The following is a 72,089-nucleotide window of genomic DNA, read 5'->3' as shown; positions in this document are numbered from 1 at the left end:
GGTCATAAAGCGGAAGGGGATTGTTTCAAGTAAAGCAATCTTCAATAGTATTCCCTTGGACGTGGAATATTATCAAAGCGGAAGAGGATCATTTCAAGCGAAGCAATCTTCAATATTGGAAGCAGTTACAAGCGTAGCAGTTTTCAAGCGGGATGGCATTCTCTAAGCAGGAGGTCATCAAAACAACAAGGATATGGCAGCGAATCAATTACTTTCAGAGACGTGTGCTCGACAGTGCAAGATACGTGTTTATTAACTCTTTTATCTGTTTAACTAACGCTAGTTTTGCAAATATCGGCGTTACAAGAGTGATTTAGGATCGCAGAACGTTCTGAATCATTCTCCGTCCCTATCGATACTTTGACTTTTGTTTTCGAAACTTGCGTTTCTCCAAACTCAGTCAAAGTGGGGGCTTCTGTAGACACCCATTTGTGTCTCCCCAAAACCAAACCCGGTGATGAGTACCTTTCACGTCGAATCATAATCGAATTGAATGAAGTAAAAGTGTGGAAAGTTTAGTGTTGCGGATAGTTTTAATATCTTTTCTCTTCTCTCTGTTTTTAAAAACTTATTTTAAGGAAAACAGCTAATCCAGTTTGGTTGGTCCATGATACGGGTCCAATAGTAGTGTATTTTGATGGGGCTTGACAAGAGCTTTACAACGATATATTATAAGCCCAATTCCGATGAATATTGAGGAAGTTATGGCCAATTTACTAAACTGGGCCCGGTTTGAGTCTTATATGCGGCCCAATGATCTAGGGGAGGGCCTAATATAGATTTATGATTCCTAATGCAATTAGGAATGGTTTTAGTCTTCTAGATTCTTCTAGAAGGTTCTTTTCATTCCTAATTCAATTAGCATTGATAAATTGACTTTTGTTTACTTTTCAGAGTTTTAATTAAAATCAAAGAACATTTTTTGAGGAAAGATACGATTTTATCCTCCTATACGGCAATTTCTATCTGATTTTAAGAAAACGCGTGAATTTCTGAATCAGCGCCAAACGCCAGCTGTAGCGCCTGGCGCTAGTTAATTTTTATGTGCCCCAGAACTCTGTTTTGATATTTTAATCTACCAACTCTCATCAAGATTGTCTTGATTACCCTCCCTCTCTCTCTTTTCTAAGCTAGCCTTTTACATACAAAATTCCGCATTCATTAGATTTAGACACACCTTGCCATATTCGAAGTTGCCTTCGCCCTAGACGTGAAAGGTTTAATTTCTGTGGGTTGGGTCCCAAATCTCCCTTTCCATTATTTAATTTAATTGTTTTGTTTATTATTTTTCTTGAAGTTACTAACGTGTGTATTTTGTTATTAGAAAGAGGTACGAGGCATCAAAGTAAGTACTTTAATGGTTTCTATTGATGTTATGATATAGAGTTCATGCTTAGGTTGTTATTATGATTCCTAGTATCATGTCTAGGGTAACTTTAATACTAAGTATGATTGTTATGATGCCTTTTATTTTCTTCCTAATATTTATGATTGTTAGTATCATGTTAGGGTTAAAGCTTTGATTTTTATGCTTAATGACATGCTAGGGTTTGTTATTAATCTAGTTGGTATCATGCCTAGGATCTTGCTATTTTTATTATGCTTTAACATGATTTATGATTATTAATTATGATTATGATTATTTTTATGATTCATGATTATGGTTATGAATATTATTATTATTATAATTTCATGATGATTATTATTATTATGATGATATATTATGTTGCTTGTTATTTGTTGTTATTGCTTGATCACGCTTTTTATGCATGTTTAAAGGGAATTTGTACTTATAATCACGCTTAATAAGATATTTAATAATCTTGTTAGGGTTTATTTGATTATAATTCAAGTGATCGCCAATACTAGATTTATTTGTGCATTAAATTCAACCAACATAGATTAAACAGGTTTAGGGTTAACCTATTGATTGCATGTTAGTCAGAAAGCGCATATGAATACGATCTAAATAAAGTAGAGGCCTATTATTAGGGCAGGTTCAATCTCTTTTTGGTTGGATTTGTACCTTCATCCCCGAACCCTATTTGGTTCAAGACCTTATGGAGTTGACGATCTCTTGGATCGTTAAGGGGTGTAACCTTCACCTCGTGAACGGTTTACAAGTTCCTAAAAAACTTGTTGGCGACTCTTTTGCTCTATCTTCTTTCCCTTTGGACGCCACCGTACTTTAGTGTATGATCACAGTGGGGTTCAAGCTAGGGAGTTAACGCTTGAAATATTCCCCACAATGCAAAATTTTTAAAATGTGAATTTTGGCTAGAGAAGGTAGCATTTCTAGGCTATGTGATCTCAAAGGAGGGAGTTACGGTGGACCCATCCAAGATTCGGGCAGTTTCTGATTGGCCAAGACCCAAAAGTGTGACTGAAGTTAGAAGTTTCTTAGGGCTTTCTAGATACTATAGGAGATTTGTACAAGACTTTTCAAGGATAGCTCAACCCTTAACAAATTTGATGAAGAAAACTACTAAGTTTCAGTGGGAAGAGAGGTGTGAGCAATCTTTTCAAGAATTGAAGCGAAGACTCACCTCAGCACCAGTCTTAACCTTACCATTAGGGACTGAGGGGTTTGAAATCTATAGGTGACGCATTTAAGAATGGCTTTGGGTGTGTACTTATGCAACATGGGAAGGTTGTAGCTTATGCATCAAGGCAGCTCAAGCAACATGAACAGAATTACCCTACTCATGATTTAGAGCTAGGAGCTGTAGTGTTTGCTCTTAAGATTTGGAAACACTACTTGTATGGTGTGAGATGAAAGGTGTATACGGACCATAAGAGTCTTAAATACATATTCACACAGACTCATTTGAACATGAGGCAAAGGAGATGGCTTGAGGTACTAACCGACAACAACCCGGACGTTTTATATCACGAAGGAAAGGCGAACAACGTAGATGATGCTTTGAGTTGGAAGACAAGTCATACAGTGAACTTGATGATTTTAGCCAAGGAACTTTGTGAAGAATTTAGGAAGTTGAACTTGGAGGTTGTGGAGTATGGCCAAGTGAACGCTCAGTTGAATGCAATGTCAGTCAAACCTACTATATATGATGAGATTCGTGAGAAGCAAATGTTAGATGAATGGTTGACCAAGGTGAGAAAGATGGAAGAAGAAGGAACAACTAACAACTGAGTTTGATGTAGATGATAGTGGAACAGTAAAATACAAAGGAAGATGGTGTATTCCTAAAAATGAAGATCTCAAAAGGAAGATTTTAGAAGAAGCTCACAACACCCCGTACTCTGTACACCCGGGAGGAGATAAGCTCTATAAGGATCTTAAGCAACATTTTTGGTGGCCAAACATGAAGCGTGAAGTAGCCGAGTTTGTGGCAAAGTGTCTTACATGTCAGAATGTGAAGATACAACATATGAGACCTAGAGGGAAGTTGCAATAGTTAGATGTGCCATGATGGAAGTGGGAGTCTATCTCTATGGATTTTGTGATGGGATTACCACTTACAAGGGCAGCAAAGAATGCTATTTGGGTCATAGTTGCGTCTAACGAAGACAGCAAGATTCATAGCAATAAAGGATACTTGGAATGTGAATCAGTTGGCAGATGCCTATGTGAAAGAAATTGTGAGGCTACATTGAGTTTCTAAAGATATTATTTCAGACAGAGATCCAAGATTTTTATCAAAGTTCTGGGAAATGTTTCAGCAAGCATTTGGCACTATCTTGAAGTTTAGCACAGCGTTTCACCCTGCTATAGATAGACAGACAGAAAGAACAATTCAAACCTTGGAGGACATGTTGAGAGCTTGTGTGATGGACTTTGGTAGATGGTGGGACGAAAGATTACCTATGATCGAATTTTCATACAATAATAGCCATCATGCGAGCATAGGAATGGCACCTTATGAAGCGTTGTATGGGAGAAAATGTAGAAGTCCCTTATGTTAGAGTGATATCAGTGAGTCTTTGACTTTGGGGTCGGAAATGATTGAAGAAACAACCAAGCAAGTTAGGCTTATCCAGGCAAACATGAAGGCAGCTTAGGATCGACAAAAGTCATATGTAGACCAGAACAAGAGAATAGTGGAATTTGAAGTTGGGGAAAAAGTTTTACTTAAGGTTTCACCTACCAAGGAAGTCATGTGGTTTGGTAGAAAAGGGAAGTTGAATCCTAGATACATTGGCCCGTATGAAGTATTGAAGAGAGTTGGAGAAGTAGCATATCAACTAGCATGGAGTTAGCCAATGTTCATAATGTTTTTCATGTTTCCCAACTCCAAAAGTATGTTCATGACCCTACCCATGTTATCCAACCCGAAACTATTGAGCTAGATGAGACCTTAACTTTCGAAGAACGCCCTGTGAAAATTCTCGACACCAAAACGAGAAGTACTCGAAATAAGGTGGTAAAGTTAGTTAAAATGTTATGGTCTAATAAGAATTCTGAAGAAGCGACTTGGGAAGCGGAACATGATATGAAAAAACGCTACCCAAAACTTTATGAGCAGGTATACTAAGTTTCGAGGACGAAACTCTTAAAGAGCGGGGGGGAGCATATAATACTAACTTATCTTTTGTCATCGTGTGTGCTTTATTCAGAGAGCTACCTAACTTAAAAGTTCAAGGACGAACTTTCGTTTTAGGGGGAGTAGATGTAATACCCCAAATTTTGAAGTATTTTTAGCCAATGATTTCTTTTCAAAAATAAACTTAAATACTAATTATTATTATTTTCAAATTGTAAAAATTATTATTATTATTATTATTATTATTATTATTATTATTATTATTTTCGGATTTGAAAAAAAAAAAAAAAGATTTTGGATAACATACAGAGATTGGTTTGAGAGTTGATAAAAAGAAATTTTGAAAATATGTTTACTGAGATTATGTAACAAACTCAAGATAAGTTTGACCCTTATCTTGTCAAACTTCTAGAATCAAAGCTAAACAACTCAATTATATAAACCCCCCTTAACCTCAAATTTCAATAATGTACTTTCAATCTTTTCTCGGGTAAACTTCCTCTTAAAAACCCCAACCTTGCCTTTCAATAGGAAATCATAGCACAACACCATAATTGTTTTACACCCAAAAGCTTTTCATAAAGAGTAATGGATTATTTTAAAAAAAAAATTTCGAACTGCCGAGTTCTGAAACTGCAACTCGTCACTTACGTCTTATTTTTTTTTTTTACGAATTGGTCCGTTGGATTTAGACTTGGTTTTAATTGATTGATTTTTCAAAAACAAAAAAAGAACTCCGTATGGATTTTAGTGGATTTGGGATTTGGGTTTGGGATAATGTTAGTGATAAGATGATGGGTGATTGTGATGATGATAATGATGGAGATGACGATGATATAATACAATTCATCTACCTCTATAATTAGTTGTTTATATTTTGTTTTTGGGGTGACTAGATTATGGGTTGTGATAAATTAATCACACGCTCAATTTTTTTTATATAGTCGTATAATTATCTAACTTAAAATCGTTTATCGTAGACGGAGGCTACTAGGTGAACGTTCCGGAGGTTAATTACCTTGAGTTTTACGCACGATCAAGGTGATTTTCAATGTCCATCATCTTTAGAATCCCGTTAGGAAATTGTTTTGAAATATTGTGTGTCAAATACGTGCTTATATAATTATATGTGTTGATTGTGCTATCGTATGATATCATATTATATACGAGTTTTCTATTTTGTGTACTATTATGTGTATTTTCAAAAAAAAATTTGATTATTTGTTATTGTATGTTTTTTTTAAATAAATAAAATCTTGGAAATTGGATGATGGATTATATGTGATCCATAGTTTCTATATCATGTAGGATGACTATAATCTGATAATATTGGAATTGAAATATTGTTACTTCGGATTAAATTGATTTGTGCAATACTTGTGTTCAATGTGATCGGACAATGTAATCTAATAAAAAGTGCAGTGAAATTTATTTTAAGAAGGAAAATGAAACCCGAAAGGGCGAAGAACAGGTTGCCCACTAGTAGTTATGGTTGCTACTAGTTGGTTTAAATTATTGTATATTGTTCTTAGTCTTCTTCCTAATCACTGGGTATTAGTGAGGGGTGTGCACACTAGGGACATTCTATTTATTTCAGGGCCATTTGGGGTAACGCGCGACCCTCTATAAAGTAGGTGGTGACAGGGACTAGTCCCGGCTTACTGGCGTTCTCTTTCCCTCTCTTAACTAAAGTAATAAAATTTATGTGACAAGTTGATTTTGGTTGGGTATTATAATGTCTATGAGACTATATTATGTATAATATGTTTTCGAACTAAATTACTGATTTTACGGGATGAAGTTGGAATTACTCATTTTATCTGATTTTTGGGAGTTTTCTCTCTTTTCTTGTTTCTGATTTATTTTGCAGGTTATTAAGAGGGTAATTGGTTACGTGTGATGAGACGTTAGAATAATCACGTAGCTAAGACATTTTAGTTTATTTCCGAACTTAATTGTTTTCTTTCAACTATTGGTTTAAAAATAATTGCAGTTTTAATGTAATGACTATTTTATTTTGCCACCAATTAGACCACTTAATTTATTAATTATTATTTCGTTTTTGTTTTGCATTTATTTTCTACGGAAAATAAGTGTAGTGGTAACACTCTCAGAATTCGATGGTTGGATTTTAAAAGTTAAAAAGTTTACTCTTATTGTTTTAAAAGACTCGAATTTTGAGGGTGTTACACACAACCAGGCCCCTTGACACCACCAAAGTTGGAGATGAACCACTGTACGAAGACCTTAAAAACCTTTGGATGTAATGCCAGGTCTGAAAGGTCCGGTAAATGCGCTTGTGTAGCGTAGTTCCTTGGTGTAATCTGAACCAGATCTCCCTCAACCCTTTCTTCAGTTGCCACCCAAGCTGTCGCTTCCACTAAATCAATCAATTTCAAAGTCACCATATTGTTATCCTTCAATTTTGGATCCTGAATGAAGCTCAGCAGACCTTTGTTCATTGGGTTTTGATTTGTTGATTGTGGTATTTGGTTTTTGAGCAAGCTTATAGTGGATGTGTTTAGTACAATTGAAGGTTTTTTTGTCAAATTTTTAATTTTTTTTTAATTTTCGAAATCTCTGAATTTGACATTGGTTTTACGAGAGACACTGGAATATTTAGATTTCTTTTCACCATTGTTGTGTTGACTTAAAGTTCTCTGTGTTTTGTGGATGGATAAATGTTATTGCTTATAAATAGAGCTGAAGTGGATTGATGTTTAGCGGTAAATTGATTACTATATCCCGCCAAAATGAAATGGATAATAAAGAACCGCCAATAGTTGCCGCCCAATGCGAAAGTGGATTCCACTCAACTCAATTTTTTCATTACTTTAATTTGTTGCTTCACATCTAAACTACACGACAAATGAGGTAGTAGTTATTTACTAGTTGTTTTTTTTTACCTTTTTTTTAAACACAACACTCCAAACTCCAAATCATCAATTTTTGTTAAATCTACCCATTTATTTTTTTAATTAAAAAACCTACTAATTTTAATTTCCATCATAACTTTTTATTTCATGACTACTACTAAACAAATGCAATAACTTTTACTATCATATTAACACAAATAAATTAATAATAAGTAGTAACAAAAAACATTGACATATACTACTAATATATTCCGTGCTTTAGCACGGGTACGCTCTAGTTGTATCTAACTTACTAGTGCAATTACTTTTCTATAAGAGATGTGCGAATTTTTTTTATTTTTTTAAAAAAAAACAAACAAACAATCAAACAAAAAAAAAATCAAAAACTAAAAGAATTATATCTCTTTGGCGGTTAAAGCATAAATTTAAAATAAATCGAAATAAGACGTTAGACTTTGATTTTTAACATGTGTTTGGTCATTAGTAGATGTAATTGAGATTTATACTCACTTTTTCATATATTCAGTAGCATCAAAGACCATAAAATGCGATAAAAAGACAAATTGCAAGCACAATTTAGTAACCACGAAAGACCATAAATAGGTCAAACACAACCTACAAGATCATGTCTTAAAATTCACAAACCAAAGCATCCAACCAAGCAGTACAATACTTTACATTTAGTCACCGATTAATAATTACAATAAGTGCAAGGGATCATGTCCTAATCTGCATAAATAAAAGCCTATGATCCATTAAGTCATAAACGAAGAAAGAAACCATATTGTAAAAATATATGTCATCAAGTGAATGTAATTCCTAAAATTGGGGGTTCCATACATTCTAACTCAACCAAAGCCTTTTCACTGAGTTCCACCCCCTCGTCCGCAAGCATTTCCGGTACTCCTTTCTTGACGATGCAAGTTACAATCTTGTTGTTCATGTCAAACTTAATGCGCATTGTTGCTTTCCACCACCGACTGACGTACAGTTCTATTGGATTCCGGTCTTCAAGACCTTAGAAATGTGCACGGCGAATGGTAAAGGAATGTTCTGAATTGTAATAAACATCAAAATAAAAAAGGATAGGTTAAACACTAAGAAATAAATGGCAATCAAGAAGAATAATATCATTTAAACATTGGAGGTAAGTTAATATACGTACACTCACGATTGTAGGATTGTCAATGTAACCCTTGGAGAATGTGAATTCGAAAGAGGGTGGTTTAAAAAAAATGCATGGGCACATACTCCATTTAGTCGACGTAACTTGTTGAACCATCATTCTCTATGAGTACATGAGGGTCCACTATTGTAATTTCTTTCTCGTCACGCCAAATCCTTACCCGATAAAACATTCCATCGCCATCCTCTAACTCTAACTGGATGCAATCTTCCATTTGTAAACTGTTTGAGGTGACGAACTCCCTCCATCCTTTACCTAAAAAAGTTTCGAACTTCCCGGACCCGGTAAACGCATGTCTAAACCGGACGGGGTAGACTTTTTTCTCAGTACCGCGGTGCAGACGTAACTCACCATCTGTCACACCCCTCTTAACCCAAAGTTCTTGCACCTCCTTAGTCATATAATTTGGAATGCTCTGGTAATGTTAAATATTAGTTCAATATTAACAATGTGCAAAGTTGTAAAAAAAAGCGCCAACGATAACTTTAAAAAATACACTAGTAACACTCACCACATTTGTAAACTTTTGACGAGTGTCAAGTGTGAATTCATATCGCCAAATGGACGTCATTTTCCTTTAGCACTACCAATGTGAAGTAAATTGCTAACAATACCATAAATAAACCAATAATTGATAATGTATATAAAATGATAGCTCAAAAAAGTAGGAAAAAGGCATAGGCATACAAAGATTACATGTACTATGAAGAAAAATTCAAAATGAATCCAAAATCAGATTTCAAACAAGTAAGCAATTCCAAACCTCAGAACTCTTCTCTGCTCCTCTTATACTCTATATCTATCAATCATCATTTAAAGCAAAATCATTCAAATTTTCAACAGGAGTATCAAAGGGAGTGTCCTCACCACGGGATTCCAACCTATCAAATCATTCAAATTTTCTATGGAGGCCTAAGTCCCCAAGGCAAGTCATGCCTAGATGGAGGAGCCGGTGGTCCCATCATGAATAGGACGGAAGAAGAAGTGGTGGACATCATTGAGGATGTTGTGAAGTATTATAGAGATTGGCAAGATGGTGAGAGAGAATCAACTAGAAAGAGTAGCTCTACGGTGTACTCGGTTGATCATTTGAATGCAATTCACAATCTATCTTCACATATGGCAAACTTGGGGAAGGAAGTAAGTGCAATCAAGGAAAATTTGGAGAGTTCTTCTTCTCAAGCTCCAAGTCTTCCCTCCCAATTTAAGGGGAGAGTTCTTCCTCTCATACCCCTCCTTCTTCTAGTAACATGCCTAGTGGTTGTTTGTTTTGTGATGTGTATGGTTCATATGATCATGATTCTAGTAATTGACCTCATGCTTTTCCGGAGAGTAATGATGATTTTTACAATAATGAGAGTGAACATGTGAACTTTGTGTTAAACCATAATAATGAGAAAAAGTTTGATAACCAAAGGGGTCAATGGAATAGGAATTACCAAAACCATGGTAATTTTGACAATTATAACCAAGGTGGTGGTTATAGGAACCAAGGTTCTCGAGGGAACTATAACAATCAAGGTTATAGTGGCCAAAATCAAAACCAAAATTATGGTAATCAATACCAAGGTTATGGAAATCATAATCAAGGTGGTGGTAACCATAATCAAGGTTATGGTCAAAATCAAAATAGGGGTAATTGGAACAATCAAGAGAGAGGCAATTTTCAAAGTAAAGCTCAAAGAGGCCCTCCACCCGGATTTGCTCCAAAGACTCAAGTTGATAATTCCTATTTACAATCCTCTTCTTCTAGGACTAATTTGGAGGAAATCATTGAAAATCAAACAAAGTTGTTGAGCACTTACATGGCCATAAGTGACAAGAAATTCAATGAAGTGATGACTCATAATAAGATGCTTGAAAACCAAATTTCTCAACTTGCTAATGCTTTGAAAGACCATGCTAGTCCTTCTTCTTTACTTTCCCAAGGCTTAGATCCCAAGAGACCCGTGAATGCTATTGTTACAAGGAGTGGTAAGGTTCTTGAGGAGAGTGTGCCTAGGAAGAGTGGGACTAAGGAGGGTCCTAAGGAGGTCTTGGTTGAGAAAGAGAGAAATGGTGCATCTTTAAGTGAGGTTATGATTGAGACACCTAGAGAGGTGAGAGTGGAGAAAGAGATTGTGAAACCCAAGCTTCCATATCAACAAAAATTCATGAGACATAAGTTGGATGAACAATTTGGAAGATTTATTGACATGCTTAAGCAACTTCATCTTTCTATACCTTTTACCGAAGTTGTTACCCAAATGCCCAATTATGAAAAATTCTTCAAAGACATTTTGAGTGGTAGGAGGTTTTGTGATGTAGTGGAGACGGTCAACTTGACCGAGAATTGTAGTGCAATCATAATGAACAAGATGCCACCCAAGTTGAAAGATCCTGGAAACTTCTCTATCCCTTGGGCCATTAACAAGATGCAAATTGATAATGCCTTATGTGACTTACGAGCTAGTGTTAGCTTAATGCCATATTCGGTTTATCAAAGACTTGAGTTAGAAGAACTTATGCCTTCTAAGATTACCTTGCAATTGGCCAATAGGTCAATTAAGATTCCCAAGGGGAAGGTTGAGGATGTTCCTTTGAGAGTCGGGAAGTTTGTAATTCTGGTAGATTTTGTGGTGCTTGAAATGGATGAAGATGCTACCATTCCCATTATTCTTGGTAGACCTTTTCTTGCTACCTCGGGTGCTATGATTGATGTTAAGAGTGCAAAGATTTCCCTCAAGGTAGGAGAAGAGGTTATTGAATTTGACTTGAATGAGAGCAAGAAATATCCATGTTCATCTTTAGAAAATTGCGTGTTGATCGATTCTCTTGATCTTGTTGTATCTTCCATGCATGAGCATTTGCTTACTTCTAATGATCCACTTGAGAATGTTTTGTTGAATAAGGATAAGGTAGGTGCTCCTATCAACGAAGTGACAATGTATGAGGATTTGCTTAATGGAAGCATTGAGGAAGTAGATGAGCATATATGCATAAATATCTCAAGCCAAGAAGCTTTGCAAGCCGCCACTTCGAAGGAAGGTGAAGGTGAATCAATGGTTGGGGTAAAACGTTTTCCATCACGCTTTAGCATCAAGGGATCAAGATGGAGCGATCCCAATTCGGTCAAGAGTGGTTTTCCAAATGTCTTTGTGGAAGTCTCAATGAAAGAGTTTCTTTCTTCGTTCAAGGCTAAAGGCAATCGTCTAATGAAGTATTTTGACGATTCTTTTGTTGGTTGGTAGAATCATTGTTTCTCCGCCAACCACCTTAATTGGTGGATGACGTCGAGCTAACGACGTTAACCAAAAGCGCTACTCGGGAGACAACCCGGTTTTCTAACCTTTTTCTTTGATTTAATATTTTTCTTTATTTCCTCCTTTGAGAACTTTTCTTATATCTTTCTATTTTGGTTTGTTCTTTTAATCTTAGGTCCCATGGGATTGGAATCGGAGAAAATTTCCAACAATTTTGGTGCTACTTCAAGACTTCATAAGGTTTGGTTATGCTTAGAGGAAAGGGGTCGTTGAGGTTATATGTTCTCGTGTTTGCATTCCCATCGATTTTTATTCATGTTCAAACATATTTTGGATTCTTTCTTATAAAATTTTTTTGAGTCCTTGATCATGACATTTGATAGGGACGGTGAGAATGCAAACACGAAAGCATTTTTAAGGGGTATTTCTCTTTTTAGTGCCATACCGAGATGTAGGGGGTGCGCACGCATAAAGATGTGCACGCACGCATCGCGAAGACCCCGCGGGCGCGGGTATTTTCCTGCGGGCGCGATACTTGGGCACCTACCCGCGGGCGCAGCATTATCGGGAGAGGGCGCAGCACCAGCTGGCAGCCCTATAACCCCAAACGCACCTCCTTTTTCATTTCTTTCATTTTTCCCTCCTAAAACCCTATACCCTCTCTTGCAATATCAAGCCTATTTCACCTCTTTTGCTATCATTTCAACATCAGTTTCAATTGGCAAAATCAAGTTTTTCAAATCTTCAACACAAAACAAAATTTTCAGATTTATTTCTCCAATTCAAAAAAAAAAAAAAAACAAAAAAAAAAGGGTCTTTTTTAAAATTTTGAAATTTTTTATTGAGGTTTGGAGTTTGTTTTTGGGAATCTTATTTGTTCTTATATCTCCATTTTGAGCATTTTTCAAGCTTTTCAAGGCTTCATTGAGGTATGTTTTCTTATTGTCTATTCATCATCTTCCTTTTTGATTTAAAGCTTGAACCTTTATGCTTTCATGGTGAAATTCTATGGTTAGTACTTTTCACTTGGAATTTATGTTGAATGATATCGTTGGATGTTGAATTGAAGTTTCCTTATGATAAATATATGAGCTTTGATTGAATTCTTGAATAATAATTGTTGGCTATTTTCTCTCTCATGGGTTTTCTTTATATTAGTTTCTTATCTTTGATAATTCAATGATTGGGATTTATTTTTCAAATTGACTCATGAATTGGTTTCTTATGTTCAAGTTTGCTTTCAATCCTTGATTGTATGCCTAATATTCATGATTTTATCAGTGGCATTGTTCATTTGTTACCATTTCTTGCTTCTATTGTGAAATATTTCCATTTTGTGCTTGTTGAACAACTACTTATGCTTAGTCTTGATCCTTTGTAGATGGCCACACTTCATCATAAGAAGCTTTCTAGAGCTAGTTCAAGCAAGCTAAGCTATATTGTTCCGCCTCCACCGGAGGTTGAGGAAACTTATGGCATTGAGTTTTCAAAGGAATCTCATTGGGAGTGCTTCAAACATCTTTCAAAGAGAAAGCTTAGGCCAACGCGTTTCTATGATCAAACGACAACAAAGTTTTTAGGGATTGACTAGGATGTTCGCCTCCTTGCGGAAGGCCTTGATCTTTTGGACTTCTTGGATTTGAATGCCCCTACTTATGCTTGGGTGACTTATGAATTCCTTTTTTCTCTCGAGGTTGTTCATGAACCGAGTGCAAATTACTCTAAGATTTTGACTTTCCAACTCTTCAACAATGATCACTCTTTGATGGATGCTCAACTATGTTCATACTTCAAGTTTCCTTGGGCCGAGGAACCGGATCATTGTATTTCTCCGGCTCATAGTAGAATGGAAAGTGATCATGGATATGATGAGCAACGTTGGTTGAGTATCTCTGAAGAAGGAGAGTATGACCCTCAAACTTCAAAGTCCGCTTCCATGATTCATCCGGCTATGCGATACTTCAACCGAATCCTCACATATGCTCTTTGCTCCAAGGACTCTTTGGGAGCTATTTGCCGTGAGGAGCTTTGTTGGTTGTGGATAGCCGACCAAAATGACTTTGAGATTGAGTCGGTTGATTTCATGGAGCATTTGATCTCCCGATTCTTGGATATCCGTGACGGAGTTTGCCTTTTGGGATACATCCAATTGGGTGGGATGATTTCTATTTTAGCGCTTTTCATCAATGAGAATTACAACGCTATGCTAAACGAGCTTCCACAGATTATTGATCCTAGAGAAAAGTCCCCCTCGCATTTCTTTAACATCTCGGCACTAGTGAATCTAAAATTTCTTTATCGAACGAGTAGGGACGATGTTTTTATTTGGAAGGTCTTTTGGTATAAGAAATGGTTTGTCATCCCTTGCAAAAAGGCAACTACTCGTCCCGAGGAGAGAGATTCTTTGTCATGGAGGCCTCCGATGCGAGATGTTCATCTCTCTATCGACGAAGGGAAAATTGTACAAAAGTTCATTCAACTAATGCATGCTCATCGATTGCTCATCATTCTCTTTCCCCGGTTGAACCGGGAGGTACATCTATTCCCTCCCCCACTCCTCCTACTTTCGATATGTCAACAATTCATGCCAAGCTTAATTCTATTGCTAACATGTTGTACTCCATGCCTTATGTGCAACCAACTTCCCTTGGTCATGATTACCATACGTATCGATTATATGATTTGCATGTTTTCAGGGGTGAGATAGATCCTTACGTCAACTATCCGTACCTTTCGGTCCAACAATGACCAGTCCCTCAATGGGAGCCTTTTGATCCTACCGTGGGTCCTAGAATTTTTTATCCTTATTAGGAGGGCCCCCATATTCACCCTAGTTCTATCATAGGCACTACCCCGGGCACTTATGACTATAGGCGTCCTGGGGGTTGTGATTATGCGTATGATCCGGCTAATCCTTCGCCTTTTCCGGACCCCAAGGTTTTTGGTAGGTGGGGTAGGTTGGGTGAGCAGATCCTAGATGATTGGTCTCATTATTTTGAGCTTGATAGAATTAGGAAGGAAAGTTGGTTGAGGGGTAAGGCTCCCATGGAAGAGAGCGAGATGGCAATCTCTAGTCATTTGATAAAGACCAGTGAGGGGAGTTCTCATTCTACCCCTTACCACAGTGCGGAATGATTCTACCTTGGTCCCCCCTCTTTCTTGTGTGCTTTATATATATGATATTTCTCTTTTGCCCATTTGTTTTTAGGTTTAGAGTTAGGGCGTGGCCCATTTTAAGCCTGGGGGTATTTTATGTCGTTTGTTATTGAGATTCGTTGCTTTTACCCTTTGCTTTTGTAGTTCATTCCTAGTCTCATCTGCTTTTGGTATCGATCTCTGAGTCTTTTGGTTTTATTATGATGCTATGCTTTGGATTTGTTATCTGATTCACTGTTCGCTATCTGATGCTTCTCTCTATATCTCTGATTTATCATTCTTGATGATGATTATCTGCTATCATGCTCTTTGCTACTGTTTCGGTCTGACATCTCATTGGATACTTCTCCTCCTACTATTTGATTTTTCTTTATTTTCTTTATTCTATTTTCTTCTTTTTTATTGTTCGTTTTTATTTGGAAGTTACTAACAATTTTCTTTGTATTAGTTCTTTTATTCTCACTTTGCTCTATTGTCTATGCTTGGATTTTCAACGTTGCGTAAGGTGCTCTTTCACCTCGATTTTGTAAGCATAGCTTTGGCGCTCGGTGAGATCTTTCTATATATTTTCTCTTTCTTTCTTGGTTGTTAGGTTTAGGTTAGCTTTAGGATGAGTTGAATGGTTCGAGGATGTTTACTTTGTAACACCTAGCGTGTTTGGGATCATTGGCGTTGTTGCCGAATGTCCACTTGTTTGACGATTGGGTATTACTTGTCTTTGATTGCATTCTTGTACTTCTCACTCTATCTTTTGATTTTTTGCTCTTTTCTTTCTTTCATTTTCAAATAAAACATTTTTGAGGCTATTTTTCTTCTTTTTGCTTGTTTAACTCTTTTCTTTGGACATTCTACATTTTGGAATTTTGCCTTTGTATGTATGCTTTCCTATGTTCAATTGGTGTGCATGTTTTAAGAATATTTGCAGTTGACTCTAGGATAGGGTATGCTAAGGTAGTGGTTTAGGCCTTTTAGGGCCTTGAAGCCGGATTCCATTGGGTTTGTGGTAAGACGGAGTTGCTTCCTTTGGTTGATTTGATACCCTTAGTGAGTTTTTGCCACATCCATGTGAGGTTCATTATTTTTCAAGCCTTCAACATATATTTGCTTGAGCGGCATGGATCCTTGACTATTGCAAACCTAATCTAGAATCTTGACTCATAATTCTCAAACTCGAGACCGAACTAACTAGCACTACAAGAAAAATGTCTTTTCGTAGCAATTATTTCGTAGCGATTGTACATTCGCTATAATATGCAAGTATGTTTGTGAAATAATTATGGAAGTCATATCATTTTACAATCGCCATGGTTTTCCCATATAAAATCGATACGAAAAACATAATAATACATATCCACACTATTTTTACACATTTATATAATTTTGAGAAATTGTATCATTTACAATCGCCAATAAATCCTAAAAATCGATACGAAAAGCCTTTTCAACACTAGATATATAAATATTATTTGACAAAGAATACATAAAATATGTCATAGCTTATTGGTGAAACATTTTAATATAAGAGTTTAAGGTTACATGTTCGAATCTTGTAAAGATCATAAGCATGTTTTTTTTTTTGAAGAAAATGAGTTAAACATTTATAGCGATTGTAATTGCTACAATAATCACCACGATTAGATGTCATTTTTCGTATCGATTATTTAGGCCAACCCCAGCGATATTGAAAACCACTACTAATGGCTAAGGCAACGGGGGATATTGTATCGAATGACCATTCGTTGGGAAAGTTTTTTGTTGCAATTACAATCGATACCAAATGTTAAAATAATCGCTACGAAAAGGTTATTTTCTTGTAGTGTAGGGAGGACAAAGGCATCTTTTCGGGGTGATAATTTTTCTTTTCTGGGTTAATTTTCTTTATGTTTAGTTCATTTGGGTTTACATTTGCCTTCTTGCTAACCATTTGAGGCTTTCCCCTTCTTTTCAAGCCACATCTTTAGAACTTTGAGCCTTTTGTTTCTTTTTGTTCCAATTTTGGTTTTTGTGAAGCAAATAATCATTTTATTGGAGTATGTGGTTTATAAGTTTGGATTTTGGTTCTTATTTGTAAGCAAGTTTGTGTTTTATATTTTTGTGAGAATAATGGAAAATGAATAAATGAAAAGGTCGTCCTAACTTTATATAAGGCAAGGACAATGCAAATGAATAATTGAAAAAAAAAAGCAGTCCAAAGTTAAAGAGGCATGGACAATTTCTTTGAAAGCAATGGAAACATAAGAAGAAAAAAAATGAAAATAAAAAAAGTGAAAATGAGAAAATGAGAAAATATTGTGATGAAATTTCTTTTCCCTTTTCAAGCATTGAGGTCAATGCTTCCTTTTAGCTTAGGGGAGAAGCGTTTACGCTTTTGTATATATATTTGTTGATATAGCTTTGAATAAGCTTGGGGGTGTTAGTTTGTTTTTGTTTGGTGATTACTTGATTGTGATTCTAAGAAAGTGCCCGTTCTTTGCTTCACTTTTAGGAAAACCACCAAATTTTAAATTTTTAGCCTACCCCTAACCTATTGCCCTTACGTTACAACCTTTGGGAAAGTCCTTTCGACCTAGTAGTTGAGTCATATACCGAGGGAGGGCATTATGAGTTAAAGCCTAAGGAAAAGGGATGCAAGGTCAAGATGTCGAGAATCCCTAAAAATTCTAATCTTTTTCCGGTTCCTTCGAGGAACCATAGGGACGCTCACTTAGGGAGGATTTGAAACCATAGGGAGAACGCGGCTAGATTGGTTGGGATGAAAGTGGATTGCGCCTCATTAGTTCTCTACGCTTAGCATACCTTATATTTCAATCAATCGTGAATATCTTGAAGCATGCATACCCATTTCTTATAGAAAAGTGTTCATGCATTTGCATTTGACTATTTGTGAAAGTCCTTGTAAAGAGCTATTTGTTTGAACTTTTGTTTTACTTTCTTTTCTTTTTAAATGATTTAGCCTCATTTTGTTTCAAAGAGTTAAGGGTCAATCTCTTAGGAAACCCTTACGAGACCTCACTCATCCTCATAGGCGACTTTAGGTTTTAAAGGGCTTGTTGTAGCTAAAAACAACCGTGATTCCTACGTTAGTGAGTCTTAGTGTATATTCTTTTTTTCTCTTTCTCTTTTCTTAATAAGCCATCCTTATTCCTTACTAGCTTTTGTTTTGCTCGGGACGAGCAAAAGTCTAGCTTGGGGGAATTTGATGAGTGTCATTTATGGCACTCATAAGGTAGTGTTTTAGGATATTTTCATTATGCTTTTTATGCTTTTCTTTTACTATTTTGATCTTTTCTCCTCTAGTTTCTCTATTTCTTCTTCTTTCGTGTTTTACTTTCCTTTATGTGCATTTATTCCTGTTTTCCTTTTATATTGCTCTTTTTCTCTTCTATTTTCTCTCCTTGGTTTCTCTTGTAGGTACCTTAAGACTTAGATTTGCAAAGGATTCAAGAGGAGCAAAAAGAGCCAAGCAAAGGAGCTTCAAGTCTCATGGAGAGGGCTCTCCTCTTTCTCTCAGAGCCGCGGCGCGGGTCTCATGGGCCGTGGGCGCGGGTTTTGGTGCAAATTTTGGGAATTTTGGCATGAACTCTCCGCGCCCTACCCGCGGTCTACCCGCGGGCGCGAAGATGTTGGAGTGGGCGCTCCGGATCAAGAGAGACCGCGGCCCCCTGCTTGTATTGGAACAGGGCATTTTGCCGCACCTTGTGCCGCAAGCGCGGGTACTGTAGCCCGCGGGCGTGGGTTTTGCCCAGACTACCCGCGGAGGGAGTTATGGGTTCCTTATCCATTTCTCCGCGCCCGCGGGGTCTTCGAGGAGAGGGTGCGGCCGATCAGCTTTTGTTCTTTGCTTATATATACTCTTGTAAATCCTTTTGAAGGCTAACTTTTAGATAATATTTCATTTGCTTAGTTTTTAGAGAGAGAAACTAGAGAGAAGTTAGAGAGAAAGTTTGAGATTGTAATCTTTGGATTTGAATTGTAATTCAACAATGTTTCTTCAATCAAGTATTTGATTCTCCTTCAATATCAATCAAGTTAGTAAGATTTCTTTCCTTTGAGTTTACTTCAATTGCAATTTACTTTTATGCTTCAATGTTTGGTTTGGATTTTGATTTAGTCTTGAGAATTTGTTGATTGATTGAATTTCCTTTTGATTTAGCTTGAGATGAATACGTTTGAGATTGAATTTGTTCTAGTTTTTGATTTCACCATGATTAGTGAGTAGATTAGTTGCTAGGGAGAAGGGGAAGCATGCTTGATTGATGATTATTGTTAATTGATGATCCTTGATTGATTGATTGTTGCAATTAAATTGGTTGACATAGTTGTGCATGTGATTAATTAGACTAGGAGTGATCAACCTATAATATTAACCTAGATTGCATTGCAAATTCCAATGACACGAACAATTGATTTGGAAATTGCTTTAATTGATTGAATTTGCTTGTGATTCTCCTTGTTAATCATTCATAGTGAACCCTAGTTTGGTTTATAGGAGGTAACCTTTGAATTCCTTTTATTGCAACTATTGTTTGTCCTTTGCAATGTATGAATCAATTTGGTGATCTATCGATTAGCATGATTGTTAAGCTTGCATGTGGAACCTATATCCCTAGTATTTAAAATTTTGATTGAATTCTCGATTCTTGTTATCATAGTTATTCGTACTCAACCTTTAACATTTCTTCGAAATAGCTTAACGTTAGACTATAACATGGTTTTGATTCATTCCTTTGGGTTCGACCCTTAGCTTAATCTATACTCGTATAAGGTTTGTTAAGCGTTTACAAATTTAGTTTTACTTAGGGAAGAATTAGATAACGACCTAGTTCCAACCCTTGTCAGTACCCAATTAAAACCGACTTGAAATTACTCATAATTCATTTGCACCCAAGTTGTTTCTAAACATAACTTTTTGTTCTATCCTGAAATCAAATTGTTTACCACTATACGTTCGTGGTACAGAATGGTTGTTGGATTGAGCTTGGGAATCATATATCCTTACATCTGAGTTACGTTGTTTGATGAAGCATTTTTACCTTCAACATTTAAGTTGCGAATTGTAGAATTTGTACACAGAACAAACAAGGGAGTCATAGAAAGGAATGATAATTGATTAATTGATATGGAGTACTACAATAAAACGGTAAAATATATATATATATATAAATAAATGAATAGTAACAATAGAGATACCACAAAAGTAAGGCAAAGCAATAAGAATATGTTTGAATCGAGTCAACATTATAGGAATAGTACATTGATCGATATATTAGCCAATTAATCCATGATTTTATTTATTTATTTTTTTTGAGAAAAATTAATCCATGATTTTAGCACACTATACTATAAAAATCCTATATTATCATTATGTACCATAAAATATACTTCCATAAAATTTTAAATTTATAATATAAATATGTATATATGACATATTAATGTGATTAGGTGTGTTATATTCACCTGAATTTGACGGATATGTATTTTTTTTAGCGTAATTGAACTTCTAAATTTATTTAAAACAATTCTTAATTTAATTGAATTTATATAAACACATCTAAATTTATCTAAACTCATAATCCGTATGAATTTGAAACTATCTGATGTTATTGATGTTAGCTGAAATTATTTGAATTTAATATCATAATTGTATGGAATAATCTGAACAAATATTATTTTATATTACTGTACATCAAATTATTCGAAACTTAACTGAACTTATTTAAACTACTAAGAATTTGGGTCAAAAATAACATGAATTTGTAGAAACTTATCTAAAATTATATGATATTATTGATGAACATAGGGCCTGTTCACGTCAGATTAATTTTAGTTCAATTAATTTATACTCGGTTCAATTATATATGAGTATGAGCTTATAATCGAATCAACGACGTTCAGATTTTAACTGAAGTAATTTGAACCGAGGTCTAATCGAATTCGAAATTGCCCGATCCAAAATCAAATAAATTCACTTTGACCAAAATAAACCCAATAAAATCCAGATCCGAATTCATCTGAAGGCTATATCCGACCATACTTGAACTCAACTTCAACCCGAATATGATTAAGGTCAACCTAATTTGATTTTGTTTGTAATATTAAAATGAATCATCATTAACCGACCCAAACGGACCGACCCTTTGTGGGTCAACCCAAACTCCATTTGGGTAACCGATTTGACACCTGATGTGTCTACTTTATATAGTATTTTACCCCTGTCCCTTGGTCATAATTAGTAGTGTTTTTGGCTCTTTAGAGCCATTTTTATTACTAATTGGTGTTTTCTAGTGTTTTCGTAGATTTGGTTGACTTTTGCAGGGAATTACACTTTTAGAGTATTTTCCCGAGATATTTTGGAGCAATCACGAGCATTGGAGAAACACGACCAGATTTTATAGCTCAGGGCCGGTTAGAGCCATCGAACCGGTGATTAAGGGCTCGGTATAGGTGATACCGGGGCATTTGGACCGAGTATTCAAGACCGGAAGAGGAAACCCAGATTGGCCCGAAGAATTGGAGCCCAATCGTAGTCCAAATAGTGGCCCAAGTGAGCCGCCCGGCCAAAGAGGCTGGCGCCCGGAGGCGCGCCCGGCCGGGCGGGAGAAGCTACGGTTGGTTCCCGGTGACGCGCCCGGCCGGGCGCGAGATTAGTACATCGAGCAAAAAGGCGCGCCCGATCGGGCGCGTGTATTTATTAGGAGGCGATTAGCGTCGTTTTAGTTTGTTTTAATTTAGAATTTGTACGGAGTATAAATACTCCTTCGTAATACGATTTTGATCTCTCTCTCTCTTTTTTTCCATTTTTACTCTTTCTTTACTCTCTTAATTGTTCTCTTAGATTCTCTCCCTCAAAAACCTTTGTTCTTAATGCATTCTTAATTCCAGATTTGTTTGGTAACTATTTCTCTTCTCTTAATCTGAGTTATTTATTCTATTCCTTTAATCATGTCTCCTTTAATTGCTTTGTTTATTTTATATTTAATTATGTCTGAGTAGTTTTATTTCTAGGGTTTGTGGGGATCCTTAAATAATATGAAGGGGTAATTTATTGTTGTTAATTGTCAATGCTAGATTAATTTCCTATTGATTGATTTAATGCTCTGTTACTAGATTAGGCCTGATCTTTTATGCATGAGTTTGACATTATTGATTCGAGATTCGACAGATGAGAATTAATGTTTAGGTCTAGTTTCAATAGGCAGGTTAATTTATAAATGGTTAAGTCGAGATTCGAAAGATGAGATTTAATACCGGTAAATTAATTGTGTGATTATAATACGTAGCGAAAGCCCTTTATGATCTGATTAATTATGCATTGATGAATGATTATTATATTCAACCCTGGAATATTTTTTATTGGTGAACCTATGCCCTAGATCCTTTTATATATTATTTTCTCCTTATTCTTGATCTCTGTAGTTTAGTTTATTATTCAAATATAAATATTGGTTACCTCATAATCTAGATTGTATTAGTTAATTAGGAATAGAAAGATCCGTTTCTCTGTGGATTCGACACTACTTCCCTATCTACATTAGTTAGAGGATTTAGGAATTACTTTTGATTTGGGGATACGACTTTACCCTGTCAAAATTTTGGCGCCGTTGCCGGGGAAACAGTTTTATTTTTATTTCTGATTATTTTTGTAGTCTAGTTATTTTCATTTTGTCTCAGAGAACGTTAGTTCTTTGAGGCAAATCTCACATTTGCTTCTTGTTTTTGTTTATGCCCAGGTGTTCCAGATCAGGGTACATCCCATTCGATCCTTAGATCGAACGTTCCTTCCATAGACAGAAAAATCTCTACAAGCAAATTCTGCCGGATTCTGGTGATAATAATAATCACCGCGATCCTCCAACTGGTTCTAGCGATTCAGAGGTATCATCAGACGCAGAATCAGAGATGGAAGTTCCAAAGAAGCTTAGTGATTACTCACAACCACAGCTTACAGATTTTCCACATCTAACCCCCACTCCGGCTCTTGATGGGGTTCAATTCGAAATTAAACCTCAATTTATAACGATGATAGAGAGGAAGCAATTTAGTGGAGCAAAGGGTGAAGACCCAAATCTTCGCATTGCCAACTATTGTCAATAATTTAACACCATCAGGCAAGCCGGGGTCACTCAAGACCAAATCAGGGAGATTCTTTTTCCCTTCTCTTTAACTGGAAAAGCTAAATTGTGGTTTAATGGCTTAAATAGAACTGCACTTGGTATAACTAACTGGGAAACTCTTGTTTTGAATTTTTATAACAAGTATTATCCTGCAGAGAGAACAGCCGTACTACAAAGTGGGATTCAGAACTTTGCCCAAGAAGCCGATGAATCCTTATATGAGGCTTGGGAGAGGTTCAAGGATCTACAAAGAGACTGCCCCCACCATAATTTAGCACAATGGCAGTTAATCCAAACCTTTAAAAATGGCCTTGGAAATTCTTCTCGAATAATTTTAGATTCTGCACCTAGTGGGAGATTTATGAATTTTGATGTTAAAGATGCAGGTCAGGTTATTGAAGACATGGCGATACACAATTCCCAATATGGGAATCCTAGAGGATTTACTAAAAAGGGGAAGCATAGTGTTGACTTTGTATCCTTTTTACAAGCTCAACTGACCTCTATATGCCAAAAATTAGATAATCTGAGCACTGCTAATGTAGCTAATGTTTCTGCGATTAATAATAATTCTAATGAGGCCTTTTGTGAAAATTGCTGTATTTTAGGTCATTGGGAGCAAGATTGCAGGAGTTCCGTGGAGCAAGTTAATGTCTTTCAAGCTTATAGGCAGAATAACCCATACTCCAACACCTACAATTTTGGGTATCGAAACCATTCGTACCATTCCTACTGGAGTACTAATGTTCAAAATCAACCACCACAAGAACCACAGGTGCCATAGCAACAACAACAGAAATATTACCATCCCAATGCTGGCCAGAAGAACCAACCACAACAACCCTCCTCATCTTCTGACCCTTCTTTGGTGGAAATTAGAGCAATGTTGGTTAATATGCAAAAGCACATGGAGAGTAGAGATGCGAGAATTGATCAAATTCTAGCACATAATAAAATTGTAGATAATCAAATTGCGCAACTTTCCGCTACTCTACAAGCCCGCCAACAGGGAGCTCTGCCGGTACAGCCGACCAGGCCTACGAATCAAGCATATGCAATTACTCTAAGGAGTGGTTCAAACTATGAAGGGCCCCCTATGCCCAGAGTTGATGAACCCGTTTCACTAAATAATGCTAATCTTGATTCCGTTAAACCAAACAATGTAGTTAATAGCCCTGCAGGGCTAAAGGATAATACTAACATATCTAATTCTACATTGCAGGGTACGACTCTAGAGAAGGTGGCTACTCCAGATACGAGAAATAATGCTCCAAAGCCAATTATCAAACTTCCATTCCCCAATCGTCAATTGAAGACAAATTTGGATAAGCAGTTTGGTAAGTTCCTGGAGGTGGTAAAAGTTTGAAGGTAACGGTTCCCTTCACTAAATTAATCACACAAATTCCTTCATATGCAAAATTTATGAAGAAAATATTGACGAGGAAAAGGTCTATTAGTGAGGTAGAGACAGTAGCTTTCACAGAGTGTAGTGTCGTACTTCAAAATAAGTCTCCGCCTAAATTAAAAGATCCTGGTAGTTTCTCCATCCCTTGTCATATAGGCAATCTAATGATTGATAATGCATTGTGTGATTTAGGTGCTACCGTTAATGTCATGTCGTTATATGTGTGTTCCAAGTTAAATATGGGTAAATTAAAAGCTACCAATATAACTCTACAAATGGCCTACCGCTCTTTCAAATACCCCTTAGGTGTTTTGGAGGATGTCCCCGTTAGAGTAGGTAAATTTTATATACCTGTTGATTTTGTTGTTCTTGATATGGCTGAGGATGTGCAAACCCCAATTATTTTGGGTAGTCCATTCCTTAACACTGCAGGAGCAATCATAGATGTGAGAAGTGGTAAGTTAACACTATCAGTAGGGGATGATAAAATTGTTTTTAATCTGAATAATGCCCCTAAAAGCTCTATGACTGAGGAGAAATGTTTTAGTGTTAATGTGGTTGAGAATTATTCTAACAAGCCCCAAGATCTTGAAAAAGATCCCTTGGAGGCGGTATCCTGTGTTGCATCCCTTTCAGATGAGATAGACAAATGGCAGAAGGAAATCGATGCAATAGAAAGAGCACTTTACACTGTTGGTCTTGGTTTCGAGGATGAAAAGGTGGAGCCGATCAAGAAAGTTATGCGATTTGAGCCTACGGTAAGTGTTCCGCCAGATCGAGTTGCAAGTGTTGAATACAATGACAATTTGAAGCAACTTTCGATCAAAGAAGGATCTTTAGTGCGTAGCATTAAAGATCTCCCAGTCCAAGTCAAGGAGGATCCACCTGATAAGGTGATTTGGCGTCCCACAGAGTATGTCAGGAAGCCGCGTCGTAGCCTAAACACCGCTAGACCGGGTGAGAAACCACCCAATCAAGCGTTAGGCCAAAGGTACTAGTTATTGTACTTGGTAAGAAGGTCGTGCGGGACCTAGATAAACCAGCACTTTGCGGGAGGCAACCCGTATTTTTAACGCTTTTTAGACTAGTTTTTCTTTTCTTTTTCTTATGAGAGGAGAGATGAGGGAATATAATGAGTTTTATTAGTTTTATTCAGGTTTGAAGAAAAAAAAAAAGAGTTAGCCAAATTTTGAAGAAAATAAGCAAATACGAAAGCTGACAATTAGTCTCGGGCTTGGCCGGGCGAAGTCCGCCCGATCGGGCGCGAGACCTAGGTGCAAAAATTAAGTATTTTCGCCCGACAGGGCGCGATATTCGTCGTATACGGACTAAATTGTCCGCCTGATTGGGCGACTCTCGCCCGACCGGGCGCGAGAAGAGCTGAAAATTCGATCGATAGATCGCCCGATCGGGCGAATGGCGCCCGACCAGGCGCGAGAGTTGGAGAAAATCAGGGCATCAGATCGCCCGACCGGGCGAATGCCGCCCGACCGGGCGCGAGAGCACAGCGCAAATTTCAACTTAGATCGCCCGACCGGGCGAGCTGCCACCCGACCTGGCGTGGCATACCCGATCCCTCCTTTTCTTCTTCTTTCTTCAGCTTTTCCCATTCTTTCTTCTTTCCTCCATTACTTTCTCTCTCTAAAACTCAAATTCTCTCTACCTTCTCTCTAAGATTTCTCCTTCATCCCTTAACCAAATTCAAAACTTTTTACATATTTGTAATCCTCTCTTCATCCTCTACATTTCCATATAAAAATTTTCAGATTTTATTCAAATAAAGTTTCAAACCCATTTTCTACCATGGCTTCAAAGAGGGCTAGGTCCATTTTCGGTAGGAGCTCCAGTTTGAGGGAGGAATACGACCCGGATTTGCAACTTTCGTACTGGCCGACGATCCGTATTGCTAGCCGAGAGCAAAAGGAGCGGCTAGAACACTTAATCGGTCGGGAGGTAATTCCTTCTCGGTGGTTACACCGCCCTACTCTAGAATCATTTGGTTTGTTTGATTTTGTAAAATGATTTTTAAATGACATTGGCATGAGAAAATTTGTTGATATGCACTATCTTACTTTCCGAGAACTTACTTGTGAATTCCTGTCTTCTTCACATGTTGTTAGTAGTAGAAATGGGCCAAATTTATTTTTTAGGTTGAACAATAGGAATATTAGTTTAACTTTTGTAGAATTTTGTAAATTATTTGAATTAAATTATGAACTATCTCACCAATGGCATGCGGACTATAAAATGGGTGACATATATCATGCTTTGACTGGTTTGCCTACTCCTGACCCCCAACATGCTAGTACCAAACCTATTCACCACCCTGTCCCAAAAATCTGGCAAAGATTTGCGGGTTTGTGTTTTTTAGGTAGGAACGAGCCCCATAATGCCCAATCTAACGAACTAGCTATCATAGGACACTATGTGTATGGGTACGGGAAATTGAACATAGGTAGGTTTATTGTTCACCGTTTGAGTAGGCATGCCACGACTAGCACCACATCAAAAAACCCCATCCGTTTAGGAGGCCTTATCACTCGGATAGCAGTGAAAAAGGTTGGTTTTGTAGTGGATGGACCCCACCAGCTGACCAACTGTGGACCATATACCTATATGACTGCTAGGTATTTCGAGGAGTTGGGGTGGGTTCGACCGGATAGTGAGCAGACACCCTTTTGGTGTATTAGGACTGGGAGCGAGCAACCTATGCCCATCTTTTCCCTACCCAGTCCTGACTTGCCCGCCTTTCCCCCAGGGAAACCTTCTTACACATATGATGTTTTAGTTGCCAACGCTAGGGGGCAGGCTCCACCACCCTAGCCTCAGCTCGAGGAGGCATTCTCTCCACCTCGTATGTCTCACTCCGTCCCTCATGTTGATTCTGACCCAGTTTGGGACCTTCAGAGTATAGGTCATGCCTTAGGACGTATCGAGCATTCCCATACTGACCTTAGGAGGATGGTAGGCTCTATAGACCATAGGTTAGGGTACCTAGAGAGGAACCAGGGTAGAGCTCTCTACCCTATGTACGATGATTATGCTCGTCGGGGCAACATTCCCGACGACGCTATTCACCCTGACTGGTTTCAGCCTCCACCCCAGGGATACGATAGGGATCCCACTGTCCGTGGTATTTACACTGGCTATTCTTCCTTCTACGGGTATGGCCAGGACATTCCTTTTAGGGGACCGGCTGGGGGGAGTTTTCATGGTGATTATTTTGGTGGTAGCTCTTCTGGTGCAGGTGGTGCAGGTGGCAACGGAGGTGCGGGTTTCGGCTCGATGGATGAGGATGATCAGGACTAGCTATGCTGGGCTAGTTCCCGAGCCAATGAGGACATTCTCTGATTCTGGCTTGGGGGAGATTTTGGTTTGGTATCTTTCTTTTTCCTCTTTTCTTTTATTTTTGGTGTGTTTTCTTAGGATAGATTTCTTGCTTTCTAGGTTAGTTTTATTGCTTTCTTTTATATGAAAAATACAAATAAAATTGAAAAATAAAAAAAATTTCAAAAATACGTTCCAATAAATTCTAAATTATGTTTCCCTGTGCCCCTTACTTGAGAAAATTGTTTTGATTCTTGGTATTCGATGATAGGCATTGTGGATTAGTTAATCATAATTTGATGTTTGATTGCCTTGAAACCTTAACATGCGTCAATTTTGTCCAACTACTTGTGAATATAGGGCTTGACTAATTGATTTGGTTAGGAATGTGTGATAGTTCCATAGTTCCTGGTATGTCAACGAATTTGAGTATTGGTTTGCAACTATTAGTAATATTTATATGATTCATTATTATGCACATTGTGGAGGACGAAGGCATTTGTTCTTTTAGGTAGCCTCCAGATATTATAGATACATTTGTTCCCTTCTTGCTACCCATGTTGTTGCCTTGACTTTTTGTTGTTTTATTAGCCATATTACAAGCCTATTTTGCCCCATTGGTTACTAGTCCCAAGCTTGGCTTGGTGGAGCTATTAGTGAGTGAGGTGAGGGAGTTTGTAGTGTGCTTATTATTTGCACAGCTTGGGAGGGCTTTTGAGAAGTTGTTTTGTTGTTGATCATGTTTATTTTTGATGAGTTTGAGAGTTATATTTTCTTGAAAAAATAAAGCATGATGTTGTGAAAAAAAAAAAGAGAAGTTCAAGAAAAAAAATATGTTGAAAAAATAAGTGAACTTCAAAATAAAAGAAAAGTGTTCAATGTTCAAATGTTCTAGTTGAAGGTTGATCAAAAGAAAAAAATAATAGAGCTTCAATGAAAAATTCAAGTTTGGAAATAAAGTTTGTTTATTCACTCCACTTCTTCATTATTATATCTTATGAGTGATATGTAAGAGTTGGGATTGTTTATTATGATTGGAGTATATTTGGTTGATGTTAGAGTTGGTTACGTAGGAGATGTTGATCATTATTTATTTTGATCATGGGTTTTGATAGGATTTGCTCCCTTAAGCATAGCTTTTCTCTCACTTATTCCCAAATTTATCCTACCCTTTACCCTAGCCTTGCATTACAAACTTTAAAGACCTTTCGACCTTTGTTCATAGAATTGTATGAATGTGAAAGTGTTGCTTATCAATGCAAGTTATGATTTGGCATATTTCGAGTCGACTAGTAGGATTTAGCGTTCATTGTTTTATACACGCGAGAGTGTGAGTTGGGAGGGCATTGTTTACATAAAGGGGTTGGATGGAGAGCGATCGAGTATATCTTTTACTCGCCACAAAAATGAGAGTCGAGTGTGTGAGCACTAGTCTTGAATTCTATATGCTCTTGTGGTTTGCTCTGTTTGACAATTGTTAGGGAAGATTGGTAATTAGATGGATTTGATTGGTTGATTTTGAAGCATGTTTATTTGATTTACCCTGGATCGTCTGTGCTTGATTTTTACTTCTGGGGTGAAGCATATTTATTGATTCATTGATGAGATCTTTGCTTAGGGACAAGCAAAGGTTTGGCTTGGGGGAGTTTGATGTGTCTATTTTATATAGTATTTTACCCCCGTCCCTTGGTCATAATTAGTAGTGTTTTTGGCTCTTTAGAGCCACTTTTATTACTAATTGGTGTTTTCTAGTGTTTTCGTAGATTTGGTTGACTTTTGCAGGGAATTACACTTTTGGAGTATTTTCCCGAGATATTTTGGAGCAATCACGAGCATTGGAGAAGCACGAACAGATTCTATAGCCCAGGGCCGGTTAGAGCCATCGAACCGGTGATTAAGGGCTCGGTATAGGTGATACCGGGGCATTTGGACCGAGTATTCAAGACCGGAAGAGGAAACCCAGATTGGCCCGAAGAATTGGAGCCCAATCGTAGTCCAAATAGTGGCCCAAGTGAGTCACTCGGCCAAAGAGGCTGGCGCCCGAAGGCGCGCCCGGCTGGGCGGGAGAAGCTAAGGTTGGCGCCCGGTGACGCGCCCGGCCGGGCGCGAGATTAGTACATCGAGCAAAAAGGCGCGCCCGATCGGGCGGTGCCTCGCCCGATCGGGCGCGTGTATTTATTAGGAGGCGATTAGCGTCGTTTTAGTTTGTTTTAATTTAGAATTTGTACGGAGTATAAATACTCCTCCGTAATACGATTTTGATCTCTCTCTCTTTTTTTTTCCCTTTTTACTCTTTCTTTACTCTCTTAATTGTTCTCTTAGATTCTCTCCCTCAAAAACCTTTGTTCTTAATCCATTCTTAATTCCAGATTTGTTTGGTAACTATTTCTCTTCTCTTAATCTTAGTTATTTATTCTATTCCTTTAATCATGTCTCCTTTAATTGCTTTGTTTATTTTATATTTAATTATGTCTGAGTAGTTTTATTTCTAGGGTTTGTGGGGATCCTTAAATAATATGAAGGGGTAATTTATTGTTGTTAATTGTCAATGATAGATTAATTTCCTATTGATTGATTTAATGCTCTGTTACTTGATTAGGCCTGATCTTTTATGCATGAGTTTGACATAATTGATTCGAGATTCGACAGATGAGAATTAATGTTTAGGTTTAGTTTCAATAGGCAGGTTAATTTATAAATGGTTAAGTCGAGATTCGAAAGATGAGATTTAATACCGGTAATTTAATTGTGTGATTACAATACGTTGCGAAAGCCCTTTATGATCTGATTAATTATGCATTGATGAATGATTATTATATTCAACCCTGGAATATTTTTTATTGGTGAACCTATGCCCTAGATCCTTTTATATATTATTTTCTCCTTATTCTTGATCTCTGTAGTTTAGTTTATTATTCAAATATAAATATTGGTTACCTCATAATCTAGATTGTATTAGTTAATTAGGAATAGAAAGATCCGTTTCTCTGTGGATTCGACCCTACTTCCCTATCTACATTAGTTAGAGGATTTAGGAATTACTTTTGATTTGGGGATACGACTTTACCCTGTCAACACCTATAATCTTTATTACTATTCTTAAAGGTCTGATGTATCAATTTTTAAGTTGGATGTTGGTACCGGAAAAAAGAAATTTTCCCTAATAAGTTACTCGTTCAAGAGTTACTTAGTCACGGATTACCATTCAGTTGAGCAAAAAACTAGGGCAATTTGGACAACGAAAATCATGCAAATTTAATAGATTAACATCGATTACTAAATTAAATAACCATTAAACGACGTACACTCTGTCCTCTCCACAAATACAAATAAATAACTACTCAGAACACAATTTTTTTTTTAATAGTAATTAAACATAACGACAGTTCGTTTATTACAAATGAAGATCCAACACTTTAATTTATATTCAACCGGCCTTCTACTTTGTCATGGTTGTTGTTACGGGCCATCTTCGCTTTCTGTTGTGAGCTCCTCGTCATAATTGGTTAGGCACGGTAGGTGGTCGCTTGTTGATAGAAAAGGCTGAGAATTAAATTTGGTATTAGAGAACTAATTGATGTTTTAAAATTTAAAAAAAAAAAATACTTGACACATAATATATTATAAAAACTTTAATCTAGTAGAATGTTACCACTAAATCCACCCCTAGACTGTGGCCAACTAATGTGCCTGATTTCTGGTAAAAACGTGGAGATGCTACTTTACTCCAAAACATTGCAACACCAACCAGCCCCTCGTTGGAAATTGCAAACAAGGTGTACTCTCCACTTAAACCCAACCTAAAGGTTGATAGATTTCCAATTTGCGCTCTAGCCTCTGTTACTATTACTACAAAAGGTGAGAACCGATGATGAATTTGGTTAAAAATGTGTGTTAAGGATGGCTTGTGAATATCAATTGCGTTCCAAAAAAACAGATTTAATCCTAGTTCAAACTTGGCCCAGGGATCATTTACATGACCCGGTGTCCCATTCACCGTTACTCTGTAATGCCCTGCTTGCCTGTTACACGGTAAAAACGACACAACATCCACCTTCACCATCCTTGTTGGGTGTTGTATTTTCACCACCCGGATTTTTTTGATTCCACATCCTAACATTAGTTGGATGTTTTCGTTTCTTAGTTCATATGGATCGATGTTTGCCACGTCAATCACTTGTTGCGAAGCACATCCATCCATCATATTAAAATTGGTATTAGATGTGTTGGTGTATGTTTTTGGTTTTATTTTTTTATTTTATTTTTGGGAGTAAATATCAAGGTTTTTTAGATATGAAATAGGAGGATGATTTGGTCCTTCAAAGCCATGGATGGATACTTAAGTGGTTCATCACAAGGAAAGTGCCAAAAGTTACGGACATAAAGCAGAAGATACCTCTTACACCTTGCATTAGGGTGATGGCCAATTTTTGTCCTACATACTTGTTTTGTTTACTGATATTCACAAGTCAAAGATTTCCTTGTGTGTGCTTCTTGGCATTGGTTAAATTGATTCGTGGTTAAAATCTCATTAATAAAAAATAAATAAATAAAGTTGTAAACAATGTTTTGACATTACAATGTTTTGACATTACAATGTCATTGCATCAGACACATAAATCCATAACAATACAGACAACATCAGAAATAATTTCAACATCAAAATAAAATTCACCCATCAAATAATTACTCCTTTTAAAAAATAGAATACATTTAAACCATTAACCAAGTATGAAAATAACTAGTACATAATAATAGTAACAACAAAATTAGTACATCATAAGTTAATTCACCTATTGTAAAAAGTTATTACTCAGCATAATCATTGTCGCTGGTTTGAACCTCCGAGTCAGATGACCCCCTAATTCCATCAGCCAGTTTCTCTGCATAATTTAGGAGAGAATGTTTCAAGTTCTGAACATACATTTCCGAATATTCACTCTAGTCATACAATGGTTTGTGCTCCAATTCTGGGTAGTTGGACAAATTAACCCCGTTCTTTTAGCACATTAATTCCTTAAACAGGTTATATTCTTCAATGTTTGATTTAAAACTCAAACAAATATCTCCCTCACCGAAATTAATCCACTCAACATGCTTCCTTTTTTTCCCAATTACATGCTTAACTGAAAATTCACTACCAAGAACTACTGACCCCCAAGATTCCCCATGAATTTCAATTAATTCACCGACCATTTTATTCCACTTATGCAGTTTCATGAACAGGTGGAAGAAACTACACAAATAGCGATACTATACGGGATAAATTTCGCAGTACCAAAGCCACACCCTCAATGATTTTAAGTTGAAAGAGAAACAAACTTTGAACAAATCGGTCATGTAATAAAACAAGTAATACATTTCGCGGCGAAATTTGAGGGGGTCTACAATCTTAAATGGGTTTAAGTAAGGGTGTTGAGGGTGGAATTCTATAACTGCCACAGCTCGACCGCTTCGACTTATAGCAGCTAGTTGATGGCTTAACATCAAAGACCTGTTTCAAAACTTTAGAGTGACATACCCAAGGATCTCTTGAATCTGTGGTGGCCCTTCTTCCATCCAAGCCATTATAATCTCGCCGTCAACTGGGTTTTTTTTTTTTTTTACAAGGTGTAGATACAAATTCATGTGTTGATCCATTAAATGGGCTAACTATTTCACTCAGTTCTACCCCGTTTATGTACATTGTATCATTAAAAATAATAAACAAAAAAAAAACAAGAGCTTTGAGGTGTGTGGTGGGGGAGAGTTGAAGCAAAGGCTTGACAGTGAGAGTCCTGGAAGATTGGTGTGTACTACATATACAAATTTTTGTATTTAAATCGCACGATTCAAAATGAGCTGCCTGAACACGTGGCTATAATCTAAAATTTAAAGTTTACATTTATTTTCGTCAAATTGTTAAACTGAACATATAAAGTGATCGTTATTGAAAAACATTGACGTACATAAATAATATGTAACATGTTTATTGCAAAGGATAATTGAATGTTGTGAGATTAAATGGACTATCAACATCCATGATTTTTCCCCTTTTGGTCTAATTGAAATTGTTATCGGAATATAAGTGAGTAATATGTAACGTGTGAAAGTGTAATTGATTAATGAATGATAGATCAAATGGATATGTTGTTCAACTTATCCAATTATACTTTTAAAAACGGTGTCTACAAAAATAAGGAATGTTTTATGAAATGGAAAAGGCGTTCCAATTATCTAACTATATTGTTTACTATAAAAATTTGTGATTCTTTGCCTATTGTTAATGAAATTGGTTAATCGGATTGTAACTGAGTAAAATGTAACATGTCCTAGTGCAGTACATCATTTAAATGAATGATATTTTACGAAAAAAGAGTTAAAAATAAAAGAATAACATATCAACGTAATTTTTAAGAAAATAATATAAAAAAAACTTAACTTAACTAAACTTGTTAGAGCTGTACGGAACTTACTGGGAACTGAAGTTATTAGAGCTAAACTTAATTTGTAACACCCCATATTTTTCAAACATATTTCTAATTAACTAATTGATTAGTATTCTCTGAAAAAGGGTATGTTGGTAATATATTTTACATTTTGAATATTAGAGCCAAAATGATATTTGAATTTTGATGGCAAAAGTATTTTAAGAATCAATTATTACTTTTGGATTTTGGGTAAGATTAATTACCCTTTTATTTTTTTTAGAAAAAATCGGATTATTTATATATAATTCGGATATTTTAATTAAACAAAGTTATATTTTCTTATTTAACTTAAAAGGGCCGAACTTCCCTAATTACTTTGCTAAGAGATTCTACTTTTGTAAGTAGAAAATATGATTTTTCTTAATTAATTAATTAGCGATTATTTGGTATTTTTGTATTAAATTATTTCATACAAAATACAGTATTTACACAATTATTTTAGTAACTATAAGCTCAATATTTTTCTGCAACTTTGGTTTAATTTTGGGTGATTTATTTTGGTAAATTGTGTGTTTAATTTTCCCCTTAAAATCTCTTATTTTCCTTATTTTTATTTCTCCATCCTTTTAAAATTTGATCATCAAACTATCTTGTCTTTTATTCTTCTTAACTATTCCCCAAGTAATTTCCATGTCAAAATTATATGCCCAATTCTATCTTTACGGTATAATTATATGTATTATACGGGACATTTGGGAGTGTTACATCACTGAACTGAACTGAGCTTAATTTTACTAAACTTAAATTAACTGAACTTATTAAAGCTAATATAAACTTATCAAAATTGAACTTAACTAAAGTTGTTAGAGCTGAACTAAACTTAACGTATTAGAGTTGAATTAAACTTTATTTATTTGAGTTGAGCTAAACTTAACTTTTTTGAGTTGATCTACTAAAATGAGATGAACTGAACTTAACTTATTAGACCTAAACTGAACTTATAGAGTTGAACTTAACTAAACTGGCACTGAACTGAACTTAACTTATTAAAGCTGAACTCAAATTATTAGAGTTGAACTGAACTGAACTAGAACTGTACTGAACTTAACTTATTAGAGTAGTTATTAACTTAATAGAGTTGAACTATACTGAACTGAGCGGAACTAAACTTAACTTATTAGATTTGATCCGAACTTGTTAGAGTTGAACTTAATTGAACTGAGCTAAACTGAACTTAACTTATTAGAACTGATCTGAACTTATTATAGATGAACTTAACTGAGCTGAACCGAACTAAACTTGTTAAAGGTGATGTAAACTTAACTACAGTGAACTTACAAGTGTTGAACTTACCTGAACTGAACTTGAACTGAAATTAACCTATTTTACTTATTAACTAATATAAATAATTCTTTGTTCGGACTACTACAGTTATATATACTCTAAATTTTGAAATGGACCTGATTTACTCAAATTTATTGTAGACCACTAACATTAGGGAAATAATGGTTTGTTTTATTATTAAAAAAAGCTCACTAAAATAAAAATAAAAAAAAAAGGTCACTAGCTTCAAATAAAAATCATCTTGGTAATATATAGGCTCTATAGGAGTTAATTTTGTTAATGAAATAGTTTATAAACTGGTCAATATGAATAATAAAAGTCACTAAAGTTGGGGCACAACATCGTATTTCTAGTTAAAATAATAATAAAAGTTTTAAATTTTTAATAAAGGTTACTATGTAAAAAGTATTGTTAATATGTTAAAATTTTTTTGCTAAATTTCAAGTCATTTAGGCGACAAATACGTATAAATAGGTGAAGTTCCATGCCAGGCACAGGTTATAATTAGTATCATTATAAATTGTACACTATTTTAAGTACTGTAATAAAAATTAGTGTATGAAAATTGTCTAATAATATTTTGAATCTAACCACCTACGTAATTATTATTATTTTCAAATGGCCGAGTTTGTTCAATTTTATAATAAGGTAGATTTTTTTATTAATATCATAAATTGGGAAAAAAATAACCATATATAAGTAAGTAAACAAACAACATTACATTGACTAGACGCTGACTGGTCATGACGTCAATGATGTGTTAATTAGATTTTATAATTTTTTAAAATAGTAATTTTAAAACAATCAACTGTATCACTATTAATTATTTAACCCAAGTGTACTACTAGTTACTTTCATCGTGCCTTTGAGGAAGCGTACTTTTGGTATTTCAATTTAACTGCCTATTTGTAACAAAATTTTATGTTTTTTGGGCCCTTTTTAAAAATTACCATTTAAACTGATTGAAATTAATTAATAAACTTATCTTGAATACACCCTATTACACTGTTGTAGCATAAGAAATTAATTAACAACTACTGTTAAGATATTTATACTAAATTTAACCAAGCATAACTCTAATTCATAGCTATAGATTAGGATAAGCGTACACCACCTTACATTACTGCACCTAACGTTACTGCATAATTTAGATTAAACACATGAAATTACACTCCACCACAATAATACATAAATTAACATTGTTAACACAAAGTAACTCCCGATTCATGAACCTAAAGCTACACCTGCTACTGCATGTGATCACACTTAATCGAGCCTCCACTTAATCAAAAGTGGCCCTACAAAGTAATTAAAATAGATGTTCAGATTCAATTTGAACGAAGCAAATTCATCAAAATTAATTTGAGTTACCATGAGATTAACATCAACATGACACTGTGCCGCAGGAGATTGAAACCGAGCACGTCCTTTAGTATACTCATAACGCCAAAGTACTGCAGCTCCACCGGCGTTAAATCTGAGAACTGAGTGCGCAAATTTATAATTTCTCGGGAGCATTTGTACAATTTCATTCAAATTTGTAACGGTGTTACGGACCTCAAAGAGAACAACAATTAGTGGCTGGTACATTTGATATACCTCGGTAAAATTCGGAATAAAGGAAGGTTGAGCTATGTCCCATGCATTCAAACAAACGAGAGTACTCCCTCCGTCCCTAAATTACATTCCACTTTGTAAAATTACACGGGAATTAAGGAGGAAAGAATAAGACAAAATACAATAATTAAAGTACATTAGATGGAAATACAAAACATTAAAGGTTGTACTTGAGTAAAACAAAGACAGCTTAATGATTAAATAAGCCATGTCATCAATCCTTTACAAAAAAAAGGACCAATAACATGCTAGTAATTGAAAATTGAAACCAATCATATTCAAGTAGTTTTGGCACAAGGATCCTGACTTTTTGAGTGAAAATTTCAGATTCCCTCCATTTCTAATTCAACGTGCATGCCTATTTAAAACATTCTGAAACCAAAAATATTCCACCATAATCACTGTTCCATTTACAGTAACTTTAACAAAGAAAAAAAAACAGAGAAAAGAGGGGACTTTTTCGCATCATTGCCAAATTGAGCCATGCCTTCAGGAATCGATTTGAACGTGCCGCCAGACGATGATGGACCTACTGAAGCTAACATTGGTGGACGTACTAGGGGACTTTTCTTTGATTTAAACACGCAGCCAGCTGTAGAAGTGTCTGATTCAGAGCATGAGGATCATGTTAATGACATGCAACAAGAAGTCCATATGAATGGGCAGCAACAGCAAGCTCCACAAAGGCAAAGAAAAAAGGCCAATAGGCTCAGCACTGAAGGGAGGTTTAATGTGCTCATGTTTCTCATGAAACATTATGAAGGGGACAAACCACACAAAGGAGCACATAAAGCAGCAACATCAAAGTTCAACATATGCAAAAGGTCAGCGGGTAAAATATGGCATGATGCAAAACAACAAAAAGCAGATATGGGAGGTTACAATCCAGTCCCAAAATACTATATGGCAGGAAGGAAAATGATCCAAATCCAAGAAAAAGATGTAACAAAACTGGGAATTGGTGAGAGATCATGTATTAGAGATTTGGCACACATGCTTAATGTCTCTAAAAGCACAATATTTAGGATGATCCAGAGAGGGGACTTGAAGGCCCACACTAATGCCTTAAAGCCAAAAATGACAGAAGCTAACAAATTGGCAAGATTAAGGTGGGTCCTAGGGCTACTAATGGGATCAACAGCTTGGACAAAGAACAAATACTTTCCAATGTACGACTTTGTTCATATAGATGAGAAATGGTTCAACTTATCAAGGAAAAGTCAGAGGTATTATTTGTCAAAGTCCGAAAAGGGCAAACACAGGTATGCAAAATCAAGCACAAGAATACCAAAGGCAATGTCCATGGCAGCCACTTCAAGGCCAAGGTTTGATGAAAATGGGGATTGCTATTTCGATGGAAGACATGGCATATTCCCATTCACAAAGCAAGAACCAGCCAAGCGAAACTCAAAACACAGGGAGAAGGGGACTATGGTCACAAAAATCATTGAATCAATCACAAAAGACACTACAAGAAGGATGCTTATAGATCAAATAGTACCAGCTATAAAGTCAAAGTGGCCAAATGATGGGCAGCCAAAGGTTATTTACGTTCAATAAGATAATTGCAGAAGAACACACATAACTCAAGATGATCGCGAGTGGCAACAAGTCTACAAGCAAGATGATTTCACATTCATTTTGGTACAACAACCACCAAACGGCCCTGATCTTAACATATTAGATTTGGGATTTTTCAGAAGCATACAATCACTGCAACACAAAAAAATGCCAAAAGACATTGATGAGCTACTCAAGGCAGTTAAAGATGCATATTATGAGATAGAGCCACAAACACTATGTTTTGTGTGGTGTACTTTGCAAACAATTATGAATGAGATACTCAAGGTTGGAGGTGGCAATGACTTCACCGTGCCTCACATTAATAAAGAAAAACTCTTAAGGGGAGGCAACATAAAGGAAAGAATGGATGCGCCTACATGGGCTGTTTTAAAGGCATGGGAGGCAGTTTATGGGGATGTGGGTGATCCCACATTTGAAGAACCAGAAAACATCACACAATCAGAGCATCAACTACCACCAGCAACAGTTGCAGGTATTCAAGAGGAATATAACACAGACATTCATGAAGAAGAAGCAGATAACATGGATTTAAGATGGTTCGACTACAGTGAGTACACTGAAGAACTACATCATTGGGCGTCATTTCTAAACAATTCAGAATTTCTAGAGTCACAGGGGTTGTCAAAATATGGAACTCCATTATGCAACAATGACCATGAGGCTGGCTCATCAAAGAAAAGGTAATGTAATGCCATGTGATGCTATGTAAGCAATGGTACCAAGTTTTTTGTAACTTTAATGACTCAATGAAATGAAACGTTTATTTCATCATATATAAATCAAATGTCTTTTTTTTAAGGCCAAGTATAAGCTTATTGTTTTCATCTCAGAAATCCCCCATACATCATTGATTATAAACAAAAACGCTGCTCAAAATTAGCTGCCCATAAGTCTCAACACCCATAGGTAAAGGTGGAATCAAATGGCAAATAATCATGACACGTTATTGCATATATGATCTCATATTTTGGAGTCTCATCATTGATGGACAGAAGAAAAAAAAAACAACACATGGCATCAGATAGTAACAAAAATGTGGAAATTAAATTCATCTCAGAAGTCCCCATAAATCATTGATTATGAACACAAACGTAGCGCACAATTAGCTGCCTAAAAGTCTCAACACCCATAGGTAAAGGTGGAATCAAATGACAAATAATCATGACACGCTATTGCATATATAATCTCATATTTTCGGAGTCTCATCATTAATGGACATAAGAAAAAAAAAACAACACATGGCATCACATTTTCTGCAAAATAAAGGACTAAAATTCATCTCAGAAGTCCCAATCAATCACTGATTATAAACACAAACGCTGTTCAAAATTAGTTGCCTAAAAGTCTCAACACCCATAGGTAAAGGTGGAATCAAATGGCAAATAATGTTGACACATTATTGCATATATAATTTCATATGTTGGAGTCTCATCATTGATAGAAATACCACTTGCATCATTAATTCAAGCAATGCCACTAATCATATTCATAATAAAATCATAGCATCTTATTAGTCATATTCACATCATAGCATCCTCATTATCACAAGCAAAGCATATCATCCTCATAATCACAAATAATCAATGCATATCATCCTTATAATCACAAATAATCAAAGCATATCATCCTCATCATCACAAATAATCAAAGCACATCATATCATCCTCATTATCATTATCATAATCAAAGCATATCATCCTCATTATCATAATCAAAGCAAATAATAGCAAAAGATCCATTTCACTAAATTTAGTAACAAAAAAAAAACACATATACCCATTTCACCAATCATAAAAAAAAACCCAACAAAGAGCAAAACTTATTATGCTAAACAAATGTGGGTCAAAATCAAAGCATTCATGATTTACCATATTCACCCAAGAAAAAGATCCAAACTTAAAATTAAAATTTGCAAAACTTGAGCAAGAGAGTTCATTAAGAAAAACCATGCATGTATTAGTCTTAACAAAAGTTGTACATGCTGACTCATCATGTGCCACATTTTAATTGCATCATTAGCGTTATGATAATAACCTAAATTACATTATTGATCGAGAAAGACCTCACTACTTTTACATTTGTTTTAACGATAAAATCACAAATTAAAACAAATTATATACTTCGTATTACTCAATTTTATTCATAATTATAAGATCACTTTATGAATTTTGGGGGCGTATGACATTATTTTGTAATTTGTTTGTAAGGTCTATTTCACAATGATCAATTATTGTTTTCTAGCTTCTAAGAAAATTTCGATTATATGTAAGAGCAAAAACAAATATTCTTTTAGTTATGATTTCATTTAATAAAAGTGTCAGACAGACCAAACTCCTAAATATATGGCCATGAAAATAATACTGGAGTAGTATGTGCATATTTAGCAAATAAGGTAAACATGTATTGTAAACATGCTCCTAACATGTATTGTAAACATATTTCACACAACATAAATTGTAAACATGTAAAACAAAAATAAAAAAAATAACAGTCCTAACATGCTCCTAACAACAATTCTCCTCAATCAAGCACACATAATTACCCTGGCCAGCAAGAGATCACACTTGCTGGCATACACCATCAACAACTAACCTAATAAAAAATGAGTAAAAACAGAGATTTATAGGGAGGAAGAATACTTAGCTATGTGATTCACATGAATCACTTACGTTGCCGCCAACATTCTCGTCGTCTGAAGGTGAATTAGTGTTGCTGGAGTTACTCACATAGCCTAAGTTGTGATTAGGAACTAGAGATGGAGGTGACACAGTATTGCAAGAGTTACTAACATAACCAAATGCAGGGGACTTTTTTTCATCAAGAAGGATTTTTTTTTTCAACATCAAGGGACTTTTTTTCAGTAATAGGAGAGGAGTTAACTTCACCATCATTTTTTTTCCAGCCATTTTAGATGTCACCTCCTCACCACTTAGGGTTTTACCATCACCATCACCAACAGACCACCCATACTGCTGAAATTCTTCCCTAGTGTAGAGGTAACAACCAAAGCGACTCCTCCAAACTTCTAAGCTGTAAGAATGGTCGCCATTGCAGTCAGTCGGCCAGTGACAATCTCAATCCGAACACTCGTAGGGCACGCTTTCCCCATCATCCTCATCACTGTCGGTACGAAACAAATCAGGATCTGGGCCAAACCTTTCATCCCAAACTGGAGGATTTTGTTGCTTCGAAAGATTAGAACTCGAATTTATGGACATTTTGTCCAAAAAAAATCAAAGAAAGAAGCTCAATTTCTGCACAGAAATTGCTGAATATTGTCGAAAATTACCTGAAAAAAATCAAAGAAGAAAGATAACCTTAGATCTTATGGTTTTTTAAGAGAGAGAAAATGAACAGTGACTTAGACAATTTAAGATCTACGAAAAAAGAAAAGCAATTTCCGCAAAATTAACATGGGGCTTTTGTATAGGGGACTATTTCAGATGGAATCATATAAATTTCCTGAGATTTGAAGCAACAAACCATGAGAATTAAGGAGAGAGAGAGAGACGGAGGGTGAAGAAGAGAGGGGAGAGAGAGTCTGGTGGAAGAACCCAGAACTTAATAGACAGAGAAAATACTCAGACAATAGGAATAGAAAAGGAGTAGAAAATGAGGGAAAGAATTAATTATACATTAAAAGAAAACTGAAAAAGAGGGTTTATTTTGGAGTTTTAGAAAAAAAAAACTTAATAAAAATAGAAAGGTGAAATGTAATTTTGGAATACCCAAAATGGAAAGGAGGAATGTTATTTAGGGACGGAGGGTGTACTATTAGAAGGGAGCTTGGGAATTTGCGGGGCTGGGGGCGTGTCGTAGGTTTCAATCACAGCGGTCTGGTGTTGGGTTGGTCATTGTGAAATTGGGAGAACACCATTAGATGTATTGCATAAGGGAAAGCGGTGGGGAGCATAACGGCTTGAACCGCATCAGTGAATGAGCCCATTTTAACGCGTAAATCACCATCATGTAAGAAGAATGGTGGTGGAGTAAGGTCGAGAGTGGGGTAAGGGTCAAGTAAATACAATAGGTAAGACGGGAACAACCTATCCGCATCATCATTGTTGGTTGTGGCTATGTGATGGTCCACTAGATGGCCAAATTCTTGTGAAAGGGAGACGCAGTTGTGAATTCTAGGAATGTGCCCCTGACGGCAAGGGCCACGACCATTAGATGAGACTATGCGAAGGCTAGTACCCTCCTTAAATCTCTCATCTGGGTTGAGATATATCTTTCACAGAGACTCTCTTGTTGCAGGATAAGTGCGAGTGTTTGTTTGCTAGGAATAGTCATACTCATTTGGGTTCATTTCAGGTATAATACCAGGTGTTGCTTAGGGTGGTTTGTAAAACATGATAAGGGGGCTTCCTAAAACGGCTGTTCGATAAGCCGCCGTGTTTGAGTGGTTGTTTGGATGTGGGTGTGGTGGGCCTTTTCTTGTTAAGTGAGTAAGGATGTGTTAGTGAAAGATGAATTTACTAATGCGAAACGTGCCATTTATACCCAAATAATGAAGGACTCATAAATTGAATCTTATAAACCAATTAGGGGAGGACATGTTGCTATGATGAGGACTATATTCATTAATCTTTGAGTGAAAGATGAATTTACTAATGCAAAACGTGCCATTTATACCCAAATAATAAAGGACTCATAAATTGAATCTTATAAACCGATTAGGAGAGGACACGTTGGTATGATGAGGACTATGTTCATTAATCTTTGAATTTGTTGATTATATTATTTCATTATAAACAATTTTAACACACTACCGTTAATTTCAATATAGTGTTTTTTAAAATAATGTTACACATGTTCATCTAGGGGTCAGCAAACCGGTTCGTAAAATTTGGAACCGAAATTGGAATTGGTTCAACAGGGTCCTAAAATTTAGGACTAGGAATTGGAACCACTGGGTACCGGTTCTGGTTCCAGGTACCCACTTATGTAAATAACTATTAAAATAAAAAATAAATTATGAAACTTATATAAGTTTATTTTCATTTATAGCGTTTCACTTGTATTTATATGTAAATTAAGGTATTTTATTTATGTTAGGTATTAAAAATAATGTTTTTTAATTTTACTAACTAGTTACATTTAACATAATTTTATTTTAAAAAAAACTTAATTAGTGTAGCTGTAGACACCCATTTGTGTCTCCCTAAAACCAAACCCGGTGATGAGTACCTTTCATGTCGAATCATAATCGAATGAAGCGAAAGTGTGGAAAGTTTAGTGTTGCGGAAAGTTTTAATTTTTTTTCTCTTCTCTCTGTTTTTGAAAACTTATTTTAAGAAAATAGTCAATCCAGATTGGTTGGTCCATGATATGGGTCCAATAGTAGTGTAGTTGGATGGGGCTTGACAAGAGCTTTCCAACGATATATTATAAGCCCAATTCCGATGAATAATGAGGAAGTTATGGCCAAATTACTAAACTGGGCCCGTTTTGAATCTTATATGCGGCCCAATGATCTAGCCATCTAGGGGAGGGCCTAATATGATTTATCATTCCTAATGCAATTAGGAATGGTTTTAGTCTTCTAGATTTTTCTAGAAGGTTCTTTTCATTCCTAATTCAATTAGCACTGACAAATTGACTTTTGTTGACTTTTCAGAGTTTTAATTAAAATCAAAGAGCATTTTTGAGGAAAAGATACGATTTTATCCTCCTGTACGGCAAAATATATCTGATTTGAGAAAGCGCGTCAAAAATGTTGTTAGCGCCAAACGCCAGGCATTAGCGCCTGGCGCCAATAGCCTAATGTTGGCGCCAGCTCTGTTTTTCGTGCGCCAATACTCTGTTTTGTTAATTTTATCTTTTTGGCTGATTTTCTCTATAAATAATGTCGTAAAAACTCCGTTTTCAGTCATCAACAACCAATTTTCAATTCTCTCTCATTCTCTTCAATAATCATTCACCAATTCTCATCAAGATTCTCTTGATTACTCTCTCTCTCCTTTTCTAAACTAGCTTTTTAAATACAAAATTCCGCATTCGCAAGATCTAGAAACACCTAGCCATATTCGAAGTTGCCTTCGCCCTAGACGTGAAAGGTTTAATTTCTGAGGGTTTGGTCCCAAATCTCTATTTCAATTATTTAATTTAATTGTTGTTTTTATTATTTTCCTTGAAGTTACTAACGCGTGTATTTTGTTATTAGAAAGAGATACGAGGCATCAAAGTAAGTGCTTTAATGGTTTTAATTGATATTATGATGTAGAAATCATGTTTAAATTGTTATTATGATATTCCTAGTATCATGTTTAGGGAAAATGTTATAATATCAAATATGCTTATTATGATTCCTGCGATGCATCCTATGTTCTTCCTAATATTTATGATTGTTAGTATCATGTTAGGGTTAAAGATTTGATTTTTATTGCTTAGTGACATGCTAGGATTTGTTATTAATCTTGTTAGTATCATGCCTAGGATCTTGCTATTATTATTATGCTTTAATATTAACATGAACATGATTATAATTATAATTGTTATGATTTATGATGATTATGATTATTATTATTATTTTTTTATGATGATTATTTTATTTATGATGATTATTATTATGATTATAATATTATTGTCATGATATTTATTATTATCATTATGTTGCTTGATATTGATATTTATTGTTATTGTTTGATCACACCTTTTATGCATGTTTAAAGAGAATTGGTACTTGTAATCACGCTTAATAAGATAATTAATAATCTTGTTTAGGTTAATTTGATTATAATTCAAGTGATCGCCAATAATAGTTTATTTGTGCATTAATATTCAACCAACATAGATAAACAGGTTTAGGGTTAATTCTATTGATTGCATGTTAGTCAGAAAGCGCACATGAATACGATCAGAATAAAGTAGAGGCCTATTATTAGGGCAGGTTCAATCTCTTTTAGGTTGGATTTGTACCTTCATCCCCGAACCCTTATTTGGTTCTAGATCTTATGGAGGTTACGATCTCTTGGATCGTTAAGGGGTGTAACCTTCACCCTGTGAACGGTTTACAAGTTCCTAAAAAAACTTGTTGGCGACTCTTTTGCTCTATCTCTTCTTCCGTTTTGGACGCCACCGTACTTTAGTGTATGATTATAGTGGGGTTCGAGCTAGTGGGATTAATGCTTGAAATATTCCCCACAATTTTTGGCGACTCCACTGGGAAGGATATCTATTTTAATTCATGAATTTGTTTCGGCAATGATCTAGAATGAGTGGATGAGACTCGAAACGTTCTAAGTATTTCATGTGCGTAATTTTGATTAACATTATTTTCATATGCATAAAAAATATCTAATTGGATAGACCATCCGTAATGAGTTAAAAACATAGGATTTTACACGTAGGAAATTTGAGAAATATCTTTCACAACTAGGACCGAAATAACACCGCGCGAAACTGGAAAATTTTATCGAGCACAGAAAGCTGCTGAGGCATGTGGGAAGTAGCGCCAGGGGCCAGAGCATTGGCGCCAGCATTTTAACCGTAGCGCCAGACGCCAGCATTGGCGCCAGGCGCTACAGCTAAAAGCTGGCGCCAACCTCCCCCAATACCGAGCCAGAAATATGTGTTCTAATTTCGACTAGTTTTTCGTATTGTTTGCTTAATCCTAATTCCTGATTAAATTTTTTCTCTCTTTTCCAAAACCCATATGTGTTCTACATATGGACATAACCCTCTGGGAATTCATGCTCCATCTACCTGATTGAACGCTCCGTGCAACAAAGGGTACATCCAAGAATGTTGAATTCACCAAACCATGGAAGCGAGTTTTTTCTAAAACTCGCGGTGTCCCATCCACTCGCCCTAACCCTTCACGGTTAGGCTTCCGCGCGGTGCATCCGGACAATTAACCATGGACCCTCTATTGACTAAACCATATCCCAAAATTTAGAGAACTAGAGCCATGGTTAGGTTGCAAACTCATTGCATCATATTGTGCCTACTTGACTAATTGTGCATTATTTGTTGTGCATATATTCTATGCTTCTCTTAACCGTTTGTTGGCTTGTGTTGAGATTAAATAAATTAATGACTTAAAGAACTTTGCCTAATTAATTAATTAATTAGAGTCAATAAAGTTTAATGTTTTAATCAAAATTGACCTAGTACGACTTTAGGCATACCCCAGTTGATTAATAACACCGAAAACAGTCCCAGATTGAAGCTCCAATATTGGCGCCAAAGTCTGAGCTGTAGCGCCACACTGTGGAGTGTGGCGCCTGGCGACAGCTCTGTCGTCTGGCGCCAAGCTACGCAGTGTGACGCCAGTTCTGTCGTTTGGCTGACAGTTCGGATTTTTGGTCGAGTCATCACCTAGTGCATAATTAACCAGTTTGCTAATTAATTCGGTTGATTTTCGCTGTCAATAGTACTTGGTTGAGTCATTAATCAAGTTTAGACGATAAGTCACATAGTCTAGCCACATGGTCATGACACGAGTCTTAACGTACCACCTACACTCACTAGTCTTAACACACACTTTGAGTATGCATCACCATGACCATGTCTTAGGTTCATGCATGAGTCGGTTTTTTTTTTCGTCATTTGAGTTGGGGGGTACATTCTATTCCTAATTTTCCATACCCCTCCATCTACATCATTTTCCTTCACATTCTATTCCAATCTTTCTTCATTCCTTCATCCATTGCATGTTGAATAGAGTTTGAGTTAAATAATTAACAATAAGTATCCCCAAATTCCTTTTCCACAGTACTTGGTCGAGGAGAGAAGGGCGATTAATCAAGGACAACCTCTTTATTCAAGTCTCACTTTTTGATAAACCGATTCGTCAAAAGAGGAAGGCTAAGAAGATAATGGCAACTCAAGAAGAAGTCAATGATCTTAAGAACCAACTGGCTACTGTGACTGAGACACTGAAACTTCTCACACTTAGAGTCGATGACCCCGTGAAGCAACAACATATGAACCTCATGCAAGAAAACTTGAGCAAGTTATCTAGTGACTATAAATTTCAGGGCATGAGTTCACAAGGGGTCTCGCTGGACAAGGAACTTCTTCCACATAAGTTCAACGCCACTGACATCCCTAAGTTCAAGGAAACAGATAACCCTTACTTTCATCTAAGAGCTTTTGAAACTATAATGAACATTAAGGGTATCGATAAGAAGGTTTTCCCCTCTTTGTTCTCTCTATCTCTTGAAACTTTTTGCCAACAATGGTACTTCTCCCTTGACAAAAAGAAAACCTCTACCTGGGAATCGATAGTAAACGCTTTCATTGACAGGTACAAGTGTAATATTCAAGTTGAAACCGATCATAGACAACTTGAGATGCTAAGACAAAAAGAGAACGAAGGTTTTACTTCTTTCTTTAATAAGTGGAGAGAAACTTCCGCTAAGATGATTGAGGTCCCCACCGAAAAGGAGTTTGTGAGGATGTTTATCAAGAATCTCAAAGAGAAGTATTCGAAGCATTTAAAATATCAACACAATCTAAATACTTTCAAGGCCGTTTATGACATCGGAATTGAAATAGAAGATGACCTCTCAAAGCAAAAAGCTACTAACAATAGTAACCACGTAGCTGGAAAGGAAAGAAGAGCGACAATCCTTCTTCTTCCGAAAACGCCCACTCTAGTAACAATGTTAGTACCTTTGATCTCAGTGAAGTTTTAGCCATAGATAACCAAGGATCTAAGAAGCAACTAAGGAAAGACTTCACCCCCATTGGGATGAGCTACGATACTGCCTTCGATCGACTCCATGCCAAAGGACTCATTACTCCCATTGGACCTATTTAAGATCCCGCACCTGAAAAGAGATTGCCTAGTTGGAATCCAGACGAACACTGCAAGTACCATCAAGGTAGGGGTCATACTACTGAGAGCTGTTGGAAGCTAAACGAGGCTATTCAACATTTGATTGATAATAACAAGATTCCCATGCCTCCAGTTAACAAGAAGAGCGAGTGATGATAAAGGAAACAACATAAGACAAGAGGCGAGCTTCAACGACAAGATTTCGCGACCTCTTTTTTTCTATTTCTTTTTTATTTACCCTTTCCCTAATAAGTCTAGCATAGGAACCTTTTTATTCTCCTTAGATTTATTCTGTAGAATCATTATATATTTTCTTTTAATAAAATGAGCATTTATTTCCTTATATATGATCATTTCATTATATTGCATTAAATAAAAAAAAAATCTATGTCGAATTAAGCACAAGGTATACCAATGATTTAAGGCACCCCTTGTAGCCACATTATATTACCTTTCACCCTTCAATTATACATCCTTTTTTGGTAAACCACTTTGAGCCTCGTCTAACGATAGACCTTTCTTTTTTCAACCTACATTTACCTAACTTTGGGATGGGATGGTGTGTAACTTATGCAATTCTAAAAAAGAGCTTGAGTAATTCAAAAGATCAAAATAAAAATAATCAAAAATAAAATAATCATAAAAGTGTACAAAAGGGTAAGTGTTCCAATGTCTTTGATATGAATATATCTTCGATAAGAACACGTCTCAGATTGCGTCTCTTATCGAGTGCTCGGTACCATGCCTGAGAAACATGAATGCCAAGTGAGTGATAGACCGCATGATCGGGATTGCCCACGCTTATAAAAATAAAATAGATGCTAAAGCAAAAGATAAAAGAGAGCTAAAAAAGAGTAGAAACTCAAGCATGAAAATATAAAGACTCGAAAGCGAGGTTGCACACCTTAGGGGCTTATCTAGGGTCTTGAGCCTTTATCCCCTTCTTATTTCAAACCTTTAGCCTAACCACGTTACAACCCTTAAAAAGACCTTTTTGAGGTATACACACACTTGTGCGAGGTTCGGCTAGAGCTACGTTCGGCCTGATTCCTAACGGATACGTAGGCAACCTCACATCGAGGTGCGACCGTAATAAACATGCATTCATATTCACATTCACACACTTGCACCATGATCATATCAAGGGATTTCCTATGCTAATCCCTTTTCACTTAGAGCTAGACTTGGGGGGTTGATCCCTACATCATTAGCTTAGCTAGCCTAAGAGTCACCACCATTTGACTCTTTTAACAAATAATATCTTTCCACACACTTAGCTCTTGTGGTTTAGCTTTAGTGTAACTTTCACACACTACACAGATACATGACCAAATATACCTCCCCTTAGGAACCCTTTGTCATGAAATCCTAACACAGCGCTGAAGCATGCCTTGTCAACATCAATCATCATTGCATCACAAAGTACGAAGTGCTTAGCCTCCGTGCCTAAGTTACCCAAATACTTTCATCGTGGAGTCAACTATTGAGAAAGCCTAGGATGGATTAATCCTTGCACAACATTTGACTAAGCTCGTTCAACATGCATCTTTAAATTTTCGATTTTCTATTTCGCGTCTTTCTTTTTCGGGAGAAAGTCGGTACCCTCCACAAAAATGACGAAAATTTTTGCATTTTTTCTTTTTTTGCATTTTTCGAGTCGCACAATCACATTACAATGCACACACGGGTCATGAGTCACACGTGTCATTTCACTCCGAGTCGAGTCAACCTCGAGTCAGTCAATCACATCGAGTCAAGTTTATACCTTGAGTCGTGTCAAGTTATTGAGTCAAGCGACGTTAAACCTTAGGTCAACCCTAAGATGATTAAAAAGAAATTGGCAAAATTCTATAGTAAAAAATAAATACAGGTGTAGCAGAATAGGGAAGATCCTACTCCAATTCTTGGCGCCAGAGATATTTCAATAGCGACAGAGCTCGAAGCCTCTCAGAACAGCAATTTCTGATTCCTTGGTACGCCAGTTAGCCCCTATAAGCAATTTGACATGATTGAGTAGTGGATTTGATTACAACCGCAAATAAGTGATCGACCTGACGAAAGATCATCTCACTTAGCTTAAAGCGCCTAAGAATTGGCTCATCACGGAAACACCGACATACTGGTTTTAACGGAAGCAAAGTTCAAGCGAGCTTTAAAGATCGACAAGTGTTGGTCTTCGGTAATTTTCTTCGGAATATTATCGCAACAACTGAGGATGACTTCAAGTAAAGTTATTTTCGACGGCATTCGCTAAGATTGTGGAAGTTGTCACCAAAGATTTGAGAAGATAGCACGAGATGGGCGGTCTTCGACGGCATTCGCTAAGATTGTGGAGGTTGTCACTAAGATTTGAGAAAAGATTTGAGAAGATAGCACGAGATGGGCGGTCTTCGACGGCATTCGCTAAGATTGTGGAGGTTGTCACCCAACATTTGAGAAGATAGCACGAGATGGGCGGTCTTCGACGACGTTCGCTAAGATTGTAGAGGTTGTCACCAAGATATGAGAAGAGCGGTTCATGATGAGGCGGTCTTCGACGAATTTTGCTATGATTGGAAAGTTTGTCACTATGATTTAGGAAAAGGCTCGAGATGTAGCAACATTGATCGACGACGTTCCTTAGATTGCGGAAGATCGTCAAAACAAACAACAAGATGGCGTTCCCTAGCTTGTGGAGAGTTGTCACAAACAACTGAAGGTAATTTCAAGTGAAGTTGTCTTCGACCATGTTCCCTTAGACGTGGAAGATGGTCGTAATGCGGAAGGAGTTTGTTTCAAGAGAAGCAATCTTCGATAGTATTCCCTTGGACGCGGAATATTATCAATGCGGATGGGGATTGTTTCGAGAGAAATAATCTTCGATAGTATTCCCTTGGACGTGGAATATTATCAATGCGGATGAGGATTGTTTCGAGAGAAATAATCTTCGATGGTATTCCCTTGGACGCGGAATATTATCAAAGCGGAGGAGGATAGTTTCAGGCGAAGCAATCTTCTAATTTGGAAGCAGTTATGGGCGTAGTGGTTTTCAAGCGGGATGACGTTCTCTAGCTTGCAGGAGGTCATCAAAACAACAAGGATACAGCAACAATCGGTTACTTTCAGAGACGTGTGCTCAACGGTGCAAGATACGCGTTTCTTAACTCTTTTATCTGTTTAATTAACGCTAGTTTGCATGTATCGGCGTTACAAGAGTGATTTAGGATCGCAGAACGTTCTGAATCATTCTCCGTCCCTATCGCTACTTTGACTTTTGTTTTCGAAACTTGCGTTTGTCCAAACTCAGTCAAAGGGGGGGCTTCTGTAGACACCCATTTGTGTCTTCCCAAAACCAAACCCGGTGATGAGTACCTTTCATGTCGAATCATAATCAAATGAAGCGAAAGTGTGGAAAGTTTAGTGTTGTGCAAAGTTTTAATTTCTTTTCTCTTCTCTCTGTTTTTGAAAACTTATTTTAAGAAAACAGCCAATCCAATTTGGTTGGTCCATGATATGGGTCCAATAGTAGTGTAGTTGGATGGGGCTAGACAAGAGCTTTCCAACGATATATTATAAGCCCAATTCCGATGAATAATGAGGAAGTTATGGCCAAATTACTAAATTGGGCCCGTTTTGAATCTTATATGCGGCCCAATGATCTAGGGGAGGGCCTAATATGATTTATCATTCCTAATGCAATTAGGAATGGTTTTAGTCTTCTAGATTTTTCTAGAAGGTTCTTTTCATTCCTAATTCAATTAGCATTGATAAATTGACTTTTGTTGACTTTTCAGAGTTTTAATTAAAATCAAAGAGTATTTTTGAGGAAAAGATACGATTTTATCCTCCTGTACGGCAAAATATATCTGATTTGAGAAAGCGCGTCAAAAACGGTGTTAGCGCCAAATGCCAGGCATTGGCGCCTGGCGATAAGCCTGGCGCCTAGCGCTAAGCCTGGCGCCTGGTGCCAATAGCCTAATGTTGGCGCCAGCACTGTTTTTCGTGCGCCAATACTCTGTTTTGTTAATTTTATCTTTTTGGCTGATTTTCTCTATGAATAATGTCGTAAAAACTCCGTTTTCAGTCATCAACAACCAGTTTTCAATTCTCTCTCATTCTCTTTAATAATCATTCACCAATTCTCATCAAGATTCTCTTGATTACTCTCTCTCTCCTTTTCTAAACTAGCTTTTTAAATACAAAATTCCGCATTCGCAAGATCTAGAAACACCTAGCCATATTCGAAGTCGCCTTCGCCCTAGACGTGAAAGGTTTAATTTATGAGGGTTTGGTCCCAAATCTCTATTTCAATTATTTAACTTAATTGTTGTTTTTATTATTTTCCTTGAAGTTACTAACGCGTGTGTTTTGTTATTAGAAAGAGGTACGAGGCATCAAAGTAAGTGCTTTAATGGATTTAATTGATATTATGATGTAGAAATCATGTTTAAATTGTTATTATGATATTCCTAGTATCATGTTTAAGGAAAACGTTATAATATCAAATATGCTTATTATGATTCCTGCGATGCTTCCTATGTTCTTTTGAATATTTATGATTGTTAGTATCATGTTAGGGTTAAAGATTTGATTTTTATTGCTTAGTGACATGCTAGGATTTGTTATTAATCTTGTTAGTATCATGCCTAGGATCTTGCTATTATTATTATGCTTTAATATTAACATGAACATGATTATGATTATAATTGTTATGATTTATGATGATTATGATTATTATTATTTTTATTATTTTGATGATGATTATTTTATTTATGATGATTATTATTATGATTATAATTTTATTGTCATGATATTTATTATTATCATCATGTTGTTTGATATTGATATTTATTGTTATTGCTTGATCACACCTTTTATGCATGTTTAAAGGAAATTGGTACTTGTAATCACGCTTAATAAAATAATTAATAATCTTGTTTAGGTTAATTTGATTATAATTCAAGTGATCTCCAATAATAGTTTATTTGTGCATTAATATTCTACCAACATAGATAAACAGGTTTAGGGTTAATTCTATTGATTGCATGTTAGTCAGAAAGCGCACATGAATACGATCAGAATAAAGTAGAGGCCTATTATTAGAACCCTTATTTGGTTCTAGACCTTATGGAGTTGACGATCTCTTGGATCGTTAAGGGGTGTAACCTTCACCCTGTGAACGGTTTACAAGTTCCTAAAAAAACTTGTTGGCGACTCTTTTGCTCTATCTTCTTCCCTTTTGGACGCCACTGTACTTTAGTGTATGATCACAGTGGGGTTCGAGCTAGTGGGATTAATGCTTGAAATATTCCCTACAGTAGCACATGTTAGTTAACCGGGCACTCAACCGGGTCCGAGTCCAAAAAATCAAGAATTAGAATTGGAACCGGTTAGGAATTTTTGCTCAGCCCTATGTTCATCTAACAGCGTGAACAGGTGTAAGGGTAAAATATCTTCTTATTTTTGAATTAGGGGCACCCTATATTGTAGTTGTTAATTCGTACTATTAACACTGTAACTTAGGTTTGGGATGTAACTCTATCACGTTGCAAATTGCAGTAACTAGTCTTTTGATGTTGTTAAAGCTGTCCTTTTTGAACCGAGAATCATAGCACATATACCCGATATTTAGTGAATTAAACTTGATGTTCAGTACACATGACAGAGTTTGGATGGAAAAATGGACAATGTGTCCCAACAACTCCAAATATCTTCACATATTCAGTTGGTATAATTGAAAGGAAATGTGAATTTTGGATAAGATTAAATTTCAGATATAATTAGTATCTGTTACCACTTTAACAAAAATAAGAATACAAAAGATTATTTTGAAATATTAATTTCAAAAGTAGCTATAATATTGACTATATAATGAAAAAGATATGGAACATTATTCTTTTTCCTTTTTTCATTTGAACAAGCCTTGTTTTCCAAAGTAGCTATAATATTGATTGTATAATTTTTTTTTTAATTTAAAAAAACAAAAAAATATAAAAAATTTTTTCAAAAAAAGCCCAATGAATATAGTTGATCAATTTAATTTGGAATTAGGTTTAACCATCCCATTTTGCCACAAGTTCTCACTTGAGCCAATACCCTTTTCCTGTAATCTTTCTATGATTAAAAGCTAGATACTTAGCATCATTCTATAATTGATAATTATGTATATTGTACTGTTTACATTTTTAAATTGCATATTTGAATGAATGAAAAACTGTTTCTTGCATATGTATTTGTAGGTTACGCTTTAGATTGATGAACAAATTCAAAGAGTATGGTTTTTCAAAATATTTTTTAAAAAAAAAAAAATCTAAAAGAGTATATGATTAAACCTCATATAATTATCCAGTGCAGGTGTAGATCATATTAGACATTGAAGCTTATCACTGTAGTGAACATCATTTGGGTATCATCAAACACACTTACGTGCAAGAGTATGTAGGGGGTTTAATTTAATTAAATAAAAGATTTAACCCCAATTATCAAAAAAAAAAAAAAAAAAAAAAAAACCAGTTAGTAAAACACACATTACCAAAATATTTTTATGATGAGGAAAGACTAAATGTATTATTTAGTCATCATAAAAAATTGTTCTAGCTTGTGTGGAAAGTCCATATTAAAAATATTCATTTTGGTAAATAATTTGGCTAAAGTAGCAATTTTGGCAAAAGATCCATACAATAAAGTTAAGAAATATGTAAGTATAAATAATGATAAAGTAAATTACCTTTTATGAGACTAATCCTTCCGTGGTGATGCAAAATGCGCAACGCCGCCCTTGAATTTTCAGATTCCGACTCTTCAAAATGAGGAGGGCATGATACCAAGAGTTTATTATTGAATGGTACTGTTTTGACATGAACATTTTGTTTGGGATCAAACTTCCCAAGTTGGACCCAATGTCGCTTTTACCTCTCTCCTCGAAGTAAAAGTTTAAGTATTTGTTCCATAGTTTGTTGGGGGGTGGTACGTCACATCGGTAACCTCGTTTACAACAACAAATGCAAAATTGTTATTTGTAGCAATTTGCAACAATCTCTTCCGTTCGGAAAAACTTACAACTGTGTTGTAATGCTCATGCCGAAACAAATACGCAATTGAATCTAGAATAACCACCCTGATATGACGACAACCATCATGGGACTACAACACAATTCATTCCACTTGGTTCAGGACTAGCAATATGCTCTGCATGTCATCTATCTTCTTCACTTTAACTAACCGTAGTGGATCCTCATCTATTAGACGACCATGAAAGTAACTAGCGCCAATTTGTGCTAGGCGCTCAGCAGGGAAAATAGGTCCAGCTTGTAGGTATATTGAAGCACCGTATAGCCCTCTATACGCGGGGTCAAACATGAACGTTAGTAGAAGCCGCAGACATAGCTGAGTCTTTCCTACCCCGCTTTCACCGAATATTTCTGTTACATCTCCCATTGTTATACCTCCTTCCGAAATTGCATCTATTGCTTCACAATTTGTAATGCATTTTTGATTCATTGTGTTCTGATTAAACAATGTAGGTATTAAATAATTTTATTGGGGGTTATTGAATCACAACGAGTGATGATACTTTCGCAAATAGATACATATACTCAATGCTGGATAAGGTTCCTATTTCATTGGGGCCATGAAGAATAGCGTATTTCCTTCTCTCCAATGAGAATTAGAACACCTTATCAACATAAAACTATAGATGTAGGTCCATAGAAGTTAGACCAATCTTTTTTTATTACTTGTAACCCTTAAACCAGTTTCAATCATCTGCATAACATTTTGAAATTGTGAAACAAGACAAATTTGAATATTTGATTCTTAAGGAATCCCTAAAAGTTTAACCAACCCCAAAGCCTCTACCCATTTTTTCCATTTCTTAGTGAGTCAATGTAATCATACACAAAAAAGCACGTAAGTAATGTGATTTTTGTCAGTCGCTTGTATATACGGTACGACTTGTTAAAATGTGCAGTTAAAATCAACAAACCACCTTATGATTCACCTGATATATATGAAGTGGGTTGACTGGTTTACTACTCCCACCATATATGCATGTAACTATATAACCCATCCTATTCAGTGGCTTATATTAGATTATAAAAGTGTATTATATGTACGGTGCCACTCAAAAAGTTGTCGAGGAGGCACCGTATACGTATTCAGTGAATCATTATGTGAGTGTCATTAAGAACGAATCTCACTTATATTAATCAGTGTTTGTTTTAATGCAGTTGACTTTCATTTGAATGAATAATGTAATTGTTGAATGAATTTGACTTTTTTCATTTGATTTGAAAAGCCTTTTTCATTTGGTTGCAAAAAGCTTTGTTAAAATGCATGTGACCTCCACTAGAATCAATTAGCTTTGTTTCAATGCGCCTGACTTATATTTGACTAATTTAACATTAGTTTATTGAATGTTTATGACTTTCAGTTGACTAAATTAGCTTTATATGACTCGATTTGACTTTGTTCATGTGATTCAAAAAGGTATTTTAAAATGCGTTTGACTTTTCATTGACAAAGTCTGAGCAATTTTTAATTCAATGTCTTTGAATTTTCATTTGAATCAATTCGATGTGATTGAATGGATTTGACTTTCTCATTTCATTTAAAAATCTTTGTTACAATGTATTTGCCCTTCATTTGACACCATTAGCATTTGTTACAATGTGTTAGACCTTCATTTGCCTCAATTCGCTTTGTGGTAATGCGTTTGATTAGCAGTTGTTTATTGAATAAATTGAATTGTTATACTTTTTCGTAGAAAATTTGTAGCGTGGCGGTCATTGTAAGTTACCTATAATCCTATCAATATTCAAAATTACTTTTTAATCCAAAATATTTAATTTAATTTATCTTAGTTATTTTAATGGGTTTTGACAAAATTATATCATTTTAAAACTTAGATTCATTACAAGTAGGAAAAGTCCTCAATAATATAATGGTAATTGTTTTACTGTATTTTGTTTTAATTTTGACAAATTAATTATGTTTATATTTAATTGTACAATCTAGTAAAATACTTTTTATAAAAATCTTAAGTGTTCAAGTCGAAGACGAGCAACAACAACAGAGTTCATGTAACAATAATTTTATTGACAATAAGACTAGGAGGCACCCAAATAAAATATTATGTTAGTTGTATTCACAAAATCTGATTACAATTTCTTTGAAAAGACCTTACAACTTGCAAGCTTTGGAAGTACTACCATATCTCAATGCTCTGACCAGATATCCCGTGATTTAGACTCCATTTTTTCTTGTGTGAGTTGTATTTTCTTGGAAAAGTAAGGTTACCAAAAGCTAACCTAGGGTATGGGGCTAGGCAAGTAAAGGAAATGTACTACCATGTACAGGTAAGACAAAATCATGTACTACCATCCCTAAAAGGAGTTAACCTTTTGTATTACTTTTACTTTTTTAAAGAGTAGAGTAATGGTTAAAGATATTTTGATTTGTACATGAGGGTTTGATATTATGTACGGACTATGAAATTTATGAAGGGTTAATTCAAATTTTGGTTTAATTAAATTAAATAAAAAATTAATAAATATTTTCCTTAATTTTTGTAAAAATTTTATGTATACAGTTTATTAGTTTTCCAAATGGTATTTTTCAAATACAAAAAAAGGTTACATTACATTCCTAGAATCAATATTTCTAAGTGAATAAGGATGTAAGTTTACAATTTGTTTTTTTTATTATTATTTTCAATTTTTTTAAGTTATTTAGTACAACTAATCTTTTCGGATATTGCAGGGTCTGTACTAAACATTTACGTGAAAACTGTGTGGGTAAGCATAAAAGTAGCCAATTTAAAAAGGAAGTGTATTTGGCTTGATTTCGTCAAAAATTTTATGTTAATGAAGACATTGCGCCACCTGACTTGATTTTGTAATTTGGGTCTAAATAGATGAAAGTCCTGTGCACATGGGTAAGAGTTCCAGTCCAAAGGATAAAGCATATCATCGTTGGGGGTTTAAGAATAAAGCATATCAAGCGCATGAGTCAAATAATGTATTTCTTTAGATGCTTATATTTTTAAGAAAAATTTGTACATTCAATCTTAAGTTTATAAATTAAAAATTATTTTGAGATTGACACATAGTATAGATTTAGAGTACTGTGTGTACAAATTGTCAATTTAATGAATATCTTTTTCTAAAAGTCATTACTTCCTAAATTAATTAACACACTTAAGAAAATCTTTTTCTAAAACTCATTACTTCCTAATTTCTAAAACTCATTACTTCCTAAATTAATCTACACACTAATGTTGTGATAATTTAAATACAATCCGTATATTCGGAAAATACAATTAACATAACCATAAATAAATGGTGATACACTTATTATAAACCTAAAATAATTTATCAAACATCAGGTGATACTTAGCATAATACATTTAGGCGTAAAATCAGCCATGCCGATTTAGGACCTAAATGTTACTAATAAGGGGGACTCGATCAAACCTATAATATTGTTAAGTTTTATGGATTTAACAGAGACATTTATAGCCTTTAACAAGTTTAAGTGTGTAGATTATGGTTTAAAGTTTGGAAAGCAAGATATAAACTATATTAATATGTACTTATATTAGTCAAGGACTCTGAAACCATTATTTCATTGATAGTCAACTTTGTAATATTGTAGTAATAAAAACCTATAAAGCACTACTTTCTTGCATAGTACATTATGGAAAATGGTTTAATATTCCGCAAGATTGTTCCCGCGCAGGATGATTTTTAACCTATTAGTCACACTATAAATACCATTGACCCAAGGTTGTACGTGCAATGGCCATTACTAATTCATTTGTTCTTGTTGGTTCATTCTCTAACCATGCAAAAAACGTTCCACCCTTAATATTGCCAAGAAATTCAAACGTAGTAGAGGTTTGTTGAGAACCACTCTCAACAGATAAGCACAAAAAGTATTGAAAATGTCTGCACCTCGTTACCGAAAGGTGAAAACTAAATTTCCTTTCTCCAAGACATACATCCCAAACTTTGTGAAACATAATGGTGAATCATCTTCTTACTATGTACCTGTTACTAGGGAGGATGTGTTAGTTCCTCACCCACCTTCTCCTGATCACAACCCTCAAGTGAACCAGGTTCATCCTAACCAGCCAGAGGTTGTTCGCCCTGTTGTAGGGCAGGTTCCTGTGAACAACCTCCCTGCAGTTGAAAAGCCAGTTGATGTTTAACCTCTTGGGGTTGGACCTGCTATTTTCCAGCCATCAAACAACCCCGTGGAGATAATCATGTTCCACCCGGTGGTGTGGAACAGCAGCCAGAAGTGGTGGACTTGAACGCTGCTGAACCGCCTCCACCTCCCTCTCTCCCTCCTGATGTAGTTGTCTACTCTGTAATTTTTAGGGGTCGTACCCCGGGCGACGTGGGCATGTTGTACAACATTCGATGCAACCAGACATTTGAGGATCTCGTGAATGACTACGCTTCGAAGCTGGACTTGCAGCCACATCGTATCACAATATGGAAGGATGGTGAGTGCATACTCCCTGAGTCCTTTGCTGAAGATGTCGGAGTGCAATCTAGAGATGCGTTCTATGTGGTTGGTCGGGTATGATCTTTACAAACTTTGATGCATTATATATAAATATTGGCTTTGTAGATAGTGTGCATGCTTTAGATAGTGTGCATGTTTGTATTTGGTGCTTGGAGTACAATTCTTATATAATTGTTCATATATTTCCCACAATACTTACATCATAAATCATGTTAATTGCAACATTTAGTAAAGTTATTATGCAATTTTTAAGGGAGAAAAGTTTTGGTTGTTTCGTTTAGAAAAATTATTTTCCAAATGGCAATTTGTTCAAGGTTTTAGTTTGATTTTGCAAACTGTAGACAAGTTGATAGACTGTTGATATTGTGCGTTAAATAGTTATGTTATCATTTAGTATTAGAAATATTGAACTAATGTAATTACTTGTTAGTTGTACTTTTTTCCTAGTAATAAATAGTTTGTGATTTTATAACCTTTATATTTGGTGCGCATAAAAGTATGTTTAAAACAAAGATTTTATTAAACTTTATGTTAATGCTTAAAATATGTTCAACACATTATTACTTCTCTGCGTAACAAAACAAGTAATATATTATATTAAAATTTGTCTAATTAAAAGAGATAGTATGCTAATTCCATATGATTATTAATTCCTTTATTAATTCCATATGATTATTGTGTTTAACTCTATATTGGTCTATGGGCTGGCCCAATTGTAAGTGTAGCTCATACCTTTTATTGATTCTAGGATACGTAGCCCAAACATGGTTTTTACCAATATTTAAAACTCTAGTGTGAGCGAAATAGTCTTTTACTGTGTCTTGGTATAGGGCTGGCCCAATTGTTAATGAATAGTTGGGCAGTAGGGCTGGCCTAATTGTTAATGAATAGTTGTTGGCAGTAGGGCTGGCCCAATTGTTGATGAATAGTTGTTGGTAATAGGGCTGGCCCAATTTTTAATGAAGAGTTGTTGGCAGTAGGGCTGGCCCAATTGTTAATGAAGAGTTGTTGGCAGTGTTTGTATGCAATTAATTAAGAAAAACACTATTGTAATGGCCAAGCTGGTGTAATCAACACCAATACTAGGATTAAGCGCTTCTACATCAAAAACACCGGGCACCGTCGCAAGTTCAAACTTCTAGTTTAGAGCAGACTTGACACCCCCTTATGCAGGCTGTACCATATTTGGGCGAAGGAGGTGAAAGCTGATCTCACTAATCTCATGTTTATGCATGAAGATGTGGTACTGACCACGGTGGACACTGTTCGAGAATTGGGAATTCTGAATGGGGACAAGATTGTGGCGATTCCGAAGTACGATGCCTGAAGGATTAAAGTAGACCACCGCAAATTTGTTTTGATGGTTCGCTTTTGTAATCGTTGTTACAGCTATATATGGAACATTTTGTAGTGTTATTATTGTACTAAAGCAAACACTAACTCCTATATTTTGCTTATGTCCACCATGGTATGCACCATCAGCTATAGGTAATAGTCCAATCATTTGCGGGTGGGATGTTTAGTTTAATTTTAACTGGTCATTGTCTCTTTGTTAGTCGTTTGTTAGTCGTTTATCCCGACTTGTTCAATGTAATATAAATGTGTTGTGTTACGTACTCGTGTTTATCTTATCTCTTGATGGTTTTGCAAAAGATATGATGATTTTATCCTTCATTTGGTCAAAGTGTAGGCCAAGTACATTGTAGGCCCAGTTTTTTAAAATGCACCATGTTTTGGCCCAAATATCGTGTAATTGCCAGTGATGTTATCAAAAAATGGGCCGACGTCCAAACATATGAGGCCTAATCATTCAAATAACCCAAAATACTGAGTACAAGACTTGTTACAATTTGGTTGATACTTGCATATGAACCTATGACAAATTGACCCAATTTGCATATCACATATGAATGACACTTTGACCCAATTTGCATATAAAAAATCTTATCATAAAGATTTTGCATAGATAATTAAGGTGACAACCGTAATTACTTTCACACTGAACACAATAGCATGCATAAAACTTTAAGACATCAATTAGTTTCTATTTCACCTAGGAATTATATGTTGACTTTGTTTCCCAAATAAAAAAAAATACCGAATAATTTTATTTTGACTATATACGGATTTCCATTGTCTATATAATTTAATGAGTGCTAAATATAAGAAGAGGGAAAACCTGAATTTCATTTGCTGCTATTTTTTGTTCCTGTATGCGCTCTTGCTTCTTAACATTTTTAAGCGTACATTCTGTGTAATACCAATCTGAAATGCATGTATATATACATACATTAGATAAAAGAACATAAGAAGCCTTAGTATAGATGATCTTATTAAACTTATAATGTAAATTCTTCTAATGTAAATTTCGTCGAACAATTTAGGATTAACTATATAAGCTGCAAAATTAAATTTAACCTCCTAAGCCTTTCAGGGCAGAGTCGGCTGCATCCTTAGGGAGGCTTACCCCTTCGGTTGATTGCGGTGCAACAGTTCTTGTTGGATGCATCCATATTCTTTGATATTACCCAAGATTTGACTAATCTTTTCACTAATGATATATATATATATATATATATATATATATATATATATATATATATATATATATATATATATATATATTATAAAACGACAAAAAGGATTAAAAAAATATTAAATATGAAACAATGTATGACATGATGTCTATTACAATAAGAAACTCGATATACTTACATTTTCATAAATGAATATGTACTTCAAGGCTAAGGAATGTAATATACTCGTATTAATTTATGCAAGTGAATTTATAAGTATAATGTTATCTGATGTTGTCACCTAATCTATTTATAATATGGCTATATATGTTACACTAATTATGAACATCCTGGCTTAACAAAGTGCAAGAGAGAAAAGTATATGTGTTAGGCCTGGCCCATGACCAAACTGTATTCATCTTAACAAACCCATTACACTAACAGTCAGGTAATTCATGCACAAAACCCTCATATTAATATTTTAACCCAGTTGATAAAAATGGTGCTGGTGTTGTAATCGCAAATAATTACCAAATTTTAAGTAAATCTATATAATTACCAAACTGTGAATCAGATAAGGCATCAAATTTGTTGCCACATGCAGATTCCGCCTCGTTATTTGCGGCATGAAACTTGAACCGTAATACATATTCAAATTTGTCCCCCTTAGGAGACTCATAAATAATTCCTGCACCACAGCCGTTTTTTGTTGAGCTCCCGTCTACATACACTTTCCAAACCTGATCAGGGTTATCCGGTGGAACCTTCTATGTCATTTCAACAATGAAATCGAAAAACGTCCGACCTTTCACTGCCTTTCTTGGTTTGTAAGCGATTTTAAGGCTTTGCATTTCAAAAGCCCATTTTAACATTCTACCGAATGACTCCAAGGTAGAAAGTGGCCGCTTGAGGGGTTGATCGGTGTAGATCACCACCGGATATGCCAAGAAGTATGGTTTTAGCTTATTGAATGTCATATACAAAACAAGGCCAAATTTTTCAACCATGGGGTACTGGAGTTCAGCATTTCTGAGTACATGGAAAATGAAATAGACCGGGAGCTGCATGCCGTCTCTCTCAGCAAGGAGAACAGCACTGAGGGCATGGTGTGAGACGGCTAGGTACACATGTACAACGTCTCTTTGGGCAAAGGGCTAACAAGCCTTGGCAAAGAGTGCAAGCGTTCTTTCAATTTCTGAAAGGCCGCCTCAGCATCATCCCTCCATTAAAACCTAGTCTTCTTCCTAATTGATTGGAAGAAGTAAAGGAATTTGTCAATTGACCGGATGAGGAATCTCTCCGATGCCGCCAGGAAACCGGTTAGTCTATGTACTTCTTTGACAGTGCGGGGTAACTTCATGTCAATCATCGCCTTTATCTTCTTGGGGTTAACCTCTATCCCCCTTTGATCAATCAGGAATCCAAGAAACTTCCCAGACTCAAACCAAAGACGCATTTCTTAGGGTTTAACATGACCTTATGCCGCCTTAGTGTGGTGAAGGTTTCTCGGAGATCAGCAAGGTGATCCGTCTGCTACTTGGATTTGACTATCATGTCATCAATCTACGCCTTTACATTCCTCCCAATTTGATTAATGAAGACTGTATTAATCATCCGTTGCAAAGTAGCAGGCCATTCTTCAAGCCAAACGGCATCACAAGTTAGCAGAATAACCCTTGATTAGTGAAAAAGGCCGTGTTTTATTGATCTTTTTTCCACAGGGGTATCTGATGGAAGCCGGAATAGGCATTTATAAAGCTCATCAAGGCATGACTGGCTATAAAATCGACCAGGCTGTCGATCTTTGGGAGCGGATAATTGTCCTTTGGACATGCTTTGTTGAGGTATGTGTAATACACACACATACGTCAGGTACCATTCGGCTTCTTTACAAGCAAAACATTCGCAACCCAATTGGGGAAGTTACATGGCCGAATGAACCCAGCATCAAGCTGCTTTTTACTTCGGCAGCTGCCGCCTGACTTCTTTACTTGTCGTGATTTCTTTTCTTTTGGCGGATAGACTTCTTTTTTGGATCCACGACAAGTTTGTGGACAGCGAGATCCGGATTGACGCCTGGCATCTCTTCCACTTCAAAGGCAAAAATGTCTTTGAATTCTTTCAGCAGAAATCTACACCCAACTTAGCATAAGCAGTCGTCCCCACCTTAACAGTATGCTCTGGACGGCTGTCATCCAAAGGTATATCAATGGACTTGACGGCTGAGAGATAGCACTCACGGGCCGGCTTCTGATCCCCATTCAGGGAACCAACAAAACCGTCATCCTTCTCATACTTTATCAGCATGAGGGAAGGAATGATTACCGCCTTGGCCTCGTTGAGAGTTGGACGGAATAAAATGATGTTATAGCCGGTCAACTCCTCAACTACCAAGAAATTAAGGACCAGTTGTCGCCCTTCTCCTTTTTCTCCCAACCGGATGGGTAGATCAATCCTACCGACTGGGTACACCATCCCCCCTCCAAAGCCAACTAGGGGGTGGTTTACCGGGTGCATGCTACTGAGCTTGTACTTCAGCTTCTGCAAGCACCTCTGACTGATGATATTCGACGAGCTGCCGGTGTCAATAAGGATTCTCTAAACCAACTGATTGGCGACCTTACATTCAATGACAATCGGGTCGTCATGTGGGCGTCGGACGCTGCCCCTGTCCTTCTCAGTGATCAGAACGTCTGGGAAGGTGGAGCGCAGACGCCTACTCATCATCATCCTTGTCCATCTTTTGAAGATGGCTCTTGGTGCCCCGGATGGTTGGGCCACCGCATGAGAACCTGCTTGTTATGGTGTAGACCGACTATTTGTCATTGTCCGAGCTACTAGCAGGCTAGGGAGTCTTAGACGACTACCCCGGGTTCTTCTTATTAGTCCCTTTGGACTTAGAGATGTAGGACATTAACATCCCCTTGTCAGCCAGACAATCCAACGCCCGTTGAAGGCTGAAGTAGTCGTTGGTGCCATGGTCAACTTCCTTATGGTATTGCCAGAATTTATTCTTGTTCCTTGATTGAATGGAACTTTTCATTGGATTCGTCTTCTCAAGAGATAGCCTGTCTTTAATCTCCATGCGGATGGAGTTGCAGTCCTTGTTAAACTTGTACTTGGGGACGTACGGTTTAAACCCTTTCTTTCTCTTCTAGGACGGCTGGTCAAAATCACCCACCGCCTAGACTTCTTTTCTCTTCTTGCTCTCTTCTTTTTTTCTTTGTCAGCTGAGTAGACCGGCTGTCTTTTTGTTTGTTAGACTTCTTAGAGTATGACTGGCTGCCGGGCGAACAAAGGTCGATTGCTTGAATATAGCTTTTCGCCTCCCTCAGGGCCGCCTACAGGGTGAATGCCCCTTTTTTGACAAGGTCGAACTTAAAAGTCGACCCGTCTCTCAGACCCTTAAAAAAGTCTGTGAAAGCTACTTTGTCAGACAGTCCCTGAATCTGAATTCTTGTCAGATTGAAACGCCTGACGTAGGAGCGTAAACCTTCTCTCTCTCCCTGCTTAATGGTGCTCAAGTCAAGACTTGTTTTCTTCGTAGGGATGTTCATTGAGAAGTTGGAAGCAAACAAGAAGGCAAGCTTCTTGAAGCTGTCAATAGAACCGGCTGGCAAGTTGCCAAACCATTGTTGGGCGATGCCATTCAATGTAGACGGGAAGCATCGACACCATGTAGCATCATCCAACCCCTGTAGATACATGAGGTTGGTGTATGCTATGAGGTGGTCTTCCGAGTTGGAGGTACCATCATAAGTACCTTTAAACACGTTTTTATCCTTGGCCGGCTGTGCCGTCTCGGTTATTTCCCTAGTGAACGCAAAAGGTTATTCACCAAGTCGGAGTAGACGGAGCTACCAGTCCAGTGGTTGGACATTGCTATATGCCGCCAAACCCCCAAAGAGGGCCGGTTGCATGAAGTGAGCAGAATATGGGCCATAGACCAAAGGCGGTACGTACGGTGCATTCCCAATCATCTGAGGGCCAGAGTGGACGATATTACCGCCTATATGACTCTCATGCAAGGATTGAGCATTTCCTGAAGATGTATTCTTGAAGCTGTTTTGAAAGCTCGAGGTAGAGGTTAACTCAAACAGCAGCCTGTCCCTGGATGGCTTTCTCCTCTCTGTGAGGAGTCTTCTTTGCCGACTCACCCTTACTTGGGTCAGCCCTGCCTTTGTTGATCATATCCTTGATCTCACCCTTGAAGCTGTTCATGAATTTCATGAGCTCATCTCGGGTGACTGGGGCTGATCCTCTGGTCGTCTGGGTTACCCCTTTTAGGCGCCCAAGGGGCCTTCTTGGACCCGCCTGCCTCGCATTTCGTTCCAGTTATTCTCTAGAGCGACGGTATTTGGAAATGAAGGAGCCATCCTCGACCATGTACGTTTCCACTTGGTCATCATCATCCTCATGGTCAGTGAAGACCTCCGGCTGATGTTCCGACTGAGGAATATTGAGATTACCCAGCTGACAAGCCGTTTGTTGGTTGGTAGAATCAGAAAGTGGTACAAACTCTTGAACCATCTTTGAGGTACTCTCCCCACAGACGGCGCCAAATGTTTTGGGTGTTTTTGTCCCCCGGGAGAGTTATGGCTTTAAGACTGATTCGGCTCGAGTTGTACCTGCAAAAACAACGGAGACTCCTGGTGGTAGGAGCTCCGCCTCCGAAGATCAAGTTAGAACTTGAATAAGAGGAAAAGGTGCGGAAATTTAGGTGGGATCTTCTCGGATTTCGAGATCAGGTGTTCTCTGATGAGAGAGAAAATGGATGTAATAAATGATTGAATGTGTCCCTAAAATGGGGAAATATCTCCCTATTTATAGGGTCACTCTGGAAAAGTACCCCTCCCTAGGTCACTCTGACCTAGGTTTTGTGGGCTGTGCCGTAATTGCGGCTTTCTCGGGAATTGGCCTTGAAGGCTACAATTCTTCTGATGTATCTGAGGCTGCCACGTGTCAACTTATGAGTGGCCTAAGATGACTTGTCCAGACTTGACACGTGGACCTCTCTGATTGATCCACATGTCTAGGGTATTTTTACCCTAAACATATAATATACAATAAGTGTTGTATAATGTAGACTTTTTGTAATTATATTAAAATACCATCAATCTAATGATAATAACTTTTTACAATTTTAGGTAAGTTAAACCCATTTGAGGTAACTTTTAATTTATATTGAGTTTGTTGTTTTTTTTAGTATGTATATTTCTACTAGAGAGATTTTACAAAGGTCAAAGGCTAATATGATCAATTAAGTTCATTTACGTGTGTTATGTCTGCAGTTTAAGGGTTTAATTTTATGTTTGAAAAATGATAACTTTTATAGTATGTAAGAGATAAGATTAATGATGATACACTCATGAAAATTCATTTATTTCAAAATTTTGTGTTACACATTTGGTGTGTTTTATTCAAACAACTAGGTTAGCACCCATGTGATGCACGGGTTTCACGGTAATTTATCTTCGGGTTTTTGTATTTTTTTTTTAAATGTTCATAATTTCACTTTAATTTACTTTAACTATGCTAACAACTCCTATAAAGGTTCCAACAACCAAATATCAATATAAATTATCAAAATAATAGGTACGTATTTTTAATTAATTACCTAAAATAATAGCTATTGCCTATTTTAAATTAATTAGCATTTTGTTTCAAAAAAATAAAAGCATTTGAGCGGAAAATTTTTTCATGAGATAGCACCACGTGTACAACTTTGGAAAAGATGGTGTGCGATGCACGATTAAACATTTTATAATCTAACATATAATTAAATTAATTTGTGAGAGTAAGGCGTGATTAGAACTTCCTTTTCGATTTAAGGGGTCATAACATTATTTTGCAAAATAACACCACAAAAAAAACGAAAAATGGATAATAACACCACAAAATTTAAAACTTTTATTATAACACCACATAAAACAAATAAAAAAAAAAAGCTAAATTTAGATTTTACCACCACTTAACGGATCTTTGGACGGAATCCGTTAATGGAACCTACTATGTACATTTGTCAATGGTACATTGGCTTTAAAAAAGGGTAATAAATTCCTAAAACGCTAACTCAACCACCACGGCACCACCCTACCACCTACAACATCAACCCACACTACTACAAAAACATGAATATAGAACGCCTAAAACTTGCTATATAGAACGCCTCAGAGGCGTTCTTCTGAGGGGGTGCCCTATAAAGTCTACAGAACGCCTCTTTGAGGCGTTCTATATCTAACACAATACAGAACGCCTATCTAAGATAGGCGCTTCATATTTAAGGTACAAAGTGAATAAATAACAAGGAAAAGAGAGCTGCCATCTTAGGAAAGGCGCTCTATAACTATATGAAAAGAGAGCGCCTATCACAGATAGGCGCTCTCTTTTCTTAATTTTTCTATTAAAAAAAATAAATTATTATTATTATTATTATTATTATTATTATAATAACAATAATAATAATAATAATAATAATAATAATAATAATAATAATAATAATAATAATAATAAATATGGAGTACACAATAAATAAAACACCGTACCAATAGGGCAATACATAGTATTAATTAAAATAGCAAATATTTGAGTTGCAATAACTAAATTACATTACAAATTCTTACAAGAAATTTACATAACAAATTCTCTAATACAACTAATACAAGTACGTTAAGCGGATTGTGTCAAGCTTTCTATTGTCAAGCAAATTTCCATGCTAATATCTGTAAAAACATGTAACAACAAATGATAAGACTATAATTGCAATGTAATTTAAAGTAAATTTTATACAACTTCAAATAAATATAGATCTTTATACAATTTTAATTAAGACATTTCCCACAAGAAATCAAAGTAAACCCAATTCATAATGTCACTCATATATGTTTAAACAAAACAATTAAAGAAACTAAATATAAAAAAAATGAAGAAATAGAAATTAACCAACCTGCCAAACAAAACAATCAAGACAGGGGAACGATTTGAAACAATTAAACCAGACAAATTGCTACTCCCCTCTTCACAGATCAAACAATCCAAGGATTAGAAGGTAAAATTATATAGCTGGACTGATTACAACAATTTCCCTGATGTAGTTCATCATGTTCTCGCTTCGACCTGAATATAACCCTTGAGGCCTTGATCTTTCTATGTTAGAAAAGATCCAGGAATATAATGCATAAACAGAAATCTACTTTACCTCAGATGCTTCTTTATTCTTTCATTTTTTCAATTATATTTTACAAAATTAGAATATTCAATCATTTCATTGAATCTAAGTATTATGCCAACATTCTAAATTGAATTTTACCCACAATTCGACCAATAACAAGCATGCAAACAACCATGAATCATCATATCATAAATTCACAATTATCTGAAAATTCAAATCAAGGATCTCTGAACCAAAAGCATAAATCAAACTGAATTTTCAAATTCAACCCCTACCATACACTTAACATATAATTAAAAACTATCAAAGTCAAATTCAACACGAAGTATCACAAAAATATAGTACCTAGAAACTTAAATCAACTTGAACAATCATCATCTACAACATTCAAACAGAAAAATCTTCCAAAATGATATTCGATGATAACAAAGAGAAACATCGATCTTACCTACCATCACATCATTACTGGCTAAGGAGGAGGATGCGAGGCTCCTTGTTCATCACTTCGCCATTGGCTAATTTGGAGTGCACGATTCGGTTCATCGGTTTGAAATTTCTAGAAGAGGATGAGAGGATCTAAAGAGGAAGAGAGGAGAAGGAGGCGAAAGAAAAAAAAATTTGAAGGGAATGAGATAGCAGCGGCGAAACTGATTCATCAAGGGGACTTAAGTTCTAGGGTTTTTGATCTTGTCGGTTTCTTTTAATTGTTATTTTTTTAAAAATTTTATTATTATTTTAAAAGAAATAGAGCGCCTAACTAAGATAGGCGCTCTATATTACAAAGTCATTTTTTATTAAAATAATAATAAATCATATAGAACAGTTAAGTGGGGAAGGCGCTCTATAAATTTTGACTTACAAAACGCCCATCTTACTTAGGCGACCTATAAAATACTAGAGATCGCCTATCCAACTTGACTGTTATGTATTGTGTGATTCTTTTTCCCATTTTTGTGGTAGTGCCACATCATACCAACTGCAGTCGAAACCTTGCCGTCGGAAACCCCTGCCACTGTTGAATCAACCAATCCGACCACCAGCAATGTGCACCACCCTCGCCCAATTCTGAAACACCAGCCTCGGAGGTGCAATGTGCAATGTGCTACAGGCGGCGGAGGGGTTTGGGTTGTCAGTGGTGGTTGGGTTAGAGTTTGGGTTTTTTTTAATCTTTCTATTTTTTAAACTAATGTAACGTTAACACATGTCTATTGTGGCCCCCACTAACGGATTTCATCCAAATTCCGTTAAGTGGTGGTGAACTCTAATTTTCGGGTATTTTGTGGTGTTATTATAGAAGTTTTAAATGTTGTGGTGTTTACTCCATTTTTCATCTTTTTTGTGTTGTTATTTTGCAAAATTTTCGTTCTTATATCTCTTTAAGAAAATATACCTAATATCATCATTCAATTCTATAGTAAGCCTCTTTGTTTCCTTCTCATTTCATTTAATAGTTTCAATGGAACCAACTACCACAACTTGAGCAATAATGTCTATAAAAAAATCCCATGATTATAAAATTGATTTTATAATATAGAATATTATATAGAATAGTAAATAACTTGAGTTATATAGCTTAGCTATCGGGAACTTATCATCCAATTTTTTTTTATAATATAGCATCAAATGATACTAAGTTAAAGCCATGTAGAGGGATGGTAAGTTTTCTTCACAAACATTAATAGTTTTTTAGTAGAAAAAATTAATCTTGTAGAGATGGTGTGTTGCCCTGAAATCTCCAGTGTTTTTCTCAACACCAAAATTACTTATGATACATAACTGGCCTTCCACAACTGTTTTGGGTGTTTTTGCCCCTCGGGAGAGTTACAACTCGAAGTCTGGATGAGGAGCGCCTGTACCTGCAAAACAACAGAGACTCCGGGTGGTTGGAGCTCCGCCTCCGACAATCAAGTTAAAATGTGTTGGAGTGAGTAAAAAGTGTGGAAAAAGATAAAGGTGAGATCTTCTCGGATTCCGAGATCAGGAGATTTCTCTAATGTAAGAGAATATCAGTGATATTGTAATAAATTCAATCTGTCCCACAAATGGAGGAAATCTCCCTATTTATAGGGTCATTTTTTATAAGTGTGCCCTCACGTAGGTCATTTGACCTTGATTTGGTGGGCTGCCCGCACTTTTGGCGGCTTTTTGGGAATTGGGCCTTTGAAAGCCGTCATTCCTTTTGATGACAGTGGATTCCACGTGTCATTTTGTAAGTAGCCCAATTTAGGCCAATATAGGGTGGACACCTGTCCTATTCTCATTGGACCACGTGGCGGGGTGATTTTACCCAAAACATTTTCCCCTCACAGATGTGATGTGGAGGGCCACGTGGCATCTG

General features: G+C 36.1%; 2 long non-coding RNA genes and 1 other non-coding gene across 3 annotated transcripts; all 3 read right to left on the bottom strand.

The window, feature by feature from the left end:
* Positions 1 to 23,245: 23,245 nt before the first annotated feature.
* Positions 23,246 to 23,352, bottom strand: LOC145637431 (small nucleolar RNA R71). Its single transcript, XR_014114216.1, has one exon. It is a non-coding gene; the product is annotated as a small nucleolar RNA R71 (small nucleolar RNA).
* Positions 23,353 to 31,097: 7,745 nt separating this feature from the next.
* LOC145634806 (uncharacterized) lies at positions 31,098 to 32,113 on the bottom strand. The gene is made up of 2 exons (XR_014113584.1): positions 31,464 to 32,113; positions 31,098 to 31,354 (listed from the first exon to the last, which is right to left on the bottom strand). It is a non-coding gene; the product is annotated as an uncharacterized LOC145634806 (long non-coding RNA).
* A 36,999-nt stretch (positions 32,114 to 69,112) lies between these two features.
* On the bottom strand, positions 69,113 to 70,435 carry LOC145634805 (uncharacterized). The gene is made up of 2 exons (XR_014113583.1): positions 70,200 to 70,435; positions 69,113 to 69,302 (listed from the first exon to the last, which is right to left on the bottom strand). It is a non-coding gene; the product is annotated as an uncharacterized LOC145634805 (long non-coding RNA).
* Positions 70,436 to 72,089: the final 1,654 nt, after the last annotated feature.

This window comes from Chenopodium album, chromosome 6 (assembly GCF_948465745.1).
Source record: "Chenopodium album chromosome 6, dcCheAlbu1.1, whole genome shotgun sequence".
Taxonomy (NCBI): Eukaryota; Viridiplantae; Streptophyta; class Magnoliopsida; order Caryophyllales; family Amaranthaceae; genus Chenopodium; species Chenopodium album.
This window is presented reverse-complemented; position numbering and strand designations above follow the sequence as displayed.